The following is a 71,148-nucleotide window of genomic DNA, read 5'->3' as shown; positions in this document are numbered from 1 at the left end:
TGGCCGGATTTCGGAATATTTTGGCTGGTTTTTGGAATGTTTTGGTTGGTTTTGATTTGTTTTTATGGTGTTTTGCCAAGTTTTTTGAATGTTTTGATCAGTTCTGGCTGGTTTTCTAATGTTTTGGCACCTTTTCAGAAGGTTTTGATCAGATTTGCGGGTCTAAATTATTTTGGCAGGATTTTGGAATATTTTGGCGGGTATTCGAAATGTTGTGATTAGTTTTGACGGGTTTTGAAATATTTTGGTGGGTTTTTAGAAGGTTTTGATTTGTTTTGATTATGTTTAGCCCAGTTTTTGGTGTGTTTTGTTGCCTGTGGGAGCACATTCCATCTGGGATGTATCCTCAACCGTTTGGAATTTCAGGAGGCAGCCGTCCACTACGGGCGACCGGCGCTGGTCATGAACTATGGCCTCTGCACAGAGAAACAAAAGTCACCAGGCCAGGTTCCTGATGTCAGTTTGCAGGAGGCACTTGGCACTGTCAAAGCAGCCACAGGTGCCTGTGGGGGCACCGTGAATCTGGGCGGCATCATGATCCGTTCGGAATTTCAGCCGGCAGCCGGTCACTCTGGGCGTAAGGGTCCAGGATATGAAGCATGGCCTTTCCCCCGAGAAACAAAAGTCACCAGGCCAGGTTCCTGATGTCAGTTTGCAGAAGGCACTTGGCACTGTCAAACCAGCCACAGTTGCCTGTGGAGGTACCTTCGGTCTGAGAGGTATCCTGATCCGTTTCGAATTTCAGCAGGCAGCCGGCCACTCCGGGCCACCGGGCCCTAGAGAGGAACGATGGCCTTTCCCCTGAGAAACAAAAGTCACCAGGCCAGGTTCCTGATGTCAGTTTGCAGGAGGCACTTGGCACTGTCAAACCAGCCACTGTTGCCTGTGGGAGCACATTTCATCTGGGATGTATAAACAACCTTTTGGAATTTCAGGAGGCAGCCGTCCACTAAGGGCGACCGGCGCTGGGCACGAACTATGGCCTCTGCACAGAGAAACAAAAGTCACCAGGCCAGGTTGCTGATGTCAGTTTGCAGGAGGCACTTGGCACTGTCATACCAGCCACAGTTGCCTCTGGAGGTACCTTCGGTTTGAGAGGTATCCTGATCCGTTTGGAATTTCAGCAGGCAGCTGGCCACTCCTGGCCACAGGGCCCTGGACATGTACAATGGCGTTTCCCCAGAGAAACAAAAGTCACCAGGCCAGGTTCCTGATGTCAGTTTGCAGGAGGCACTTGGCACTGTCAAACCAGCCACAGATGCCTGTGGGGCACCTTGCATCTGGGAAGTATCCTGATCCGTGCGGAATTTCAGCAGGCAGATGGCCACTCCGGGCCTAAGGGTCCAGGATATGAAGCATGACCTTTCCATAGAGAAACAAAAGTCACCAGGCCAGGTTCCTGATGTCAGTTTGCAGGAGGCACTTGGCACTGTCAAACCAGCCACAGTTGCCTGTGGAGGTACCTTCGGTCTGAGAGGTATCCTGATCCGTGCGGAATTTCAGCAGGCAGCCGGCCACTCTGGGCCACCGGGCCCTAGAGAGGAACGATGGCCTTTCCCCTGAGAAACAAAAGTCATCAGGTCAGGTTCCTGATGTCAGTTTGCAGGAGGCACTTGGCACTGTCAAACCAGCCACAGATGCCTGTGGGGGCACCTTGCATCTGGGAAGTATCCTGATCCGTGCGGAATTTCAGCAGGCAGCTGGCCACTCCGGGCCTAACGGTCCAGGATATGAAGCATGGCCTTTCCACAGAGAAACAAAAGTCACCAGGCCAGGTTCCTGATGTCAGTTTGCAGGAGGCACTTGGCACTGTCAAACCAGCCACTGTTGCCTGTGGAGGTACCTTCGGTCTGAGAGGTATCCTGATCCGTTTCGAATTTCAGCAGGCAGCCGGCCACTCCGGGCCACCGGGCCCTAGAGAGGAACGATGGCCTTTCCCCTGGAGAAACAAAAGTCACCAGGCCAGGTTCCTGATGTCAGTTTGCAGGAGGCACTTGGCACTGTCAAACCAGCCACTGATGCCTTTGGGGGCACCTTGCATCTGGGAGGTATCCTGATCCGTGCGGAATTTCAGCAGGCAGCCGGCCAATCCGGGCCTTCGGGTCCAGGATGTGAACCATGGCCTTTCCCCAGAGAAACAAAAGTCACCAGGGCAGGTTGCTGATGTCAGTTTGCAGGAGGCACTTGGCACTGTCAAACCAGCCACTGTTGCCTGTGGGAGCACATTTCATCTGGGATATATCCTCAACCGTTTGGAATTTCAGGAGGCAGCCGTCCACTACGGGCGACCGGCGCTGGGCACGAATTATGGCCTCTCCACAGAGAAACAAAAGTCACCAGGCCAGGTTCCTGATGTCAGTTTGCAGGAGGCACTTGGCACTGTCAAACCAGCCACAGATGCCTGTGGGGCACCTTGCATCTGGGAAGTATCCTGATCCGTGCGGAATTTCAGCAGGCAGATGGCCACTCCGGGCCTAAGGGTCCAGGATATGAAGCTTGACCTTTCCCCAGAGAAACAAAAGTCACCAGGCCAGGTTCCTGATGTCAGTTTGCAGGAGGCACTTGGCACTGTCAAACCAGCCACAGTTGCCTGTGGAGGTACCTTCGGTCTGAGAGGTATCCTGATCCGTGCGGAATTTCAGCAGGCAGCCGGCCACTCTGGGCCACCGGGCCCTAGAGAGGAACGATGGCCTTTCCCCTGAGAAACAAAAGTCATCAGGTCAGGTTCCTGATGTCAGTTTGCAGGAGGCACTTGGCACTGTCAAACCAGCCACAGATGCCTTTGGGGGCACCTTGCATCTGGGTGGTATCCTGATCCGTTCGGAATTTCAGCAGGCAGCCGGCCAATCCGGGCCTTCGGGTCCAGGATGTGAACCATGGTCTTTCCCCAGAGAAACAAAAGTCACCAGGCCAGGTTCCTGATGTCAGTTTGCAGGAGGCACTTGGCACTGTCAAACCAGCCACTGTTGCCTGTGGAGGTACCTTCGGTCTGAGAGGTATCCTGATCCGTTTCGAATTTCAGCAGGCAGCCGGCCACTCTGGGCCACCGGGCCCTAGAGAGGAACGATGACCTTTCCCCTGAGAAACAAAAGTCACCAGGTCAGGTTCCTGATGTCAGTTTGCAGGAGGCACTTGGCACTGTCAAACCAGCCACAGATGCCTTTGGGGGCACCTTGCATCTGGGAGGTATCCTGATCCGTGCGGAATTTCAGCAGGCAGCCGGCCACTCCGGGCCTTCGGGTCCAGGATGTGAACCATGGCCTTTCCCCAGAGAAACAAAAGTCACCAGGCCAGGTTGCTGATGTCAGTTTGCAGGAGGCACTTGGCACTGTCAAACCAGCCACTGTTGCCTGTGGGAGCACATTCCATCTGGGATGTATCCTCAACCGTTTGGAATTTCAGGAGGCAGCCGTCCACTACGGGCGACCGGCGCTGGGCACGAACTATGGCCTCTCCACAGAGAAACAAAAGTCACCAGGCCAGGTTCCTGATGTCAGTTTGCAGGAGGCACTTGGCACTGTCAAACCAGCCACTGTTGCCTGTGGAGGTACCTTCGGTCTGAGAGGTATCCTGATCCGTGCGGAATTTCAGCAGGCAGCTGGCCACTCCGGGCCACCGGGCCCTGGACATGTACAATGGCCTTTCCCCTGAGAAACAAAAGTCACCAGGCCAGGTTCCTGATGCCAGTTTGCAGGAGGCACTTGGCACTGTCAAACCAGCCTCAGTTGCCTGTGGGGGCACATTCCATCTGGGAGGCATCCTGATCCGTTTGGAATTTCAGCAGGCAGCCGAGCAGGCCGGGCCACACGGCCCTGGACACGAACGATGGCCTTTCCCCTGAGAAACAAAAGTCACCAGGCCAGGTTCCTGATGTCAGTTTGCAGGAGGCACTTGGCACTGTCAAACCAGCCACAGTTGCCTGTAGGGGCGCCTTGCATCTGGGAGATATCCTCAGAATTGTGGAATTTCAGCAGGCGGACGGCCATTCAGGGCATCCAGGCCCTGTACATATACAAGGGCCTTTCCCCAGAGAAACAAAAGTCACCAGGCCAGGTTCCTGATGTCAGTTTGCAGGAGGCACTTGGCACTGTCAAACCAGCCACTGTTGCCTGTGGGGTCTCCTGTCATCTGCGGGCTATCCTGATTCATGCGGAATTTAACCAGGCAGCCGGCCACCCCGGGCCACCGGGCCCTGGACATGAACCATGACCTTTCCCCTAAGAAACAAAAGTCACCAGGCCAGGTTCCTGATGTCAGTTTGCAGAAGGCACTTGGCACTGTCAAACCAGCCACTGTTGCCTGTGGAGGTACCTTCGGTCTGAGAGGTATCCTGATCCGTTTCGAATTTCAGCAGGCAGCCGGCCACTCCGGGCCACCGGGCCCTAGAGAGGAACGATGGCCTTTCCCCTGAGAAACAAAAGTCACCAGGGCAGGTTGCTGATGTCAGTTTGCAGGAGGCACTTGGCACTGTCAAACCAGCCACTGTTGCCTGTGGGAGCACATTTCATCTGGGATATATCCTCAACCGTTTGGAATTTCAGGAGGCAGCCGTCCACTACGGGCGACCGGCGCTGGGCACGAACTATGGCCTCTCCACAGAGAAACAAAAGTCACCAGGCCAGGTTCCTGATGTCAGTTTGCAGGAGGCACTTGGCACTGTCAAACCAGCCACAGATGCCTTTGGGGGCACCTTGCATCTGGGAGGTATCCTGATCCATTCGGAATTTCAGCAGGCAGCCGGCCAATCCGGGCCTTCGGGTCCAGGATGTGAACCATGGCCTTTCCCCAGAGAAACAAAAGTCACCAGGCCAGGTTCCTGATGTCAGTTTGCAGGAGGCACTTGGCACTGTCAAACCAGCCACAGATGCCTGTGGGGGTACCTTCGGTCTGAGAGGTATCCTGATCCGTTTGGAATTTCAGCAGGCAGCTGGCCACTCCGGGCCACCGGGCCCTGGACATGTACAATGGCCTTTCCCCAGAGAAACAAAAGTCACCAGGCCAGGTTCCACATGTCAGTTTGCAGGAGGCACTTGGCTCTGTCAAACCAGCCACAGATGCCTATAGGTGTACCTTGCATCTGGGCGGCATCCTGATCCATTCGGAATTTCAGCAGGCAGGTGGCCACTCCGGGCCTAAGGGTCCAGGATGTGAAGCATGGCCTTTCCACAGAGAAACAAAAGTCACCAGGCCAGGTTCCTGATGTCAGTTTGCAGGAGGCACTTGGCACTGTCAAACCAGCCACTGTTGCCTGTGGGAGCACATTTCATCATGGATGTATCCTCAACCGTTTAGAATTTCAGGAGGAAGCCGTCCACTACGGGCGACCGGCGCTGGGCACGAACTATGGCCTCTCCACAGAGAAACAAAAGTCACCAGGCCAGGTTCCACATGTCAGTTTGCAGGAGGCACTTGGCACTGTCAAACCAGCCACAGGTGTCTGTGGGGGCACCTTGAATCTGGGTGGAATCCTGATCCGTTCGGAATTTCAGCAGGCAGCCGGTCACTCTGGGCCTAAGGGTCCAGGATATGAAGCATGGCCTTTCCCCCGAGAAACAAAAGTCACCAGGCCAGGTTCCTAATGTCAGTTTGCAGGAGGCACTTGGCACTGTCAAACCAGCCACTGTTGCCTGTGGAGGTACCTTCGGTCTGAGAGGTATCCTGATCCGTTTGGAATTTCAGCAGGCAGCTGGCCACTCCGGGCCACCGGGCCCTGGACATGTACAATGGCCTTTCCCCAGAGAAACAAAAGTCACCAGGCCAGGTTCCTGATGTCAGTTTGCAGGAGGCACTTGGCACTGTCAAACCAGCCACAGTTGCCTGTGGGGGCACATTCCATCTGGGAGGCATCCTGATCCGTGCGGAATTTCAGCAGGCAGCCGAGCAGGCCGGGCCACCAGGCCCTGGACACGAACGACGGCCTTTCCCCTGAGAAACAAAAGTCACCAGGACAGGTTCCTGATGTCAGTTTGCAGGAGGCACTTGGCACTGTCAAACCAGCCACAGTTGCCTGTAGGGGCACCTTGCATCTGGGAGATATCCTCAGCCGTGTGGAATTTCAGCAGGCGGACGGCCATTCAGGGCATCCAGGCCCTGTACATATACAATGGCCTTTCCCCAGAGAAACAAAAGTCACCAGGCCAGGTTCCTGATGTCAGTTTGCAGGAGGCACTTGGCACTGTCAAACCAGCCACTGTTGCCTGTGGGGGCTCCCTTCATCTCGGCGGTATCCTGATCCGTGCGGAATTTCAGCAGGCAGCCGGCAAATCCAGGCCACCCGGCCCTGGATAGCAACGATGGCCTTTCCCCGGAGAAACAAAAGTCCCCATGCCAGGTTCCTGATGTCAGTTTGCAGGAGGCACTTGGCACTGTCAAACCAGCCACTGTTGCCTGTGGGGTCTCCTGTCATCTGGGGGCTATCCTGATTCATGCGGAATTTAAGCAGGCAGCCGGCCACCCCGGGCCACCGGGCCCTGGACATGAACCATGACCTTTCCCCAGAGAAACAAAAGTCACCAGGCCAGGTTCCTGATGTCAGTTTGCAGGAGGCACTTGGCACTGTCAAACCAGCCACAGTTGCCTGTAGGTGTACCTTGCATCTGGGCGGCATCCTGATCCATTCGGAATTTCAGCAGGCAGGTGGCCACTCCGGGCCTAAGGGTCCAGGATATGAAGCATGGCCTTTCCCCTGAGAAACAAAAGTCACCAGGCCAGGTTCCTGATGTCAGTTTGCAGAAGGCACTTGGCACTGTCAAACCAGCCACAGTTGCCTGTGGAGGTACCTTCGGTCTGAGAGGTATCCTGATCCGTGCGGAATTTCAGCAGGCAGCCGAGCAGGCCGGGCCACCCGGCCCTGGACACGAACGATGGCCTTTCCCCTGAGAAACAAAAGTCACCAGGCCAGGTTCCTGATGTCAGTTTGCAGGAGGCACTTGGCACTGTCAAACCAGCCACTGTTGCCTGTGGGAGCACATTTCATCTGGGATGTATCCTCAACCGTTTGGAATTTCAGGAGGAAGCCGTCCACTACGGGCGACCGGCGCTGGGCACGAATTATGGCCTCTGCACAGAGAAACAAAAGTCACCAGGCCAGGTTCCTGATGTCAGTTTGCAGGAGGCACTTGGCACTGTCAAACCAGCCACAGGTGCCTGTGGGGGCACCTTGAATCTGGGCGGCATCCTGATCCGTTCGGAATTTCAGCAAGCATCCGGCCACTCTGGTCCTAAGGGTCCAGGATATGAAGCATGGCCTTTCCCCAGAGAAACAAAAGTCACCAGGCCAGGTTCCTGATGTCAGTTTGCAGGAGGCACTTGGCACTGTCAAACCAGCCACAGTTGCCTGTGGAGGTACCTTCGGTCTGAGAGGTATCCTGATCCGTGCGGAATTTCAGCAGGCAGCTGGCCACTCCGGGCCACCGGGCCCTGGACATGTACAATGGCCTTTCCCCTGAGAAACAAAAGTCACCAGGCCAGGTTCCTGATGTCAGTTTGCAGGAGGCACTTGGCACTGTCAAACCAGCCACTGTTGCCTGTGGAGGTACCTTCGGTCTGAGAGGTATCCTGATCCGTTTCGAATTTCAGCAGGCAGCCGGCCACTCTGGGCCACCGGGCCCTAGAGAGGAACGATGACCTTTCCCCTGAGAAACAAAAGTCACCAGGTCAGGTTCCTGATGTCAGTTTGCAGGAGGCACTTGGCACTGTCAAACCAGCCACAGATGCCTTTGGGGGCACCTTGCATCTGGGAGGTATCCTGATCCGTGCGGAATTTCAGCAGGCAGCCGGCCACTCCGGGCCTTCGGGTCCAGGATGTGAACCATGGCCTTTCCCCAGAGAAACAAAAGTCACCAGGCCAGGTTGCTGATGTCAGTTTGCAGGAGGCACTTGGCACTGTCAAACCAGCCACTGTTGCCTGTGGGAGCACATTTCATCTGGGATGTATCCTCAACCGTTTGGAATTTCAGGAGGCAGCCGTCCCCTACGGGCGACCGGCGCTGGGCACGAACTATGGCCTCTCCACAGAGAAACAAAAGTCACCAGGCCAGGTTCCTGATGTCAGTTTGCAGGAGGCACTTGGCACTGTCAAACCAGCCACAGTTGCCTGTGGAGGTACCTTCGGTCTGAGAGGTATCCTGATCCGTTTGGAATTTCAGCAGGCAGCTGGCCACTCCGGGCCACCGGGCCCTGGACATGTACAATGGCCTTTCCCCAGAGAAACAAAAGTCACCAGGCCAGGTTCCTGATGTCAGTTTGCAGGAGGCACATGGCACTGTCCATCCAGCCACAGTTGCCTGTGGGGGCACATTCCATCTGGGAGGCATCCTGATCCATGCGGAATTTCAGCAGGCAGCCGAGCAGGCCGGGCCACCCGGCCCTGGACACGAACGATGGCCTTTCCCCTGAGAAACAAAAGTCACCAGGACAGGTTCCTGATGTCAGTTTGCAGGAGGCACTTGGCACTGTCAAACCAGCCACTGTTGCCTGTGGGAGCACATTTCATCTGGGATGTATCCTGAACCGTTAGGAATTTCAGGAGGCAGCCGTCCACTACGGGCGACCGGCGCTGGGCACGAATTATGGCCTCTGCACAGAGAAACAAAAGTCACCAGGCCAGGTTCCTGATGTCAGTTTGCAGGAGGCACTTGGCACTGTCAAACCAGCCACAGGTGCCTGTGGGGGCACCTTGAATCTGGGCGGCATCTTGATCCGTTCGGAATTTCAGCAAGCATCCGGCCACTCTGGTCCTAAGGGTCCAGGATATGAAGCATGGCCTTTCCCCAGAGAAACAAAAGTCACCAGGCCAGGTTCCTGATGTCAGTTTGCAGGAGGCACTTGGCACTGTCAAACCAGCCACAGTTGCCTGTGGAGGTACCTTCGGTCTGAGAGGTATCCTGATCCGTGCGGAATTTCAGCAGGCAGCTGGCCACTCCGGGCCACCGGGCCCTGGACATGTACAATGGCCTTTCCCCTGAGAAACAAAAGTCACCAGGCCAGGTTCCTGATGTCAGTTTGCAGGAGGCACTTGGCACTGTCAAACCAGCCACTGTTGCCTGTGGAGGTACCTTCGGTCTGAGAGGTATCCTGATCCGTTTCGAATTTCAGCAGGCAGCCGGCCACTCTGGGCCACCGGGCCCTAGAGAGGAACGATGACCTTTCCCCTGAGAAACAAAAGTCACCAGGTCAGGTTCCTGATGTCAGTTTGCAGGAGGCACTTGGCACTGTCAAACCAGCCACAGATGCCTTTGGGGGCACCTTGCATCTGGGAGGTATCCTGATCCGTGCGGAATTTCAGCAGGCAGCTGGCCACTCCGGGCCACCGGGCCCTGGACATGTACAATGGCCTTTCAACAGGGAAACAAAAGTCACCAGGCCAGGTTCCTGATGTCAGTTTGCAGGAGGCACTTGGCACTGTCAAACCAGCCACAGTTGCCTGTGGGGGCACATTCCATCTGGGAGGCATCCTGATCCGTTTGGAATTTCAGCAGGCAGCCGAGCAGGCCGGGCCACACGGCCCTGGACACGAACGATGGCCTTTCCCCTGAGAAACAAAAGTCACCAGGCCAGGTTCCTGATGTCAGTTTGCAGGAGGCACTTGGCACTGTCAAACCAGCCACAGGTGCCTGTGGGGGCACCTTGAATCTGGGCGGCATCCTGATCCGTTCGGAATTTCAGCCGGCATCCGGCCACTCTGGGCCTAAGGGTCCAGGATATGAAGCATGGCCTTTCCCCAGAGAAACAAAAGTCACCTGGCCAGGTTCCTGATGTCAGTTTGCAGGAGGCACTTGGCACTGTCAAACCAGCCACAGTTGCCTGTGGAGGTACCTTCGGTCTGAGAGGTATCCTGATCCGTGCGGAATTTCAGCAGGCAGCTGGCCACTCCGGGCCACCGGGCCCTGGACGTGTACAATGGCCTTTCCCCAGAGAAACAAAAGTCACCAGGCCAGGTTCCTGATGTCAGTTTGCAGGAGGCACATGGCACTGTCAAACCAGCCACAGTTGCCTGTGGGGGCACATTCCATCTGGGAGGCATCCTGATCCGTGCGGAATTTCAGCAGGCAGCCGAGCAGGCCGGGCCACCCGGCCCTGGACACGAACGATGGCCTTTCCCCTGAGAAACAAAAGTCACCAGGACAGGTTCCTGATGTCAGTTTGCAGGAGGCACTTGGTACTGTCAAACCAGCCACAGTTGCCTGTAGGGGCACCTTGCATCTGGGAGATATCCTCAGAATTGTGGAATTTCAGCAGGCGGACGGCCATTCAGAGCATCCAGGCCCTGTACATATACAATGGCCTTTCCCCAGAGAAACAAAAGTCACCAGGCCAGGTTCCTGATGTCAGTTTGCAGGAGGCACTTGGCACTGTCAAACCAGCCACTGTTGCCTGTGGGGGCTCCCTTCATCTAGGCGGTATCCTGATCCGTGCGGAAATTCAGCAGGCAGCCGGCAAATCCAGGCCACCCGGCCCTGGATAGCAACGATGGCCTTTCCCTTGAGAAACAAAAGTCACCAGGCCAGGTTCCTGATGTCAGTTTGCAGGAGGCACTTGGCTCTGTCAAACCAGCCACAGTTGCCTCTAGGTGTACCTTGCATCTGGGCGGCATCCTGATCCATTCGGAATTTCAGCAGGCAGGTGGCCACTCCGGGCCTAAGGGTCCAGGATATGAAGCATGGCCTTTCCCCTGAGAAACAAAAGTCACCAGGCCAGGTTCCTGATGTCAGTTTGCAGAAGGCACTTGGCACTGTCAAACCAGCCACAGTTGCCTGTGGAGGTACCTTCGGTCTGAGAGGTATCCTGATCCGTGCGGAATTTCAGCAGGCAGCCGAGCAGGCCGGGCCACCCGGCCCTGGACACGAACGATGGCCTTTCCCCTGAGAAACAAAAGTCACCAGGCCAGGTTCCTGATGTCAGTTTGCAGGAGGCACTTGGCACTGTCAAACCAGCCACTGTTGCCTGTGGGAGCACATTTCATCATGGATGTATCCTCAACCGTTTGGAATTTCAGGAGGAAGCCGTCCACTACGGGCGACCGGCGCTGGGCACGAATTATGGCCTCTGCACAGAGAAACAAAAGTCACCAGGCCAGGTTCCTGATGTCAGTTTGCAGGAGGCACTTGGCACTGTCAAACCAGCCACAGGTGCCTGTGGGGGCACCTTGAATCTGGGCGGCATCCTGATCCGTTCGGAATTTCAGCAAGCATCCGGCCACTCTGGTCCTAAGGGTCCAGGATATGAAGCATGGCCTTTCCCCAGAGAAACAAAAGTCACCAGGCCAGGTTCCTGATGTCAGTTTGCAGGAGGCACTTGGCACTGTCAAACCAGCCACAGTTGCCTGTGGAGGTACCTTCGGTCTGAGAGGTATCCTGATCCGTGCGGAATTTCAGCAGGCAGCTGGCCACTCCGGGCCACCGGGCCCTGGACATGTACAATGGCCTTTCCCCTGAGAAACAAAAGTCACCAGGCCAGGTTCCTGATGTCAGTTTGCAGGAGGCACTTGGCACTGTCAAACCAGCCACTGTTGCCTGTGGAGGTACCTTCGGTCTGAGAGGTATCCTGATCCGTTTCGAATTTCAGCAGGCAGCCGGCCACTCTGGGCCACCGGGCCCTAGAGAGGAACGATGACCTTTCCCCTGAGAAACAAAAGTCACCAGGTCAGGTTCCTGATGTCAGTTTGCAGGAGGCACTTGGCACTGTCAAACCAGCCACAGATGCCTTTGGGGGCACCTTGCATCTGGGAGGTATCCTGATCCGTGCGGAATTTCAGCAGGCAGCCGGCCACTCCGGGCCTTCGGGTCCAGGATGTGAACCATGGCCTTTCCCCAGAGAAACAAAAGTCACCAGGCCAGGTTGCTGATGTCAGTTTGCAGGAGGCACTTGGCACTGTCAAACCAGCCACTGTTGCCTGTGGGAGCACATTTCATCTGGGATGTATCCTCAACCGTTTGGAATTTCAGGAGGCAGCCGTCCCCTACGGGCGACCGGCGCTGGGCACGAACTATGGCCTCTCCACAGAGAAACAAAAGTCACCAGGCCAGGTTCCTGATGTCAGTTTGCAGGAGGCACTTGGCACTGTCAAACCAGCCACAGTTGCCTGTGGAGGTACCTTCGGTCTGAGAGGTATCCTGATCCGTTTGGAATTTCAGCAGGCAGCTGGCCACTCCGGGCCACCGGGCCCTGGACATGTACAATGGCCTTTCCCCAGAGAAACAAAAGTCACCAGGCCAGGTTCCTGATGTCAGTTTGCAGGAGGCACATGGCACTGTCAAACCAGCCACAGTTGCCTGTGGGGGCACATTCCATCTGGGAGGCATCCTGATCCATGCGGAATTTCAGCAGGCAGCCGAGCAGGCCGGGCCACCCGGCCCTGGACACGAACGATGGCCTTTCCCCTGAGAAACAAAAGTCACCAGGACAGGTTCCTGATGTCAGTTTGCAGGAGGCACTTGGCACTGTCAAACCAGCCACTGTTGCCTGTGGGAGCACATTTCATCTGGGATGTATCCTGAACCGTTAGGAATTTCAGGAGGCAGCCGTCCACTACGGGCGACCGGCGCTGGGCACGAATTATGGCCTCTGCACAGAGAAACAAAAGTCACCAGGCCAGGTTCCTGATGTCAGTTTGCAGGAGGCACTTGGCACTGTCAAACCAGCCACAGGTGCCTGTGGGGGCACCTTGAATCTGGGCGGCATCTTGATCCGTTCGGAATTTCAGCAAGCATCCGGCCACTCTGGTCCTAAGGGTCCAGGATATGAAGCATGGCCTTTCCCCAGAGAAACAAAAGTCACCAGGCCAGGTTCCTGATGTCAGTTTGGAGGAGGCACTTGGCACTGTCAAACCAGCCACAGTTGCCTGTGGAGGTACCTTCGGTCTGAGAGGTATCCTGATCCGTGCGGAATTTCAGCAGGCAGCTGGCCACTCCGGGCCACCGGGCCCTGGACATGTACAATGGCCTTTCCCCTGAGAAACAAAAGTCACCAGGCCAGGTTCCTGATGTCAGTTTGCAGGAGGCACTTGGCACTGTCAAACCAGCCACTGTTGCCTGTGGAGGTACCTTCGGTCTGAGAGGTATCCTGATCCGTTTCGAATTTCAGCAGGCAGCCGGCCACTCTGGGCCACCGGGCCCTAGAGAGGAACGATGACCTTTCCCCTGAGAAACAAAAGTCACCAGGTCAGGTTCCTGATGTCAGTTTGCAGGAGGCACTTGGCACTGTCAAACCAGCCACAGATGCCTTTGGGGGCACCTTGCATCTGGGAGGTATCCTGATCCGTGCGGAATTTCAGCAGGCAGCTGGCCACTCCGGGCCACCGGGCCCTGGACATGTACAATGGCCTTTCAACAGGGAAACAAAAGTCACCAGGCCAGGTTCCTGATGTCAGTTTGCAGGAGGCACTTGGCACTGTCAAACCAGCCACAGTTGCCTGTGGGGGCACATTCCATCTGGGAGGCATCCTGATCCGTTTGGAATTTCAGCAGGCAGCCGAGCAGGCCGGGCCACACGGCCCTGGACACGAACGATGGCCTTTCCCCTGAGAAACAAAAGTCACCAGGCCAGGTTCCTGATGTCAGTTTGCAGGAGGCACTTGGCACTGTCAAACCAGCCACAGGTGCCTGTGGGGGCACCTTGAATCTGGGCGGCATCCTGATCCGTTCGGAATTTCAGCCGGCATCCGGCCACTCTGGGCCTAAGGGTCCAGGATATGAAGCATGGCCTTTCCCCAGAGAAACAAAAGTCACCTGGCCAGGTTCCTGATGTCAGTTTGCAGGAGGCACTTGGCACTGTCAAACCAGCCACAGTTGCCTGTGGAGGTACCTTCGGTCTGAGAGGTATCCTGATCCGTGCGGAATTTCAGCAGGCAGCTGGCCACTCCGGGCCACCGGGCCCTGGACGTGTACAATGGCCTTTCCCGAGAGAAACAAAAGTCACCAGGCCAGGTTCCTGATGTCAGTTTGCAGGAGGCACATGGCACTGTCAAACCAGCCACAGTTGCCTGTGGGGGCACATTCCATCTGGGAGGCATCCTGATCCGTGCGGAATTTCAGCAGGCAGCCGAGCAGGCCGGGCCACCCGGCCCTGGACACGAACGATGGCCTTTCCCCTGAGAAACAAAAGTCACCAGGACAGGTTCCTGATGTCAGTTTGCAGGAGGCACTTGGTACTGTCAAACCAGCCACAGTTGCCTGTAGGGGCACCTTGCATCTGGGAGATATCCTCAGAATTGTGGAATTTCAGCAGGCGGACGGCCATTCAGAGCATCCAGGCCCTGTACATATAAAATGGCCTTTCCCCAGAGAAACAAAAGTCACCAGGCCAGGTTCCTGATGTCAGTTTGCAGGAGGCACTTGGCACTGTCAAACCAGCCACTGTTGCCTGTGGGGGCTCCCTTCATCTAGGCGGTATCCTGATCCGTGCGGAAATTCAGCAGGCAGCCGGCAAATCCAGGCCACCCGGCCCTGGATAGCAACGATGGCCTTTCCCTTGAGAAACAAAAGTCACCAGGCCAGGTTCCTGATGTCAGTTTGCAGGAGGCACTTGGCTCTGTCAAACCAGCCACAGTTGCCTCTAGGTGTACCTTGCATCTGGGCGGCATCCTGATCCATTCGGAATTTCAGCAGGCAGGTGGCCACTCCGGGCCTAAGGGTCCAGGATATGAAGCATGGCCTTTCCCCTGAGAAACAAAAGTCACCAGGCCAGGTTCCTGATGTCAGTTTGCAGAAGGCACTTGGCACTGTCAAACCAGCCACAGTTGCCTGTGGAGGTACCTTCGGTCTGAGAGGTATCCTGATCCGTGCGGAATTTCAGCAGGCAGCCGAGCAGGCCGGGCCACCCGGCCCTGGACACGAACGATGGCCTTTCCCCTGAGAAACAAAAGTCACCAGGCCAGGTTCCTGATGTCAGTTTGCAGGAGGCACTTGGCACTGTCAAACCAGCCACTGTTGCCTGTGGGAGCACATTTCATCATGGATGTATCCTCAACCGTTTGGAATTTCAGGAGGAAGCCGTCCACTACGGGCGACCGGCGCTGGGCACGAATTATGGCCTCTGCACAGAGAAACAAAAGTCACCAGGCCAGGTTCCTGATGTCAGTTTGCAGGAGGCACTTGGCACTGTCAAACCAGCCACAGTTGCCTGTGGAGGTACCTTCGGTCTGAGAGGTATCCTGATCCGTGCGGAATTTCAGCATGCAGCTGGCCACTCCGGGCCACCGGGCCCTGGACATGTACAATGGCCTTTCCCCTGAGAAACAAAAGTCACCAGGCCAGGTTCCTGATGTCAGTTTGCAGGAGGCACTTGGCACTGTCAAACCAGCCACTGTTGCCTGTGGAGGTACCTTCGGTCTGAGAGGTATCCTGATCCGTTTCGAATTTCAGCAGGCAGCCGGCCACTCTGGGCCACCGGGCCCTAGAGAGGAACGATGACCTTTCTCCTGAGAAACAAAAGTCACCAGGTCAGGTTCCTGATGTCAGTTTGCAGGAGGCACTTGGCACTGTCAAACCAGCCACAGATGCCTTTGGGGGCACCTTGCATCTGGGAGGTATCCTGATCCGTGCGGAATTTCAGCAGGCAGCCGGCCACTCCGGGCCTTCGGGTCCAGGATGTGAACCATGGCCTTTCCCCAGAGAAACAAAAGTCACCAGGCCAGGTTGCTGATGTCAGTTTGCAGGAGGCACTTGGCACTGTCAAACCAGCCACTGTTGCCTGTGGGAGCACATTTCATCTGGGATGTATCCTCAACCGTTTGGAATTTCAGGAGGCAGCCGTCCCCTACGGGCGACCGGCGCTGGGCACGAACTATGGCCTCTCCACAGAGAAACAAAAGTCACCAGGCCAGGTTCCTGATGTCAGTTTGCAGGAGGCACTTGGCACTGTCAAACCAGCCACAGTTGCCTGTGGAGGTACCTTCGGTCTGAGAGGTATCCTGATCCGTTTGGAATTTCAGCAGGCAGCTGGCCACTCCGGGCCACCGGGCCCTGGACATGTACAATGGCCTTTCCCCAGAGAAACAAAAGTCACCAGGCCAGGTTCCTGATGTCAGTTTGCAGGAGGCACATGGCACTGTCAAACCAGCCACAGTTGCCTGTGGGGGCACATTCCATCTGGGAGGCATCCTGATCCATGCGGAATTTCAGCAGGCAGCCGAGCAGGCCGGGCCACCCGGCCCTGGACACGAACGATGGCCTTTCCCCTGAGAAACAAAAGTCACCAGGACAGGTTCCTGATGTCAGTTTGCAGGAGGCACTTGGCACTGTCAAACCAGCCACTGTTGCCTGTGGGAGCACATTTCATCTGGGATGTATCCTGAACCGTTAGGAATTTCAGGAGGCAGCCGTCCACTACGGGCGACCGGCGCTGGGCACGAATTATGGCCTCTGCACAGAGAAACAAAAGTCACCAGGCCAGGTTCCTGATGTCAGTTTGCAGGAGGCACTTGGCACTGTCAAACCAGCCACAGGTGCCTGTGGGGGCACCTTGAATCTGGGCGGCATCTTGATCCGTTCGGAATTTCAGCAAGCATCCGGCCACTCTGGTCCTAAGGGTCCAGGATATGAAGCATGGCCTTTCCCCAGAGAAACAAAAGTCACCAGGCCAGGTTCCTGATGTCAGTTTGCAGGAGGCACTTGGCACTGTCAAACCAGCCACAGTTGCCTGTGGAGGTACCTTCGGTCTGAGAGGTATCCTGATCCGTGCGGAATTTCAGCAGGCAGCTGGCCACTCCGGGCCACCGGGCCCTGGACATGTACAATGGCCTTTCCCCTGAGAAACAAAAGTCACCAGGCCAGGTTCCTGATGTCAGTTTGCAGGAGGCACTTGGCACTGTCAAACCAGCCACTGTTGCCTGTGGAGGTACCTTCGGTCTGAGAGGTATCCTGATCCGTTTCGAATTTCAGCAGGCAGCCGGCCACTCTGGGCCACCGGGCCCTAGAGAGGAACGATGACCTTTCCCCTGAGAAACAAAAGTCACCAGGTCAGGTTCCTGATGTCAGTTTGCAGGAGGCACTTGGCACTGTCAAACCAGCCACAGTTGCCTTTGGGGGCACCTTGCATCTGGGAGGTATCCTGATCCGTGCGGAATTTCAGCAGGCAGCTGGCCACTCCGGGCCACCGGGCCCTGGACATGTACAATGGCCTTTCAACAGGGAAACAAAAGTCACCAGGCCAGGTTCCTGATGTCAGTTTGCAGGAGGCACTTGGCACTGTCAAACCAGCCACAGTTGCCTGTGGGGGCACATTCCATCTGGGAGGCATCCTGATCCGTTTGGAATTTCAGCAGGCAGCCGAGCAGGCCGGGCCACACGGCCCTGGACACGAACGATGGCCTTTCCCCTGAGAAACAAAAGTCACCAGGCCAGGTTCCTGATGTCAGTTTGCAGGAGGCACTTGGCACTGTCAAACCAGCCACAGGTGCCTGTGGGGGCACCTTGAATCTGGGCGGCATCCTGATCCGTTCGGAATTTCAGCCGGCATCCGGCCACTCTGGGCCTAAGGGTCCAGGATATGAAGCATGGCCTTTCCCCAGAGAAACAAAAGTCACCTGGCCAGGTTCCTGATGTCAGTTTGCAGGAGGCACTTGGCACTGTCAAACCAGCCACAGTTGCCTGTGGAGGTACCTTCGGTCTGAGAGGTATCCTGATCCGTGCGGAATTTCAGCAGGCAGCTGGCCACTCCGGGCCACCGGGCCCTGGACGTGTACAATGGCCTTTCCCCAGAGAAACAAAAGTCACCAGGCCAGGTTCCTGATCTCAGTTTGCAGGAGGCACATGGCACTGTCAAACCAGCCACAGTTGCCTGTGGGGGCACATTCCATCTGGGAGGCATCCTGATCCGTGCGGAATTTCAGCAGGCAGCCGAGCAGGCCGGGCCACCCGGCCCTGGACACGAACGATGGCCTTTCCCCTGAGAAACAAAAGTCACCAGGACAGGTTCCTGATGTCAGTTTGCAGGAGGCACTTGGTACTGTCAAACCAGCCACAGTTGCCTGTAGGGGCACCTTGCATCTGGGAGATATCCTCAGAATTGTGGAATTTCAGCAGGCGGACGGCCATTCAGAGCATCCAGGCCCTGTACATATACAATGGCCTTTCCCCAGAGAAACAAAAGTCACCAGGCCAGGTTCCTGATGTCAGTTTGCAGGAGGCACTTGGCACTGTCAAACCAGCCACTGTTGCCTGTGGGGGCTCCCTTCATCTAGGCGGTATCCTGATCCGTGCGGAAATTCAGCAGGCAGCCGGCAAATCCAGGCCACCCGGCCCTGGATAGCAACGATGGCCTTTCCCTTGAGAAACAAAAGTCACCAGGCCAGGTTCCTGATGTCAGTTTGCAGGAGGCACTTGGCTCTGTCAAACCAGCCACAGTTGCCTCTAGGTGTACCTTGCATCTGGGCGGCATCCTGATCCATTCGGAATTTCAGCAGGCAGGTGGCCACTCCGTGCCTAAGGGTCCAGGATATGAAGCATGGCCTTTCCACAGAGAAACAAAAGTCACCAGGACAGGTTCCTGATGTCAGTTTGCAGAAGGCACTTGACACTGTCAAACCAGCCACAGTGGCCTGTGGAGGTACCTTCGGTCTGAGAGGTATCCTGATCCGTTTCGAATTTCAGCAGGCAGCCGACCACTACGGGCCACCCGGCCCTAGAGAGGAACGATGGCCTTTCCCCTGAGAAACAAAAGTCACCAGGCCAGGTTCCTGATGTCAGTTTGCAGGAGGCACTTGGCACTGTCAAACCAGCCACTGTTGCCTGTGGGGGCAAATTCCATCTGGGATGTATCCTCAACCGTTTGGAATTTCAGGAGGCAGCCGTCCACTACGGGCGACCGGCGCTGGGCACGAACTATGGCCTCTGCACAGAGAAACAAAAGTCACCAGGCCAGGTTCCTGATGTCAGTTTGCAGGAGGCACTTGGCACTGTCAAACCAGCCACAGGTGCCTGTGGGGGCACCTTGAATCTGGGCGGCATCCTGATCCGTTCGGAATTTCAGCCGGCATCCGGCCACTCTGGGCCTAAGGGTCCAGGATATGAAGCATGGCCTTTCCCCAGAGAAACAAAAGTCACCTGGCCAGGTTCCTGATGTCAGTTTGCAGGAGGCACTTGGCACTGTCAAACCAGCCACTGTTGCCTGTGGAGGTACCTTCGGTCTGAGAGGTATCCTGATCCGTTTGGAATTTCAGCAGGCAGCTGGCCACTCCGGGCCACCGTGCCCTGGACATGTACAATGGCCTTTCCCCAGAGAAACAAAAGTCCCCATGCCAGGTTCCTGATGTCAGTTTGCAGGAGGCACATGGCACTGTCAAACCAGCCACAGTTGCCTGTGGGGGCACATTCCATCTGGGAGGCATCCTGATCCATGCGGAATTTCAGCAGGCAGCCGAGCAGGCCGGGCCACCCGGCCCTGGACACGAACGATGGCCTTTCCCCTGAGAAACAAAAGTCACCAGGCCAGGTTGCTGATGTCAGTTTGCAGGAGGCACTTGGCACTGTCAAACCAGCCACTGTTGCCTGTGGGAGCACATTTCATCTGGGATGTATCCTCAACCGTTTGGAATTTCAGGAGGCAGCCGTCCCCTACGGGCGACCGGCGCTGGGCACGAACTATGGCCTCTCCACAGAGAAACAAAAGTCACCAGGCCAGGTTCCTGATGTCAGTTTGCAGGAGGCACTTGGCACTGTCAAACCAGCCACTGTTGCCTGTGGAGGTACCTTCGGTCTGAGAGGTATCCTGATCCGTTTGGAATTTCAGCAGGCAGCTGGCCACTCCGGGCCTAAGGGTCCAGGATATGAAGCATGGCCTTTCCCCAGAGAAACAAAAGTCACCAGGCCAGGTTCCTGATGTCAGTTTGCAGGAGGCACTTGGCACTGTCAAACCAGCCACTGTTGCCTGTGGGGGCTCCCTTCATCTCGGCGGTATCCTGATCCGTGCGGAATTTCAGCAGGCAGCCGGCAAATCCAGGCCACCCGGCCCTGGATAGCAACGATGGCCTTTCCCCAGAGAAACAAAAGTCCCCATGCCAGGTTCCTGATGTCAGTTTGCAGGAGGCACTTGGCACTGTCAAACCAGCCACTGTTGCCTGTGGGTTCTCCTGTCATCTGGGGGCTATCCTGATTCATGCGGAATTTAAGCAGGCAGCCAGCCACCCCGGGCCACCGGGCCCTGGACATGAACCATGACCTTTCCCCAGAGAAACAAAAGTCACCAGGCCAGGTTCCTGATGTCAGTTTGCAGGAGGCACTTGGCTCTGTCAAACCAGCCTCACTTGCCTGTAGGTGTACCTTGCATCTGGGCGGCATCCTGATCCGTTCGGAATTTCAGCAGGCAGGTGGCCACTCCGGGCCTAAGGGTCCAGGATATGAAGCATGGCCTTTCCACAGAGAAACAAAAGTCACCAGGCCAGGTTCCTGATGTCAGTTTGCAGAAGGCACTTGGCACTGTCAAACCAGCCACAGTTGCCTGTGGAGGTACCTTCGGTCTGAGAGGTATCCTGATCCGTGCGGAATTTCAGCAGGCAGCCGGCCACTCCGGGCCACCGGGCCCTAGAGAGGAACGATGGCCTTTCCCCTGAGAAACAAAAGTCACCAGGCCAGGTTCCTGATGTCAGTTTGCAGGAGGCACTTGGCACTGTCAAACCAGCCACTGTTGCCTGTGGGAGCACATTTCATCTGGGATGTATCCTCAACCGTTTGGAATTTCAGGAGGCAGCCGTCCACTACGGGCGACCGGCGCTGGGCACGAACTATGGCCTCTGCACAGAGAAACAAAAGTCACCAGGCCAGGTTCCTGATGTCAGTTTGCAGGAGGCACTTGGCACTGTCAAACCAGCCACAGGTGCCTGTGGGGGCACCTTGAATCTGGGCGGCATCCTGATCCGTTCGGAATTTCAGCCGGCATCCGGCCACTCTGGGCCTAAGGGTCCAGGATATGAAGCATGGCCTTTCCCCAGAGAAACAAAAGTCACCTGGCCAGGTTCCTGATGTCAGTTTGCAGGAGGCACTTGGCACTGTCAAACCAGCCACAGTTGCCTGTGGAGGTACCTTCGGTCTGAGAGGTATCCTGATCCGTGCGGAATTTCAGCAGGCAGCTGGCCACTCCGGGCCACCGGGCCCTGGACATGTACAATGGCCTTTCCCCTGAGAAACAAAAGTCACCAGGCCAGGTTCCTGATGTCAGTTTGCAGGAGGCACTTGGCACTGTCAAACCAGCCACTGTTGCCTGTGGGAGCACATTTCATCTGGGATGTATTCTCAACCGTTTGGAATTTCAGGAGGAAGCCGTCCACTACGGGCGACCGGCGCTGGGCACGAACTATGGCCTCTGCACAGAGAAACAAAAGTCACCAGGCCAGGTTCCTGATGTCAGTTTGCAGGAGGCACTTGGCACTGTCAAACCAGCCACAGGTGCCTGTGGGGGCACCTTGAATCTGGGCGGCATCCTGATCCGTTCGGAATTTCAGCCGGCATCCGGCCACTCTGGGCCTAAGGGTCCAGGATATGAAGCATGGCCTTTCCCCAGAGAAACAAAAGTCACCTGGCCAGGTTCCTGATGTCAGTTTGCAGGAGGCACTTGGCACTGTCAAACCAGCCACAGTTGCCTGTGGAGGTACCTTCGGTCTGAGAGGTATCCTGATCCGTGCGGAATTTCAGCAGGCAGCTGGCCACTCTGGGCCACCGGGCCCTGGACGTGTACAATGGCCTTTCCCCAGAGAAACAAAAGTCACCAGGCCAGGTTCCTGATGTCAGTTTGCAGGAGGCACATGGCACTGTCAAACCAGCCACAGTTGCCTGTGGGGGCACATTCCATCTGGGAGGCATCCTGATCCATGCGGAATTTCAGCAGGCAGCCGAGCAGGCCGGGCCACCCGGCCCTGGACACGAACGATGGCCTTTCCCCTGAGAAACAAAAGTCACCAGGCCAGGTTCCTGATGTCAGTTTGCAGAAGGCACTTGGCACTGTCAAACCAGCCACAGTTGCCTGTGGAGGTACCTTCGGTCTGAGAGGTATCCTGATCCGTTTCGAATTTCAGCAGGCAGCCGACCACTCCGGGCCACCGGGCCCTAGAGAGGAACGATGGCCTTTCCCCTGAGAAACAAAAGTCACCAGGCCAGGTTCCTGATGTCAGTTTGCAGGAGGCACTTGGCACTGTCAAACCAGCCACTGTTGCCTGTGGGGGCAAATTCCATCTGGGATGTATCCTCAACCGTTTGGAATTTCAGGAGGCAGCCGTCCACTACGGGAGACCGGCGCTGGGCACGAACTATGGCCTCTGCACAGAGAAACAAAAGTCACCAGGCCAGGTTCCTGATGTCAGTTTGCAGGAGGCACTTGGCACTGTCAAACCAGCCACAGTTGCCTGTGGGGGCATATTCCATCTGGGAGGCATCCTGATCCGTGCGGAATTTCAGCAGGCAGCCGAGCAGGCCGGGCCACCCGGCCCTGGACACGAACGATGGCCTTTCCCCTGAGAAACAAAAGTCACCAGGACAGGTTCCTGATGTCAGTTTGCAGGAGGCACTTGGCACTGTCAAACCAGCCACAGTTGCCTGTAGGGGCACCTTGCATCTGGGAGATATCCTCAGAATTGTGGAATTTCAGCAGGCGGACGGCCATTCAGGGCATCCAGGCCCTGTACATATACAATGGCCTTTCCCCAGAGAAACAAAAGTCACCAGGCCAGGTTCCTGATGTCAGTTTGCAGGAGGCACTTGGCACTGTCAAACCAGCCACAGTTGCCTGTAGGGGCACCTTGCATCTGGGAGATATCCTCAGAATTGTGGAATTTCAGCAGGCGGACGGCCATTCAGAGCATCCAGGCCCTGTACATATACAATGGCCTTTCCCCAGAGAAACAAAAGTCACCAGGCCAGGTTCCTGATGTCAGTTTGCAGGAGGCACTTGGCACTGTCAAACCAGCCACTGTTGCCTGTGGGGTCTCCTGTCATCTGGGGGCTATCCTGATTCATGCGGAATTTAAGCAGGCAGCCGGCCACCCCGGGCCACCGGGCCCTGGACATGAACCATGACCTTTCCCCAGAGAAACAAAAGTCACCAGGCCAGGTTCCTGATGTCAGTTTGCAGGAGGCACTTGGCTCTGTCAAACCAGCCACAGTTGCCTCTAGGTGTACCTTGCATCTGGGCGGCATCCTGATCCATTCGGAATTTCAGCAGGCAGGTGGACACTCCGTGCCTAAGGGTCCAGGATATGAAGCATGGCCTTTCCACAGAGAAACAAAAGTCACCTGGCCAGGTTCCTGATGTCAGTTTGCAGAAGGCACTTGGCACTGTCAAACCAGCCACAGTTGCCTGTGGAGGTACCTTCGGTCTGAGAGGTATCCTGAACCGTTTCGAATTTCAGCAGGCAGCCGACCACTCCGGGCCACCGGGCCCTAGAGAGGAACGATGGCCTTTCCCCTGAGAAACAAAAGTCACCAGGCCAGGTTCCTGATGTCAGTTTGCAGGAGGCACTTGGCACTGTCAAACCAGCCACTGTTGCCTGTGGGGGCAAATTCCATCTGGGATGTATCCTCAACCGTTTGGAATTTCAGGAGGCAGCCGTCCACTACGGGCGACCGGTGCTGGGCACGAACTATGGCCTCTGCACAGAGAAACAAAAGTCACCAGGCCAGGTTGCTGATGTCAGTTTGCAGGAGGCACTTGGCACTGTCAAACCAGCCACAGGTGCCTGTGGGGGCACCTTGAATCTGGGCGGCATCCTGATCCGTTCGGAATTTCAGCCGGCATCCGGCCACTCTGGGCCTAAGGGTCCAGGATATGAAGCATGGCCTTTCCCCAGAGAAACAAAAGTCACCTGGCCAGGTTCCTGATGTCAGTTTGCAGGAGGCACTTGGCACTGTCAAACCAGCCACTGTTGCCTGTAGAGGTACCTTCGGTCTGAGAGGTATCCTGATCCGTGCGGAATTTCAGCAGGCAGCTGGCCACTCCGGGCCACCGTGCCCTGGACATGTACAATGGCCTTTCCCCAGAGAAACAAAAGTCACCAGGCCAGGTTCCTGATGTCAGTTTGCAGGAGGCACATGGCACTGTCAAACCAGCCACAGTTGCCTGTGGGGGCACATTCCATCTGGGAGGCATCCTGATCCGTTTGGAATTTCAGCAGGCAGCCGAGCAGGCCGGGCCACCCGGCCCTGGACACGAACGATGGCCTTTCCCCTGAGAAACAAAAGTCACCAGGCCAGGTTCCTGATGTCAGTTTGCAGGAGGCACTTGGCACTGTCAAACCAGCCACAGTTGCCTGTAGGGGCACCTTGCATCTGGGAGATATCCTCAGAATTGTGGAATTTCAGCAGGCGGACGGCCATTCAGGGCATCCAGGCCCTGTACATATACAATGGCCTTTCCCCAGAGAAACAAAAGTCACCAGGCCAGGTTCCTGATGTCAGTTTGCAGGAGGCACTTGGCACTGTCAAACCAGCCACTGTTGCCTGTGGGGGCTCCCTTCATCTCGGCGGTATCCTGATCCGTGCGGAATTTCAGCAGGCAGCCGGCAAATCAAGGCCACCCGGCCCTGGATAGCAACGATGGCCTTTCCCCAGAGAAACAAAAGTCACCATGCCAGGTTCCTGATGTCAGTTCGCAGGAGGCACTTGGCTCTGTCAAACCAGCCACAGTTGCCTGTAGGTGTACCTTGCATCTGGGCGGCATCCTGATCCATTCGGAATTTCAGCAGGCAGGTGGCCACTCTGGGCCTAAGGGTCCAGGATATGAAGCATGGCCTTTCCACAGAGAAACAAAAGTCACCAGGCCAGGTTCCTGATGTCAGTTTGCAGAAGGCACTTGGCACTGTCAAACCAGCCACAGTTGCCTGTGGAGGTACATTCGGTCTGAGAGGTATCCTGATCCGTTTCGAATTTCAGCAGGCAGCCGACCACTCCGGGCCACCGGGCCCTAGAGAGGAACGATGGCCTTTCCCCTGAGAAACAAAAGTCACCAGGCCAGGTTCCTGATGTCAGTTTGCAGGAGGCACTTGGCACTGTCAAACCAGCCACTGTTGCCTGCGGGGGCAAATTCCATCTGGGATGTATCCTCAACCGTTTGGAATTTCAGGAGGCAGCCGTCCACTACGGGCGACCGGCGCTGGGCACGAACTATGGCCTCTGCACAGAGAAACAAAAGTCACCAGGCCAGGTTCCTGATGTCAGTTTGCAGGAGGCACTTGGCACTGTCAAACCAGCCACAGTTGCCTGTGGGGGCACATTCCATCTGGGAGGCATCCTGATCCGTGCGGAATTTCAGCAGGCAGCCGAGCAGGCCGGGCCACCCGGCCCTGGACACGAACGATGGCCTTTCCCCTGAGAAACAAAAGTCACCAGGACAGGTTCCTGATGTCAGTTTGCAGGAGGCACTTGGCACTGTCAAACCAGCCACAGTTGCCTGTAGGGGCACCTTGCATCTGGGAGATATCCTCAGAATTGTGGAATTTCAGCAGGCGGACGGCCATTCAGGGCATCCAGGCCCTGTACATATACAATGGCCTTTCCCCAGAGAAACAAAAGTCACCAGGCCAGGTTCCTGATGTCAGTTTGCAGGAGGCACTTGGCACTGTCAAACCAGCCACTGTTGCCTGTGGGGGCTCCCTTCATCTCGGCGGTATCCTGATCCGTGCGGAATTTCAGCAGGCAGCCGGCAAATCCAGGCCACCCGGCCCTGGATAGCAACGATGGCCTTTCCCCAGAGAAACAAAAGTCACCAGGCCAGGTTCCTGATGTCAGTTTGCAGGAGGCACTTGGCACTGTCAAACCAGCCACTGTTGCCTGTGGGGTCTCCTGTCATCTGGGGGCTATCCTGATTCATGCGGAATTTAAGCAGGCAGCCGGCCACCCCGGGCCACCGGGCCCTGGACATGAACCATGACCTTTCCCCAGAGAAACAAAAGTCACCAGGCCAGGTTCCTGATGTCAGTTTGCAGGAGGCACTTGGCTCTGTCAAACCAGCCACAGTTGCCTCTAGGTGTACCTTGCATCTGGGCGGCATCCTGATCCGTTCGGAATTTCAGCAGGCAGGTGGCCACTCCGGGCCTAAGGGTCCAGGATATGAAGCATGGCCTTTCCACAGAGAAACAAAAGTCACCAAGCCAGGTTCCTGATGTCAGTTTGCAGAAGGCACTTGGCACTGTCAAACCAGCCACAGTTGCCTGTGGAGGTACCTTCGGTCTGAGAGGTATCCTGATCCGTGCGGAATTTCAGCAGGCAGCCGGCCACTCCGGGCCACCGGGCCCTAGAGAGGAACGATGGACTTTCCCCTGAGAAACAAAAGTCACCAGGCCAGGTTCCTGATGTCAGTTTGCAGGAGGCACTTGGCACTGTCAAACCAGCCACTGTTGCCTGTGGGAGCACATTTCATCTGGGATGTATCCTCAACCGTTTGGAATTTCAGGAGGAAGCCGTCCACTACGGGCGACCGGCGCTGGGCACGAACTATGGCCTCTGCACAGAGAAACAAAAGTCACCAGGCCAGGTTCCTGATGTCAGTTTGCAGGAGGCACTTGGCACTGTCAAACCAGCCACAGGTGCCTGTGGGGGCACCTTGAATCTGGGCGGCATCCTGATCCGTTCGGAATTTCAGCCGGCATCCGGCCACTCTGGGCCTAAGGGTCCAGGATATGAAGCATGGCCTTTCCCCAGAGAAACAAAAGTCACCTGGCCAGGTTCCTGATGTCAGTTTGCAGGAGGCACTTGGCACTGTCAAACCAGCCACAGTTGCCTGTGGAGGTACCTTCGGTCTGAGAGGTATCCTGATCCGTGAGGAATTTCAGCAGGCAGCTGGCCACTCCGGGCCACCGGGCCCTGGACGTGTACAATGGCCTTTCCCCAGAGAAACAAAAGTCACCAGGCCAGGTTCCTGATCTCAGTTTGCAGGAGGCACTTGGCTCTGTCAAACCAGCCACAGTTGCCTCTAGGTGTACCTTGCATCTGGGCGGCATCCTGATCCATTCGGAATTTCAGCAGGCAGGTGGACACTCCGTGCCTAAGGGTCCAGGATATGAAGCATGGCCTTTCCACAGAGAAACAAAAGTCACCTGGCCAGGTTCCTGATGTCAGTTTGCAGAAGGCACTTGGCACTGTCAAACCAGCCACAGTTGCCTGTGGAGGTACCTTCGGTCTGAGAGGTATCCTGATCCGTTTCGAATTTCAGCAGGCAGCCGACCACTCCGGGCCACCGGGCCCTAGAGAGGAACGATGGCCTTTCCCCTGAGAAACAAAAGTCACCAGGCCAGGTTCCTGATGTCAGTTTGCAGGAGGCACTTGGCACTGTCAAACCAGCCACTGTTGCCTGTGGGGGCAAATTCCATCTGGGATGTATCCTCAACCGTTAGGAATTTCAGGAGGCAGCCGTCCACTACGGGCGACCGGCGCTGGGCACGAACTATGGCCTCTGCACAGAGAAACAAAAGTCACCAGGCCAGGTTCCTGATGTCAGTTTGCAGGAGGCACTTGGCACTGTCAAACCAGCCACAGGTGCCTGTGGGGGCACCTTGAATCTGGGCGGCATCCTGATCCGTTCGGAATTTCAGCCGGCATCCGGCCACTCTGGGCCTAAGGGTCCAGGATATGAAGCATGGCCTTTCCCCAGAGAAACAAAAGTCACCTGGCCAGGTTCCTGATGTCAGTTTGCAGGAGGCACTTGGCACTGTCAAACCAGCCACTGTTGCCTGTAGAGGTACCTTCGGTCTGAGAGGTATCCTGATCCGTGCGGAATTTCAGCAGGCAGCTGGCCACTCCGGGCCACCGTGCCCTGGACATGTACAATGGCCTTTCCCCAGAGAAACAAAAGTCACCAGGCCAGGTTCCTGATGTCAGTTTGCAGGAGGCACATGGCACTGTCAAACCAGCCACAGTTGCCTGTGGGGGCACATTCCATCTGGGAGGCATCCTGATCCGTTTGGAATTTCAGCAGGCAGCCGAGCAGGCCGGGCCACCCGGCCCTGGACACGAACGATGGCCTTTCCCCTGAGAAACAAAAGTCACCAGGCCAGGTTCCTGATGTCAGTTTGCAGGAGGCACTTGGCACTGTCAAACCAGCCACAGTTGCCTGTAGGGGCACCTTGCATCTGGGAGATATCCTCAGAATTGTGGAATTTCAGCAGGCGGACGGCCATTCAGGGCATCCAGGCCCTGTACATATACAATGGCCTTTCCCCAGAGAAACAAAAGTCACCAGGCCAGGTTCCTGATGTCAGTTTGCAGGAGGCACTTGGCACTGTCAAACCAGCCACTGTTGCCTGTGGGGGCTCCCTTCATCTCGGCGGTATCCTGATCCGTGCGGAATTTCAGCAGGCAGCCGGCAAATCAAGGCCACCCGGCCCTGGATAGCAACGATGGCCTTTCCCCAGAGAAACAAAAGTCACCATGCCAGGTTCCTGATGTCAGTTCGCAGGAGGCACTTGGCTCTGTCAAACCAGCCACAGTTGCCTGTAGGTGTACCTTGCATCTGGGCGGCATCCTGATCCATTCGGAATTTCAGCAGGCAGGTGGCCACTCTGGGCCTAAGGGTCCAGGATATGAAGCATGGCCTTTCCACAGAGAAACAAAAGTCACCAGGCCAGGTTCCTGATGTCAGTTTGCAGAAGGCACTTGGCACTGTCAAACCAGCCACAGTTGCCTGTGGAGGTACATTCGGTCTGAGAGGTATCCTGATCCGTTTCGAATTTCAGCAGGCAGCCGACCACTCCGGGCCACCGGGCCCTAGAGAGGAACGATGGCCTTTCCCCTGAGAAACAAAAGTCACCAGGCCAGGTTCCTGATGTCAGTTTGCAGGAGGCACTTGGCACTGTCAAACCAGCCACTGTTGCCTGCGGGGGCAAATTCCATCTGGGATGTATCCTCAACCGTTTGGAATTTCAGGAGGCAGCCGTCCACTACGGGCGACCGGCGCTGGGCACGAACTATGGCCTCTGCACAGAGAAACAAAAGTCACCAGGCCAGGTTCCTGATGTCAGTTTGCAGGAGGCACTTGGCACTGTCAAACCAGCCACAGTTGCCTGTGGGGGCACATTCCATCTGGGAGGCATCCTGATCCGTGCGGAATTTCAGCGGGCAGCCGAGCAGGCCGGGCCACCCGGCCCTGGACACGAACGATGGCCTTTCCCCTGAGAAACAAAAGTCACCAGGACAGGTTCCTGATGTCAGTTTGCAGGAGGCACTTGGCACTGTCAAACCAGCCACAGTTGCCTGTAGGGGCACCTTGCATCTGGGAGATATCCTCAGAATTGTGGAATTTCAGCAGGCGGACGGCCATTCAGGGCATCCAGGCCCTGTACATATACAATGGCCTTTCCCCAGAGAAACAAAAGTCACCAGGCCAGGTTCCTGATGTCAGTTTGCAGGAGGCACTTGGCACTGTCAAACCAGCCACTGTTGCCTGTGGGGGCTCCCTTCATCTCGGCGGTATCCTGATCCGTGCGGAATTTCAGCAGGCAGCCGGCAAATCCAGGCCACCCGGCCCTGGATAGCAACGATGGCCTTTCCCCAGAGAAACAAAAGTCCCCATGCCAGGTTCCTGATGTCAGTTTGCAGGAGGCACTTGGCACTGTCAAACCAGCCACTGTTGCCTGTGGGGTCTCCTGTCATCTGGGGGCTATCCTGATTCATGCGGAATTTAAGCAGGCAGCCGGCCACCCCGGGCCACCGGGCCCTGGACATGAACCATGACCTTTCCCCAGAGAAACAAAAGTCACCAGGCCAGGTTCCTGATGTCAGTTTCCAGGAGGCACTTGGCTCTGTCAAACCAGCCACAGTTGCCTGTAGGTGTACCTTGCATCTGGGCGGCATCCTGATCCGTTCGGAATTTCAGCAGGCAGGTGGCCACTCCGGGCCTAAGGGTCCAGGATATGAAGCATGGCCTTTCCACAGAGAAACAAAAGTCACCAGGCCAGGTTCCTGATGTCAGTTTGCAGAAGGCACTTGGCACTGTCAAACCAGCCACAGTTGCCTGTGGAGGTACCTTCGGTCTGAGAGGTATCCTGATCCGTGCGGAATTTCAGCAGGCAGCCGGCCACTCCGGGCCACCGGGCCCTAGAGAGGAACGATGGCCTTTCCCCTGAGAAACAAAAGTCACCAGGCCAGGTTCCTGATGTCAGTTTGCAGGAGGCACTTGGCACTGTCAAACCAGCCACTGTTGCCTGTGGGAGCACATTTCATCTGGGATGTATCCTCAACCGTTTGGAATTTCAGGAGGAAGCCGTCCACTACGGGCGACCGGCGCTGGGCACGAACTATGGCCTCTGCACAGAGAAACAAAAGTCACCAGGCCAGGTTCCTGATGTCAGTTTGCAGGAGGCACTTGGCACTGTCAAACCAGCCACAGATGCCTGTGGGGGCACCTTGAATCTGGGCGGCATCCTGATCCGTTCGGAATTTCAGCCGGCATCCGGCCACTCTGGGCCTAAGGGTCCAGGATATGAAGCATGGCCTTTCCCCAGAGAAACAAAAGTCACCTGGCCAGGTTCCTGATGTCAGTTTGCAGGAGGCACTTGGCACTGTCAAACCAGCCACAGTTGCCTGTGGAGGTACCTTCGGTCTGAGAGGTATCCTGATCCGTGCGGAATTTCAGCAGGCAGCTGGCCACTCCGGGCCACCGGGCCCTGGACGTGTACAATGGCCTTTCCCCAGAGAAACAAAAGTCACCAGGCCAGGTTCCTGATGTCAGTTTGCAGGAGGCACATGGCACTGTCAAACCAGCCACAGTTGCCTGTGGGGGCACATTCCATCTGGGAGGCATCCTGATCCATGCGGAATTTCAGCAGGCAGCCGAGCAGGCCGGGCCACCCGGCCCTGGACATGTACAATGGCCTTTCCCCAGAGAAACAAAAGTCACCAGGCCAGGTTCCTGATGTCAGTTTGCAGGAGGCACTTGGCACTGTCAAACCAGCCACAGTTGCCTGTAGGGGCACCTTGCATCTGGGAGATATCCTCAGAATTGTAGAATTTCAGCAGGCGGACGGCCATTCAGAGCATCCAGGCCCTGTACATATACAATGTCCTTTCCCCAGAGAAACAAAAGTCACCAGGCCAGGTTCCTGATGTCAGTTTGCAGGAGGCACTTGGCACTGTCAAACCAGCCACTGTTGCCTGTGGGGGCTCCCTTCATCTAGGCGGTATCCTGATCCGTGCGGAATTTCAGCAGGCAGCCGGCAAATCCAGGCCACCCGGCCCTGGATAGCAACGATGGCCTTTCCCCAGAGAAACAAAAGTCCCCATGCCAGGTTCCTGATGTCAGTTTGCAGGAGGCACTTGGCACTGTCAAACCAGCCACTGTTGCCTGTGGGGTCTCCTGTCATCTGGGGGCTATCCTGATTCATGCGGAATTTAAGCAGGCAGCCGGCCACCCCGGGCCACCGGGCCCTGGACATGAACCATGACCTTTCCCCAGAGAAACAAAAGTCACCAGGCCAGGTTCCTGATGTCAGTTTGCAGGAGGCACTTGGCTCTGTCAAACCAGCCACAGTTGCCTCTAGGTGTACCTTGCATCTGGGCGGCATCCTGATCCATTCGGAATTTCAGCAGGCAGGAGGACACTCCGTGCCTAAGGGTCCAGGATATGAAGCATGGCCTTTCCACAGAGAAACAAAAGTCACCTGGCCAGGTTCCTGATGTCAGTTTGCAGAAGGCACTTGGCACTGTCAAACCAGCCACTGTTGCCTGTGGGGGCAACTTCCATCTGGGATGTATCCTCAACCGTTAGGAATTTCAGGAGGCAGCCGTCCACTACGGGCGACCGGCGCTGGGCACGAACTATGGCCTCTGCACAGAGAAACAAAAGTCACCAGGCCAGGTTCCTGATGTCAGTTTGCAGGAGGCACTTGGCACTGTCAAACCAGCCACAGGTGCCTGTGGGGGCACCTTGAATCTGGGCGGCATCCTGATCCGTTCGGAATTTCAGCCGGCATCCGGCCACTCTGGGCCTAAGGGTCCAGGATATGAAGCATGGCCTTTCCCCAGAGAAACAAAAGTCACCTGGCCAGGTTCCTGATGTCAGTTTGCAGGAGGCACTTGGCACTGTCAAACCAGCCACTGTTGCCTGTGGAGGTACCTTCGGTCTGAGAGGTATCCTGATCCGTGCGGAATTTCAGCAGGCAGCCGGCCACTCCGGGCCACCGTGCCCTGGACATGTACAATGGCCTTTCCCCAGAGAAACAAAAGTCACCAGGCCAGGTTCCTGATGTCAGTTTCCAGGAGGCACTTGGCACTGTCAAACCAGCCACAGTTGCCTGTGGGGGCACATTCCATCTGGGAGGCATCCTGATCCGTTTGGAATTTCAGCAGGCAGCCGAGCAGGCCGGGCCACCCGGCCCTGGACACGAACGATGGCCTTTCCCCTGAGAAACAAAAGTCACCAGGACAGGTTCCTGATGTCAGTTTGCAGGAGGCACTTGGCACTGTCAAACCAGCCACAGTTGCCTGTAGGGGCACCTTGCATCTGGGAGATATCCTCAGAATTGTGGAATTTCAGCAGGCGGACGGCCATTCAGGGCATCCAGGCCCTGTACATATACAATGGCCTTTCCCCAGAGAAACAAAAGTCACCAGGCCAGGTTCCTGATGTCAGTTTGCAGGAGGCACTTGGCACTGTCAAACCAGCCACTGTTGCCTGTGGGGGCTCCCTTCATCTCGGCGGTATCCTGATCCGTGCGGAATTTCAGCAGGCAGCCGGCAAATCAAGGCCACCCAGCCCTGGATAGCAACGATGGCCTTTCCCCAGAGAAACAAAAGTCACCATGCCAGGTTCCTGATGTCAGTTCGCAGGAGGCACTTGGCTCTGTCAAACCAGCCACAGTTGCCTGTAGGTGTACCTTGCATCTGGGCGGCATCCTGATCCATTCGGAATTTCAGCAGGCAGGTGGCCACTCTGGGCCTAAGGGTCCAGGATATGAAGCATGGCCTTTCCACAGAGAAACAAAAGTCACCAGGCCAGGTTCCTGATGTCAGTTTGCAGAAGGCACTTGGCACGGTCAAACCAGCCACAGTTGCCTGTGGAGGTACATTCGGTCTGAGAGGTATCCTGACCCGTTTCGAATTTCAGCAGGGAGCCGGCCACTCCGGGCCACCAGGCCCTAGAGAGGAACGATGGCCTTTCCCCTGAGAAACAAAAGTCACCAGGCCAGGTTGCTGATGTCAGTTTGCAGGAGGCACTTGGCACTGTCAAACCAGCCACTGTTGCCTGTGGGAGCACATTTCATCTGGGATGTATCCTCAACCGTTCGGAATTTCAACAGGCAGCCGGTCACTCTGGGCCTAAGGGTCCAGGATGTGAAGCATGGCCTTTCCCCCGAGAAACAAAAGTCACCAGGCCAGGTTCCTGATGTCAGTTTCCAGGAGGCACTTGGCACTGTCAAACCAGCCACAGTTGCCTGTGGGGGCACTTTCCATCTGGGAGGCATCCAGATCCGTGCGGAATTTCACCAGGCAGCCGAGCAGGCCGGGCCACCCGGCCCTGGACATGTACAATGGCCTTTCCCCAGAGAAACAAAAGTCACCAGGCCAGGTTCCTGATGTCAGTTTGCAGGAGGCACTTGGCACTGTCAAACCAGCCACAGTTGCCTGTAGGGGCACCTTGCATCTGGGAGATATCCTCAGCCGTGTGGAATTTCAGCAGGCGGACGGCCATTCAGAGCATCCAGGCCCTGTACATATACAATGGCCTTTCCCTAGAGAAACAAAAGTCACCAGGTCAGGTTCCTGAGGTCAGTTTGCAGGAGGCACTTGGCACTGTCAAACCAGCCACTGTTGCCTGTGGGGGCTCCCTTCATCTCGGCGATATCCTGATCCGTGCGGAATTTCAGCAGGCAGCCGGCCAATCCGGGCCACCCGGCCCTGGATAGCAACGATGGCCTTTCCCCAGAGAAACAAAAGTCACCATGCCAGGTTCCTGATGTCAGTTTGCAGGAGGCACTTGGCACTGTCAAACCAGCCACAGATGCCTGTGGGGGCACCTTGCATCTGGGAAGTATCCTGATCCTTGCGGAATTTCAGCAGGCAGCTGGCCACTCCGGGCCTAACGGTCCAGGATATGAAGCATGGCCTTTCCACAGAGAAACAAAAGTCACCAGGCCAGGTTCCTGATGTCAGTTTGCAGAAGGCACTTGGCACTGTCAAACCATCCACAGTTGCCTGTGGAGGTACCTTCGGTCTGAGAGGTATCCTGATCCGTTTCGAATTTCAGCAGGCAGCCGACCACTCCGGGCCACCGGGCCCTAGAGAGGAACGATGGCCTGTCCCCAGAGAAACAAAAGTCACCAGGCCAGGTTGCTGATGTCAGTTTGCAGGAGGCACTTGGCACTGTCAAACCAGCCACTGTTGCCTGTGGGGGCAAATTCCATCTGGGAGGTATCCTCAACCGTTAGGAATTTCAGGAGGCAGCCGTCCACTACGGGCGACCGGCGCTGGGCACGAACTATGGCCTCTGCACAGAGAAACAAAAGTCACCAGGCCAGGTTCCTGATGTCAGTTTGCAGGAGGCACTTGGCACTGTCAAACCAGCCACAGGTGCCTGTGGGGGCACCTTGAATCTGGGCGGCATCCTGATCCGTTCGGAATTTCAGCCGGCATCCGGCCACTCTGGGCCTAAGGGTCCAGGATATGAAGCATGGCCTTTCCCCAGAGAAACAAAAGTCACCTGGCCAGGTTCCTGATGTCAGTTTGCAGGAGGCACTTGGCACTGTCAAACCAGCCACTGTTGCCTGTGGAGGTACCTTCGGTCTGAGAGGTATCCTGATCCGTTTCGAATTTCAGCAGGGAGCCAGCCACTCCGGGCCACCAGGCCCTAGAGAGGAACGATGGCCTTTCCCCAGAGAAACAAAAGTCACCAGGTCAGGTTCCTGATGTCAGTTTGCAGGAGGCACTTGGCACTGTCAAACCAGCCACAGATGCCTTTGGGGGCACCTTGCATCTGGGAGGTATCCTGATCCGTGCGGAATTTCAGCAGGCAGCCGGCCAATCCGGGCCTTCGGGTCCAGGATGTGAACCATGGCCTTTCCCCAGAGAAACAAAAGTCACCAGGCCAGGTTGCTGATGTCAGTTTGCAGGAGGCACTTGGCACTGTCAAACCAGCCACAGTTGCCTGTGGGGGCACTTTCCATCTGGGAGGCATCCTGATCCGTGCGGAATTTCAGCAGGCAGCCGAGCAGGCCGGGCCACCCGGCCCTGGACACGAACGATGGCCTTTCCCCTGAGAAACAAAAGTCATCAGGCCAGGTTCCTGATGTCAGTTTGCAGGAGGCACTTGGCACTGTCAAACCAGCCACAGTTGCCTGTAGGGGCACCTTGCATCTGGGAGATATCCTCAGAATTGTGGAATTTCAGCAGGCGGACGGCCATTCAGGGCATCCAGGCCCTGTACATATACAATGGCCTTTCCCCAGAGAAACAAAAGTCACCAGGCCAGGTTCCTGATGTCAGTTTGCAGGAGGCACTTGGCACTGTCAAACCAGCCACTGTTGCCTGTGGGGGCTCCCTTCATCTCGGCGGTATCCTGATCCGTGCGGAAATTCAGCAGGCAGCCGGCAAATCAAGGACACCCGGCCCTGGATAGCAACGATGGCCTTTCCCCAGAGAAACAAAAGTCACCATGCCAGGTTCCTGATGTCAGTTCGCAGGAGGCACTTGGCTCTGTCAAACCAGCCACAGTTGCCTGTAGGTGTACCTTGCATCTGGGCGGCATCCAGATCCATTCGGAATTTCAGCAGGCAGGTGGCCACTCTGGGCCTAAGGGTCCAGGATATGAAGCATGGCCTTTCCACAGAGAAACAAAAGTCACCAGGCCAGGTTCCTGATGTCAGTTTGCAGAAGGCACTTGGCACGGTCAAACCAGCCACAGTTGCCTGTGGAGGTACATTCGGTCTGAGAGGTATCCTGACCCGTTTCGAATTTCAGCAGGGAGCCGGCCACTCCGGGCCACCAGGCCCTAGAGAGGAACGATGGCCTTTCCCCTGAGAAACAAAAGTCACCAGGCCAGGTTGCTGATGTCAGTTTGCAGGAGGCACTTGGCACTGTCAAACCAGCCACTGTTGCCTGTGGGAGCACATTTCATCTGGGATGTATCCTCAACCGTTCGGAATTTCACCAGGCAGCCGGTCACTCTGGGCCTAAGGGTCCAGGATGTGAAGCATGGCCTTTCCCCCGAGAAACAAAAGTCACCAGGCCAGGTTCCTGATGTCAGTTTGCAGGAGGCACTTGGCACTGTCAAACCAGCCACAGTTGCCTGTGGAGGTACCTTCGGTCTGAGAGGTATCCTGATCCGTTTGGAATTTCAGCAGGCAGCTGGCCACTCCGGGCCTAAGGGTCCAGGATATGAAGCATGGCCTTTCCCCAGAGAAACAAAAGTCACCAGGCCAGGTTCCTGATGTCAGTTTCCAGGAGGCACTTGGCACTGTCAAACCAGCCACAGTTGCCTGTGGAGGTACCTTCGGTCTGAGAGGTATCCTGATCCGTTTCGAATTTCAGCAGGGAGCCGGCCACTCCGGGCCACCAGGCCCTAGAGAGGAACGATGACCTTTCCCCAGAGAAACAAAAGTCACCAGGTCAGGTTCCTGATGTCAGTTTGCAGGAGGCACTTGGCACTGTCAAACCAGCCACAGTTGCCTGTGGGGGCACTTTCCATCTGGGAGGCATCCAGATCCGTGCGGAATTTCACCAGGCAGCCGACCAGGCCGGGCCACCCGGCCCTGGACATGTACAATGGCCTTTCCCCAGAGAAACAAAAGTCACCAGGCCAGGTTCCTGATGTCAGTTTGCAGGAGGCACTTGGCACTGTCAAACCAGCCACAGTTGCCTGTAGGGGCACCTTGCATCTGGGAGATATCCTCAGCCGTGTGGAATTTCAGCAGGCGGACGGCCATTCAGAGCATCCAGGCCCTGTACATATACAATGGCCTTTCCCTAGAGAAACAAAAGTCACCAGGTCAGGTTCCTGATGTCAGTTTGCAGGAGGCACTTGGCACTGTCAAACCAGCCACTGTTGCCTGTGGGGGCTCCCTTCATCTCGGCGATATCCTGATCCGTGCGGAATTTCAGCAGGCAGCCGGCCAATCCGGGCCACCCGGCCCTGGATAGCAACGATGGCCTTTCCCCAGAGAAACAAAAGTCACCATGCCAGGTTCCTGATGTCAGTTTGCAGGAGGCACTTGGCACTGTCAAACCAGCCACAGGTGCCTGTGGGGGCACCTTGCATCTGGGAAGTATCCTGATCCTTGCGGAATTTCAGCAGGCAGCTGGCCACTCCGGGCCTAACGGTCCAGGATATGAAGCATGGCCTTTCCACAGAGAAACAAAAGTCACCAGGCCAGGTTCCTGATGTCAGTTTGCAGGAGGCACTTGGCACTGTCAAACCAGCCACAGTTGCCTGTGGAGGTACCTTCGGTCTGAGAGGTATCCTGATCCGTTTCGAATTTCAGCAGGGAGCCGGCCACTCCGGGCCACCAGGCCCTAGAGAGGAACGATGACCTTTCCCCAGAGAAACAAAAGTCACCAGGTCAGGTTCCTGATGTCAGTTTGCAGGAGGCACTTGGCACTGTCAAACCAGCCACAGATGCCTTTGGGGGCACCTTGCATCTGGGAGGTATCCTGATCCGTGCGGAATTTCAGCAGGCAGCCGGCCAATCCGGGCCTTCGGGTCCAGGATGTGAACCATGGCTTTCCCCAGAGAAACAAAAGTCACCAGGCCAGGTTCCTGATGTCAGTTTGCAGGAGGCACTTGGCACTGTCAAACCAGCCACAGTTGCCTGTGGGGGCACTTTCCATCTGGGAGGCATCCTGATCCGTGCGGAATTTCAGCAGGCAGCCGAGCAGGCCGGGCCACCCGGCCCTGGACACGAACGATGGCCTTTCCCCTGAGAAACAAAAGTCACCAGGCCAGGTTCCTGATGTCAGTTTGCAGGAGGCACTTGGCACTGTCAAACCAGCCACAGTTGCCTGTAGGGGCACCTTGCATCTGGGAGATATCCTCAGCCGTGTGGAATTTCAGCAGGCGGACGGCCATTCAGAGCATCCAGGCCCTGTACATATACAATGGCCTGTCCCCAGAGAAACAAAAGTCACCAGGCCAGGTTCCTGATGTCAGTTTGCAGGAGGCACTTGGCACTGTCAAACCAGCCACTGTTGCCTGTGGGGGCTCCCTTCATCTAGGCGGTATCCTGATCCGTGCGGAATTTCAGCAGGCAGCCGGCCAATCCAGGCCACCCGGCCCTGGATAGCAACGATGGCCTTTCCCCAGAGAAACAAAAGTCAACATGCCAGGTTCCTGATATCAGTTTGCAGGAGGCACTTGGCACTGTCAAACCAGCCACAGATGCCTGTGGGGGCACCTTGCATCTGGGAAGTATCCTGATCCGTGCGGAATTTCAGCAGGCAGCTGGCCACTCCGGGCCTAAGGGTCCAGGATATGAAGCATGGCCTTTCCACAGAGAAACAAAAGTCACCAGGCCAGGTTGCTGATGTCAGTTTGCAGGAGGCACTTGGCACTGTCAAACCAGCCACTGTTGCCTGTGGAGGTGCCTTCGGTCTGAGAGGTATCCTGATCCGTTTCGAATTTCAGCAGGGAGCCAGCCAATCCGGGCCTTCGGGTCCAGGATGTGAACCATGGCCTTTCCCCAGAGAAACAAAAGTCACCAGGTCAGGTTCCTGATGTCAGTTTGCAGGAGGCACTTGGCACTGTCAAACCAGCCACAGATGCCTTTGGGGGCACCTTGCATCTGGGAGGTATCCTGATCCGTGCGGAATTTCAGCAGGCAGCCGGCCAATCCGGGCCTTCGGGTCCAGGATGTGAACCATGGCCTTTCCCCAGAGAAACAAAAGTCACCTGGCCAGATTCCTGATGTCAGTTTGCAGGAGGCACTTGGCACTGTCAAACCAGCCACTGTTGCCTGTGGGGGCTCCCTTCATCTCGGCGGTATCCTGATCCGTGCGGAATTTCAGCAAGCAGCGGGCAAATCAAGGCCACCCGGCCCTGGATAGCAACGATGGCCTTTCCCCAGAGAAACAAAAGTCACCATGCCAGGTTCCTGATGTCAGTTTGCAGGAGGCACTTGGCACTGTCAAACCAGCCACAGTTGCCTGTGGGGTCTCCTGTCATCTGGGGTCTATCCTGATTCATGTGGAATTTCAGCAGGCAGCCGGCCACCCCGGGCCACCGGGCCCTGGACATGAACCATGACCTTTCCCCTGAGAAACAAAAGTCACCAGGCCAGGTTGCTGATGTCAGTTTGCAGGAGGCACTTGGCACTGTCAAACCAGCCACTGTTGCCTGTGGGAGCACATTTCATCTGGGATGTATCCTCAACCGTTTGGAATTTCAGGAGGAAGCCGTCCACTACGGGCGACCGGCGCTGGGCACGAACTATGGCCTCTGCACAGAGAAACAAAAGTCACCAGGCCAGGTTCCTGATGTCAGTTTGCAGGTGGCACTTGGCACTGTCAAACCAGAAACAGGTGCCTGTGGGGGCACCTTGAATCTGGGCGGCATCCTGATCCGTTCGGAATTTCAGCCGGCATCCGGCCACTCTGGGCCTAAGGGTCCAGGATATGAAGCATGGCCTTTCCCAAGAGAAACAAAAGTCACCTGGCCAGGTTCCTGATGTCAGTTTGCAGGAGGCACTTGGCACTGTCAAACCAGCCACAGTTGCCTGTGGAGGTACCTTCGGTCTGAGAGGTATCCTGATCCGTGCGGAATTTCAGCAGGCAGCTGGCTACTCCGGGCCACCGGGCCCTGGACATGTACAATGGCCTTTCCCCAGAGAAACAAAAGTCACCAGGCCAGGTTCCTGATGTCAGTTTGCAGGAGGCACATGGCACTGTCAAACCAGCCACAGTTGCCTGTGGGGGCACATTCCATCTGGGAGGCATCCTGATCCATGCGGAATTTCAGTAGGCAGCCGAGCAGGCCGGGCCACCCGGCCCTGGACACGAACGATGGCCTTTCCCCTGAGAAACAAAAGTCACCAGTCCAGGTTCCTGATGTCAGTTTGCAGGAGGCACTTGGCACTGTCAAACCAGCCACAGTTGCCTGTAGGGGCACCTTGCATCTGGGAGATATCCTCAGAATTGTATAATTTCAGCAGGCGGACGGCCATTCAGGGCATCCAGGCCCTGTACATATACAATGGCCTTTCCCCAGAGAAACAAAAGTCACCAGGCCAGGTTCCTGATGTCAGTTTGCAGGAGGCACTTGGCACTGTCAAACTAGCCACTGTTGCCTGTGGGAGCTCCCTTCATCTCGGCGGTATCCTGATCCGTGCGGAATTTCAGCAGGCAGCCGGCAAATCCAGGCCACCTGGTCCTGGATAGCAACGATGGCCTTTCCCCAGAGAAACAAAAGTCCCCATGCCAGGTTCCTGATGTCAGTTTGCAGGAGGCACTTGGCACTGTCAAACCAGCCACTGTTGCCTGTGGGGTCTCCTGTCATCTGGGGGCTATCCTGATTCATGCGGAATTTAAGCAGGCAGCCGGCCACCCCGGGCCACCGGGCCCTGGACATGAACCATGACCTTTCCCCAGAGAAACAAAAGTCACCAGGCCAGGTTCCTGATGTCAGTTTGCAGGAGGCACTTGGCACTGTCAAACCAGCCACAGTTGCCTGTGGAGGTACCTTCGGTCTGAGAGGTATCCTGATCCGTGCGGAATTTCAGCAGGCAGCCGGCCACTCCGGGCCACCGGGCCCTAGAGAGGAACGATGGCCTTTCCCCTGAGAAACAAAAGTCACCAGGCCAGGTTGCTGATGTCAGTTTGCAGGAGGCACTTGGCACTGTCAAACCAGCCACTGTTGCCTGTGGGAGCACATTTCATCTGGGATGTATCCTCAACCGTTTGGAATTTCAGGAGGAAGCCGTCCACTACGGGCGACCGGCGTTGGGCACGAACTATGGCCTCTGCACAGAGAAACAAAAGTCACCAGGCCAGGTTCCTGATGTCAGTTTGCAGGAGGCACTTGGCACTGTCAAACCAGCCACAGGTGCCTGTGGGGGCACCTTGAATCTGGGCGGCATCCTGATCCGTTCGGAATTTCAGCCGGCATCCGGCCACTCTGGGCCTAAGGGTCCAGGATATGAAGCATGGCCTTTCCCCAGAGAAACAAAAGTCACCTGGCCAGGTTCCTGATGTCAGTTTGCAGGAGGCACTTGGCACTGTCAAACCAGCCACAGTTGCCTGTGGAGGTACCTTCGGTCTGAGAGGTATCCTGATCCGTGCGGAATTTCAGCAGGCAGCCGGCCACTCCGGGCCACCGGGCCCTAGAGAGGAACGATGGCCTTTCCCCTGAGAAACAAAAGTCACCAGGCCAGGTTGCTGATGTCAGTTTGCAGGAGGCACTTGGCACTGTCAAACCAGCCACTGTTGCCTGTGGGAGCACATTTCATCTGGGATGTATCCTCAACCGTTTGGAATTTCAGGAGGAAGCCGTCCACTACGGGCGACCGGCGCTGGGCACGAACTATGGCCTCTGCACAGAGAAACAAAAGTCACCAGGCCAGGTTCCTGATGTCAGTTTGCAGGAGGCACTTGGCACTGTCAAACCAGCCACAGGTGCCTGTGGGGGCACCTTGAATCTGGGCGGCATCCTGATCCGTTCGGAATTTCAGCCGGCATCCGGCCACTCTGGGCCTAAGGGTCCAGGATATGAAGCATGGCCTTTCCCCAGAGAAACAAAAGTCACCTGGCCAGGTTCCTGATGTCAGTTTGCAGGAGGCACTTGGCACTGTCAAACCAGCCACAGTTGCCTGTGGAGGTACCTTCGGTCTGAGAGGTATCCTGATCCGTGCGGAATTTCAGCAGGCAGCTGGCCACTCCGGGCCACCGGGCCCTGGACGTGTACAATGGCCTTTCCCCAGAGAAACAAAAGTCACCAGGCCAGGTTCCTGATGTCAGTTTGCAGGAGGCACATGGCACTGTCAAACCAGCCACAGTTGCCTGTGGGGGCACATTCCATCTGGGAGGCATCCTGATCCATGCGGAATTTCAGCAGGCAGCCGAGCAGGCCGGGCCACCCGGCCCTGGACACGAACGATGGCCTGTCCCCTGAGAAACAAAAGTCACCAGGACAGGTTCCTGATGTCAGTTTGCAGAAGGCACTTGGCACTGTCAAACCAGCCACAGTTGCCTGTGGAGGTACCTTCGGTCTGAGAGGTATCCTGATCCGTTTCGAATTTCAGCAGGCAGCCGACCACTCCGGGCCACCGGGCCCTAGAGAGGAACGATGGCCTTTCCCCTGAGAAACAAAAGTCACCAGGCCAGGTTCCTGATGTCAGTTTGCAGGAGGCACTTGGCACTGTCAAACCAGCCACTGTTGCCTGTGGGGGCAAATTCCATCTGGGATGTATCCTCAACCGTTTGGAATTTCAGGAGGCAGCCGTCCACTACGGGCGACCGGCGCTGGGCACGAACTATGGCCTCTGCACAGAGAAACAAAAGTCACCAGGCCAGGTTCCTGATGTCAGTTTGCAGGAGGCACTTGGCACTGTCAAACCAGCCACAGTTGCCTGTGGGGGCACATTCCATCTGGGAGGCATCCTGATCCGTGCGGAATTTCAGCAGGCAGCCGAGCAGGCCGGGCCACCCGGCCCTGGACACGAACGATGGCCTTTCCCCTGAGAAACAAAAGTCACCAGGCCAGGTTCCTGATGTCAGTTTGCAGGAGGCACTTGGCACTGTCAAACCAGCCACAGTTGCCTGTAGGGGCACCTTGCATCTGGGAGATATCCTCAGAATTGTGGAATTTCAGCAGGCGGACGGCCATTCAGGGCATCCAGGCCCTGTACATATACAATGGCCTTTCCCCAGAGAAACAAAAGTCACCAGGCCAGGTTCCTGATGTCAGTTTGCAGGAGGCACTTGGCACTGTCAAACCAGCCACAGATGCCTTTGGGGGCTCTCTTCATCTCGGCGGTATCCTGATCCGTGCGGAATTTCAGCAGGCAGCCGGCAAATCCAGGCCACCCGGCCCTGGATAGCAACGATGGCCTTTCCCCAGAGAAACAAAAGTCCCCATGCCAGGTTCCTGATGTCAGTTTGCAGGAGGCACTTGGCACTGTCAAACCAGCCACTGTTGCCTGTGGGGTCTCCTGTCATCTGGGGGCTATCCTGATTCATGCGGAATTTCAGCAGGCAGCCGGCCACCCCGGGCCACCGGGCCCTGGACATGAACCATGACCTTTCCCCAGAGAAACAAAAGTCACCAGGCCAGGTTCCTGATGTCAGTTTGCAGGAGGCACTTGGCTCTGTCAAACCAGCCACAGTTGCCTGTAGGTGTACCTTGAATCTGGGCGGCATCCTGATCCGTTCGGAATTTCAGCAGGCAGGTGGCCACTCCGGGCCTAAGGGTCCAGGATATGAAGCATGGCCTTTCCACAGAGAAACAAAAGTCACCAGGCCAGGTTCCTGATGTCAGTTTGCAGAAGGCACTTGGCACTGTCAAACCAGCCACAGTTGCCTGTGGAGGTACCTTCGGTCTGAGAGGTATCCTGATCCGTGCGGAATTTCAGCAGGCAGCCGGCCACTCCGGGCCACCGGGCCCTGGAGAGGAACGATGGCCTTTCTCCTGAGAAACAAAAGTCACCAGGCCAGGTTCCTGATGTCAGTTTGCAGGAGGCACTTGGCACTGTCAAACCAGCCACTGTTGCCTGTGGGAGCACATTTCATCTGGGATGTATCCTCAACCGTTTGGAATTTCAGGAGGAAGCCGTCCACTACGGGCGACCGGCGCTGGGCACGAACTATGGCCTCTGCACAGAGAAACAAAAGTCACCAGGCCAGGTTCCTGATGTCAGTTTGCAGGAGGCACTTGGCACTGTCAAACCAGCCACAGGTGCCTGTGGGGGCACCTTGAATCTGGGCGGCATCCTGATCCGTTCGGAATTTCAGCCGGCATCCGGCCACTCTGGGCCTAAGGGTCCAGGATATGAAGCATGGCCTTTCCCCAGAGAAACAAAAGTCACCAGGCCAGGTTCCTGATGTCAGTTTGCAGGAGGCACATGGCACTGTCAAACCAGCCACAGTTGCCTGTGGGGGCTCTCTTCATCTCGGCGGTATCCTGATCCGTGCGGAATTTCAGCAGGCAGCCGGCAAATCCAGGCCACCCGGCCCTGGATAGCAACGATGGCCTTTCCCCAGAGAAACAAAAGTCCCCATGCCAGGTTCCTGATGTCAGTTTGCAGGAGGCACTTGGCACTGTCAAACCAGCCACTGTTGCCTGTGGGGTCTCCTGTCATCTGGGGGCTATCCTGATTCATGCGGAATTTCAGCAGGCAGCCGGCCACCCCGGGCCACCGGGCCCTGGACATGAACCATGACCTTTCCCCAGAGAAACAAAAGTCACCAGGCCAGGTTCCTGATGTCAGTTTGCAGGAGGCACTTGGCTCTGTCAAACCAGCCACAGTTGCCTGTAGGTGTACCTTGCATCTGGGCGGCATCCTGATCCGTTCGGAATTTCAGCAGGCAGGTGGCCACTCCGGGCCTAAGGGTCCAGGATATGAAGCATGGCCTTTCCACAGAGAAACAAAAGTCACCAGGCCAGGTTCCTGATGTCAGTTTGCAGAAGGCACTTGGCACTGTCAAACCAGCCACAGTTGCCTGTGGAGGTACCTTCGGTCTGAGAGGTATCCTGATCCGTGCGGAATTTCAGCAGGCAGCCGGCCACTCCGGGCCACCGGGCCCTGGAGAGGAACGATGGCCTTTCTCCTGAGAAACAAAAGTCACCAGGCCAGGTTCCTGATGTCAGTTTGCAGGAGGCACTTGGCACTGTCAAACCAGCCACTGTTGCCTGTGGGAGCACATTTCATCTGGGATGTATCCTCAACCGTTTGGAATTTCAGGAGGAAACCGTCCACTACGGGCGACCGGCGCTGGGCACGAACTATGGCCTCTGCACAGAGAAACAAAAGTCACCAGGCCAGGTTCCTGATGTCAGTTTGCAGGAGGCACTTGGCACTGTCAAACCAGCCACAGGTGCCTGTGGGGGCACCTTGAATCTGGGCGGCATCCTGATCCGTTCGGAATTTCAGCCGGCATCCGGCCACTCTGGGCCTAAGGGTCCAGGATATGAAGCATGGCCTTTCCCCTGAGAAACAAAAGTCACCAGGCCAGGTTCCTGATGTCAGTTTGCAGGAGGCACTTGGCACTGTCAAACCAGACACAGTTGCCTGTGGAGGTACCTTCGGTCTGAGAGGTATCCTGATCCGTGCGGAATTTCAGCAGGCAGCCGGCCACTCCGGGCCACCGGGCCCTAGAGAGGAACGATGGCCTTTCTCCTGAGAAACAAAAGTCACCAGGCCAGGTTGCTGATGTCAGTTTGCAGGAGGCACTTGGCACGGTCAAACCAGCCACTGTTGCCTGTGGGAGCACATTTCATCTGGGATGTATCCTCAACCGTTTGGAATTTCAGGAGGAAGCCGTCCACTACGGGCGACCGGCGCTGGACACGAACTATGGCCTCTGCACAGAGAAACAAAAGTCACCAGGCCAGGTTCCTGATGTCAGTTTGCAGGAGGCACTTGGCACTGTCAAACCAGCCACAGGTGCCTGTGGGGGCACCTTGAATCTGGGCGGCATCCTGATCCGTTCGGAATTTCAGCCGGCATCCGGCCACTCTGGGCCTAAGGGTCCAGGATATGAAGCATGGCCTTTCCCCAGAGAAACAAAAGTCACCTGGCCAGGTTCCTGATGTCAGTTTGCAGGAGGCACTTGGCACTGTCAAACCAGCCACAGTTGCCTGTGGAGGTACCTTCGGTCTGAGAGGTATCCTGATCCGTGCGGAATTTCAGCAGGCAGCTGGCCACTCCGGGCCACCGGGCCCTGGACGTGGACAATGGCCTTTCCCCAGAGAAACAAAAGTCACCAGGCCAGGTTGCTGATGTCAGTTTGCAGGAGGCACATGGCACTGTCAAACCAGCCACAGTTGCCTGTGGGGGCACATTCCATCTGGGAGGCATCCTGATCCATGCGGAATTTCAGCAGGCAGCCGAGCAGGCCGGGCCACCCGGCCCTGGACACGAACGATGGCCTGTCCCCTGAGAAACAAAAGTCACCAGGACAGGTTCCTGATGTCAGTTTGCAGAAGGCACTTGGCACTGTCAAACCAGCCACAGTTGCCTGTGGAGGTACCTTCGGTCTGAGAGGTATCCTGATCCGTTTCGAATTTCAGCAGGCAGCCGACCACTCCGGGCCACCGGGCCCTAGAGAGGAACGATGGCCTTTCCCCTGAGAAACAAAAGTCACCAGGCCAGGTTGCTGATGTCAGTTTGCAGGAGGCACTTGGCACTGTCAAACCAGCCACTGTTGCCTGTGGGGGCAAATTCCATCTGGGATGTATCCTCAACCGTTTGGAATTTCAGGAGGCAGCCGTCCACTACGGGCGACCGGCGCTGGGCACGAACTATCGCCTCTGCACAGAGAAACAAAAGTCACCAGGCCAGGTTCCTGATGTCAGTTTGCAGGAGGCACTTGGCACTGTCAAACCAGCCACAGTTGCCTGTGGGGGCACATTCCATCTGGGAGGCATCCTGATCCGTGCGGAATTTCAGCAGGCAGCCGAGCAGGCCGGGCCACCCGGCCCTGGACACGAACGATGGCCTTTCCCCTGAGAAACAAAAGTCACCAGGCCAGGTTCCTGATGTCAGTTTGCAGGAGGCACTTGGCACTGTCAAACCAGCCACAGTTGCCTGTAGGGGCACCTTGCATCTGGGAGATATCCTCAGAATTGTGGAATTTCAGCAGGCGGACGGCCATTCAGGGCATCCAGGCCCTGTACATATACAATGGCCTTTCCCCAGAGAAACAAAAGTCACCAGGCCAGGTTCCTGATGTCAGTTTGCAGGAGGCACTTGGCACTGTCAAACCAGCCACAGATGCCTTTGGGGGCTCTCTTCATCTCGGCGGTATCCTGATCCGTGCGGAATTTCAGCAGGCAGCCGGCAAATCCAGGCCACCCGGCCCTGGATAGCAACGATGGCCTTTCCCCAGAGAAACAAAAGTCCCCATGCCAGGTTCCTGATGTCAGTTTGCAGGAGGCACTTGGCACTGTCAAACCAGCCACTGTTGCCTGTGGGGTCTCCTGTCATCTGGGAACTATCCTGATTCATGCGGAATTTCAGCAGGCAGCCGGCCACCCCGGGCCACCGGGCCCTGGACATGAACCATGACCTTTCCCCAGAGAAACAAAAGTCACCAGGCCAGGTTCCTGATGTCAGTTTGCAGGAGGCACTTGGCTCTGTCAAACCAGCCACAGTTGCCTGTAGGTGTACCTTGCATCTGGGCGGCATCCTGATCCGTTCGGAATTTCAGCAGGCAGGTGGCCACTCCGGGCCTAAGGGTCCAGGATATGAAGCATGGCCTTTCCACAGAGAAACAAAAGTCACCAGGCCAGGTTCCTGATGTCAGTTTGCAGAAGGCACTTGGCACTGTCAAACCAGCCACAGTTGCCTGTGGGGGCACATTCCATCTGGGAGGCATCCTGATCCATGCGGAATTTCAGCAGGCAGCCGAGCAGGCCGGGCCACCCGGCCCTGGACACGAACGATGGCCTTTCCCCTGAGAAACAAAAGTCACCAGGCCAGGTTCCTGATGTCAGTTTGCAGGAGGCACTTGGCACTGTCAAACCAGCCACAGTTGCCTGTAGGGGCACCTTGCATCTGGGAGATATCCTCAGCCGTGTGGAATTTCAGCAGGCGGACGGCCATTCAGAGCATCCAGGCCCTGTACATATACAATGGCCTGTCCCCAGAGAAACAAAAGTCACCAGGCCAGGTTCCTGATGTCAGTTTGCAGGAGGCACTTGGCACTGTCAAACCAGCCACAGTTGCCTGTGGGGGCACTTTCCATCTGGGAGGCATCCTGATCCGTGCGGAATTTCAGCAGGCAGCCGAGCAGGCCGGGCCACCCGGCCCTGGACACGAACGATGGCCTTTCCCCTGAGAAACAAAAGTCACCAGGCCAGGTTCCTGATGTCAGTTTGCAGGAGGCACTTGGCACTGTCAAACCAGCCACAGTTGCCTGTAGGGGCACCTTGCATCTGGGAGATATCCTCAGCCGTGTGGAATTTCAGCAGGCGGACGGCCATTCAGAGCATCCAGGCCCTGTACATATACAATGGCCTGTCCCCAGAGAAACAAAAGTCACCAGGCCAGGTTCCTGATGTCAGTTTGCAGGAGGCACTTGGCACTGTCAAACCAGCCACTGTTGCCTGTGGGGGCTCCCTTCATCTAGGCGGTATCCTGATCCGTGCGGAATTTCAGCAGGCAGCCGGCCAATCCAGGCCACCCGGCCCTGGATAGCAACGATGGCCTTTCCCCAGAGAAACAAAAGTCACCATGCCAGGTTCCTGATGTCAGTTTGCAGGAGGCACTTGGCACTGTCAAACCAGCCACAGATGCCTGTGGGGGCACCTTGCATCTGGGAAGTATCCTGATCCGTGCGGAATTTCAGCAGGCAGCTGGCCACTCCGGGCCTAAGGGTCCAGGATATGAAGCATGGCCTTTCCACAGAGAAACAAAAGTCACCAGGCCAGGTTGCTGATGTCAGTTTGCAGGAGGCACTTGGCACTGTCAAACCAGCCACTGTTGCCTGTGGAGGTACCTTCGGTCTGAGAGGTATCCTGATCCGTTTCGAATTTCAGCAGGGAGCCAGCCACTCCGGGCCACCAGGCCCTAGAGAGGAACGATGGCCTTTCCCCAGAGAAACAAAAGTCACCAGGTCAGGTTCCTGATGTCAGTTTGCAGGAGGCACTTGGCACTGTCAAACCAGCCACAGATGCCTTTGGGGGCACCTTGCATCTGGGAGGTATCCTGATCCGTGCGAAATTTCAGCAGGCAGCCGGCCAATCCGGGCCTTCGGGTCCAGGATGTGAACCATGGCCTTTCCCCAGAGAAACAAAAGTCACCAGGCCAGGTTGCTGATGTCAGTTTGCAGGAGGCACTTGGCACTGTCAAACCAGCCACTGTTGCCTGTGGGGGCTCCCTTCATCTCGGCGGTATCCTGATCCGTGCGGAATTTCAGCAGGCAGCCGGCAAATCAAGGCCACCCGGCCCTGGATAGCAACGATGGCCTTTCCCCAGAGAAACAAAAGTCACCATGCCAGGTTCCTGATGTCAGTTTGCAGGAGGCACTTGGCACTGTCAAACCAGCCACAGATGCCTGTGGGGGCACCTTGCATCTGGGAAGTATCCTGATCCGTGCGGAATTTCAGCAGGCAGCTGGCCACTCCGGGCCTAAGGGTCCAGGATATGAAGCATGGCCTTTCCACAGAGAAACAAAAGTCACCAGGCCAGGTTGCTGATGTCAGTTTGCAGGAGGCACTTGGCACTGTCAAACCAGCCACTGTTGCCTGTGGAGGTACCTTCGGTCTGAGAGGTATCCTGATCCGTTTCGAATTTCAGCAGGGAGCCAGCCACTCCGGGCCACCAGGCCCTAGAGAGGAACGATGGCCTTTCCCCAGAGAAACAAAAGTCACCAGGTCAGGTTCCTGATGTCAGTTTGCAGGAGGCACTTGGCACTGTCAAACCAGCCACAGATGCCTTTGGGGGCACCTTGCATCTGGGAGGTATCCTGATCCGTGCGAAATTTCAGCAGGCAGCCGGCCAATCCGGGCCTTCGGGTCCAGGATGTGAACCATGGCCTTTCCCCAGAGAAACAAAAGTCACCAGGCCAGGTTCCTGATGTCAGTTTGCAGGAGGCACTTGGCACTGTCAAACCAGCCACAGTTGCCTGTGGGGTCTCCTGTCATCTGGGGTCTATCCTGATTCATGCGGAATTTCAGCAGGCAGCCGGCCACCCCGGGCCACCGGGCCCTGGACATGAACCATGACCTTTCCCCTGAGAAACAAAAGTCACCAGGCCAGGTTGCTGATTTCAGTTTGCAGGAGGCACTTGGCACTGTCAAACCAGCCACTGTTGCCTGTGGGAGCACATTTCATCTGGGATGTATCCTCAACCGTTTGGAATTTCAGGAGGCAGCCGTCCACTACGGGCGACCGGCGCTGGGCACGAACTATGGCCTCTGCACAGAGAAACAAAAGTCACCAGGCCAGGTTGCTGATGTCAGTTTGCAGGAGGCACTTGGCACTGTCAAACCAGCCACAGGTGTCTGTGGGGGCACCTTGAATCTGGGCGGCATCCTGATCCGTTCGGAATTTCAGCAGGCAGCCGGTCACTCTGGGCCTAAGGGTCCAGGATATGAAGCATGGCCTTTCCCCAGAGAAACAAAAGTCACCAGGCCAGGTTCCTGATGTCAGTTTGCAGGAGGCACTTGGCACTGTCAAACCAGCCACTGTTGCCTGTGGAGGTACCTTCGGTCTGAGAGGTATCCTGATCCGTTTGGAATTTCAGCAGGCAGCTGGCCACTCCGGGCCACCGGGCCCTGGACATGTACAATGGCCTTTCCCCAGAGAAACAAAAGTCACCAGGCCAGGTTCCTGATGTCAGTTTGCAGGAGGCACTTGGCACTGTCAAACCAGCCACAGTTGCCTGTGGGGGCACTTTCCATCTGGGAGGCATCCTGATCCGTGCGGAATTTCACCAGGCAGCCGAGCAGGCCGGGCCACCCGGCCCTGGACATGTACAATGGCCTTTCCCCTGAGAAACAAAAGTCACCAGGCCAGGTTCCTGATGTCAGTTTGCAGGAGGCACTTGGCACTGTCAAACCAGCCACAGGTGTCTGTGGGGGCACCTTGAATCTGGGCGGCATCCTGATCCGTTCGGAATTTCAGCAGGCAGCCGGTCACTCTGGGCCTAAGGGTCCAGGATATGAAGCATGGCCTTTCCCCAGAGAAACAAAAGTCACCAGGCCAGGTTCCTGATGTCAGTTTGCAGGAGGCACTTGGCACTGTCAAACCAGCCACTCTTGCCTGTGGAGGTACCTTCGGTCTGAGAGGTATCCTGATCCGTTTGGAATTTCAGCAGGCAGCTGGCCACTCCGGGCCACCGGGCCCTGGACATGTACAATGGCCTTTCCCCAGAGAAACAAAAGTCACCAGGCCAGGTTCCTGATGTCAGTTTGCAGGAGGCACTTGGCACTGTCAAACCAGCCACAGTTGCCTGTGGGGGCACTTTCCATCTGGGAGGCATCCTGATCCGTGCGGAATTTCACCAGGCAGCCGAGCAGGCCGGGCCACCCGGCCCTGGACATGTACAATGGCCTTTCCCCTGAGAAACAAAAGTCACCAGGCCAGGTTCCTGATGTCAGTTTGCAGGAGGCACTTGGCACTGTCAAACCAGCCACAGGTGTCTGTGGGGGCACCTTGAATCTGGGCGGCATCCTGATCCGTTCGGAATTTCAGCAGGCAGCCGGTCACTCTGGGCCTAAGGGTCCAGGATATGAAGCATGGCCTTTCCCCCGAGAAACAAAAGTCACCAGGCCAGGTTCCTGATGTCAGTTTGCAGGAGGCACTTGGCACTGTCAAACCAGCCACAGATGCCTTTGGGGGTACCTTCGGTCTGAGAGGTATCCTGATCCGTTTCGAATTTCAGCAGGCAGCTGGCCACTCCGGGCCACCGGGCCCTGGACATGTACAATGGCCTTTCCCCAGAGAAACAAAAGTCACCAGGCCAGGTTCCTGATGTCAGTTTCCAGGAGGCACTTGGCACTGTCAAACCAGCCACATTTGCCTGTGGGGGCACTTTCCATCTGGGAGGCATCCTGATCCGTGCGGAATTTCACCAGGCAGCCGAGCAGGCCGGGCCACCCGGCCCTGGACATGTACAATGGCCTTTCCCCAGAGAAACAAAAGTCACCAGGCCAGGTTCCTGATGTCAGTTTGCAGGAGGCACTTGGCACTGTCAAACCAGCCACAGTTGCCTGTAGGGGCACCTTGCATCTGGGAGATATCCTCAGCCGTGTGGAATTTCAGCAGGCGGACGGCCATTCAGAGCATCCAGGCCCTGTACATATACAATGGCCTTTCCCTAGAGAAACAAAAGTCACCAGGTCAGGTTCCTGATGTCAGTTTGCAGGAGGCACTTGGCACTGTCAAACCAGCCACAGTTGCCTGTGGGGGCTCCCTTCATCTCGGCGGTATCCTGATCCGTGCGGAATTTCAGCAGGCAGCCGGCCAATCCGGGCCACCCGGCCCTGGATAGCAACGATGGCCTTTCCCCAGAGAAACAAAAGTCACCAGGCCAGGTTCCTGATGTCAGTTTGCAGGAGGCACTTGGCACTGTCAAACCAGCCACAGATGCCTGTGGGGGCACCTTGCATCTGGGAAGTATCCTGATCCTTGCGGAATTTCAGCAGGCAGCTGGCCACTCCGGGCCTAAGGGTCCAGGATATGAAGCATGGCCTTTCCACAGAGAAACAAAAGTCACCAGGCCAGGTTCCTGATGTCAGTTTGCAGGAGGCACTTGGCACTGTCAAACCAGCCACAGTTGCCTGTGGAGGTACCTTCGGTCTGAGAGGTATCCTGATCCGTTTCGAATTTCAGCAGGGAGCCGGCCACTCCGGGCCACCAGGCCCTAGAGAGGAACGATGGCCTTTCCCCAGAGAAACAAAAGTCACCAGGTCAGGTTCCTGATGTCAGTTTGCAGGAGGCACTTGGCACTGTCAAACCAGCCACAGATGCCTTTGGGGGCACCTTGCATCTGGGAGGTATCCTGATCCGTGCGGAATTTCAGCAGGCAGCCGGCCAATCCGGGCCTTCGGGTCCAGGATGTGAACCATGGCTTTCCCCAGAGAAACAAAAGTCACCAGGCCAGGTTCCTGATGTCAGTTTGCAGGAGGCACTTGGCACTGTCAAACCAGCCACAGTTGCCTGTGGGGGCACTTTCCATCTGGGAGGCATCCTGATCCGTGCGGAATTTCAGCAGGCAGCCGAGCAGGCCGGGCCACCCGGCCCTGGACACGAACGATGGCCTTTCCCCTGAGAAACAAAAGTCACCAGGCCAGGTTCCTGATGTCAGTTTGCAGGAGGCACTTGGCACTGTCAAACCAGCCACAGTTGCCTGTAGGGGCACCTTGCATCTGGGAGATATCCTCAGCCGTGTGGAATTTCAGCAGGCGGACGGCCATTCAGAGCATCCAGGCCCTGTACATATACAATGGCCTGTCCCCAGAGAAACAAAAGTCACCAGGCCAGGTTCCTGATGTCAGTTTGCAGGAGGCACTTGGCACTGTCAAACCAGCCACTGTTGCCTGTGGGGGCTCCCTTCATCTCGGCGGTATCCTGATCCGTGCGGAATTTCAGCAGGCAGCCGGCCAATCCAGGCCACCCGGCCCTGGATAGCAACGATGGCCTTTCCCCAGAGAAACAAAAGTCAACATGCCAGGTTCCTGATATCAGTTTGCAGGAGGCACTTGGCACTGTCAAACCAGCCACAGATGCCTGTGGGGGCACCTTGCATCTGGGAAGTATCCTGATCCGTGCGGAATTTCAGCAGGCAGCTGGCCACTCCGGGCCTAAGGGTCCAGGATATGAAGCATGGCCTTTCCACAGAGAAACAAAAGTCACCAGGCCAGGTTCCTGATGTCAGTTTGCAGGAGGCACTTGGCACTGTCAAACCAGCCACAGATGCCTTTGGGGGCACCTTGCATCTGGGAGGTATCCTGATCCGTGCGGAATTTCAGCAGGCAGCCGGCCAATCCGGGCCTTCGGGTCCAGGATGTGAACCATGGCCTTTCCCCTGAGAAACAAAAGTCACCAGGCCAGGTTGCTGATGTCAGTTTGCAGGAGGCACTTGGCACTGTCAAACCAGCCACTGTTGCCTGTGGGGGCTCCCTTCATCTCGGCGGTATCCTGATCCGTGCGGAATTTCAGCAGGCAGCCGGCAAATCAAGGCCACCCGGCCCTGGATAGCAACGATGGCCTTTCCCCAGAGAAACAAAAGTCACCAGGCCAGGTTCCTGATGTCAGTTTGCAGGAGGCACTTGGCACTGTCAAACCAGCCACAGATGCCTTTGGGGGCACCTTGCATCTGGGAGGTATCCTGATCCGTGCGGAATTTCAGCAGGCAGCCGGCCAATCCGGGCCTTCGGGTCCAGGATGTGAACCATGGCTTTCCCCAGAGAAACAAAAGTCACCAGGCCAGGTTCCTGATGTCAGTTTGCAGGAGGCACTTGGCACTGTCAAACCAGCCACAGTTGCCTGTGGGGGCACTTTCCATCTGGGAGGCATCCTGATCCGTGCGGAATTTCAGCAGGCAGCCGAGCAGGCCGGGCCACCCGGCCCTGGACACGAACGATGGCCTTTCCCCTGAGAAACAAAAGTCACCAGGCCAGGTTCCTGATGTCAGTTTGCAGGAGGCACTTGGCACTGTCAAACCAGCCACAGTTGCCTGTAGGGGCACCTTGCATCTGGGAGATATCCTCAGCCGTGTGGAATTTCAGCAGGCGGACGGCCATTCAGAGCATCCAGGCCCTGTACATATACAATGGCCTGTCCCCAGAGAAACAAAAGTCACCAGGCCAGGTTCCTGATGTCAGTTTGCAGGAGGCACTTGGCACTGTCAAACCAGCCACTGTTGCCTGTGGGGGCTCCCTTCATCTCGGCGGTATCCTGATCCGTGCGGAATTTCAGCAGGCAGCCGGCCAATCCAGGCCACCCGGCCCTGGATAGCAACGATGGCCTTTCCCCAGAGAAACAAAAGTCAACATGCCAGGTTCCTGATATCAGTTTGCAGGAGGCACTTGGCACTGTCAAACCAGCCACAGATGCCTGTGGGGGCACCTTGCATCTGGGAAGTATCCTGATCCGTGCGGAATTTCAGCAGGCAGCTGGCCACTCCGGGCCTAAGGGTCCAGGATATGAAGCATGGCCTTTCCACAGAGAAACAAAAGTCACCAGGCCAGGTTCCTGATGTCAGTTTGCAGGAGGCACTTGGCACTGTCAAACCAGCCACAGATGCCTTTGGGGGCACCTTGCATCTGGGAGGTATCCTGATCCGTGCGGAATTTCAGCAGGCAGCCGGCCAATCCGGGCCTTCGGGTCCAGGATGTGAACCATGGCCTTTCCCCTGAGAAACAAAAGTCACCAGGCCAGGTTGCTGATGTCAGTTTGCAGGAGGCACTTGGCACTGTCAAACCAGCCACTGTTGCCTGTGGGGGCTCCCTTCATCTCGGCGGTATCCTGATCCGTGCGGAATTTCAGCAGGCAGCCGGCAAATCAAGGCCACCCGGCCCTGGATAGCAACGATGGCCTTTCCCCAGAGAAACAAAAGTCACCAGGCCAGGTTCCTGATGTCAGTTTGCAGGAGGCACTTGGCACTGTCAAACCAGCCACAGTTGCCTGTGGGGTCTCCTGTCATCTGGGTTCTATCCTGATTCATGCGGAATTTCAGCAGGCAGCCGGCCACCCCGGGCCACCAGGCCCTGGACATGAACCATGACCTTTCCCCTGAGAAACAAAAGTCACCAGGCCAGGTTGCTGATGTCAGTTTGCAGGAGGCACTTGGCACTGTCAAACCAGCCACTGTTGCCTGTGGGAGCACATTTCATCTGGGATGTATCCTCAACCGTTTGGAATTTCAGGAGGCAGCCGTCCACTACGGGCGACCGGCGCTGGGCACGAACTATGGCCTCTGCACAGAGAAACAAAAGTCACCAGGCCAGGTTGCTGATGTCAGTTTGCAGGAGGCACTTGGCACTGTCAAACCAGCCACAGGTGTCTGTGGGGGCACCTTGAATCTGGGCGGCATCCTGATCCGTTCGGAATTTCAGCAGGCAGCCGGTCACTCTGGGCCTAAAGGTCCAGGATATGAAGCATGGCCTTTCCCCAGAGAAACAAAAGTCACCAGGCCAGGTTCCTGATGTCAGTTTGCAGGAGGCACTTGGCACTGTCAAACCAGCCACTGTTGCCTGTGGAGGTACCTTCGGTCTGAGAGGTATCCTGATCCGTTTGGAATTTCAGCAGGCAGCTGGCCACTCCGGGCCACCGGGCCCTGGACATGTACAATGGCCTTTCCCCAGAGAAACAAAAGTCACCAGGCCAGGTTCCTGATGTCAGTTTGCAGGAGGCACTTGGCACTGTCAAACCAGCCACATTTGCCTGTGGGGGCACTTTCCATCTGGGAGGCATCCTGATCCGTGCGGAATTTCACCAGGCAGCCGAGCAGGCCGGGCCACCCGGCCCTGGACATGTACAATGGCCTTTCCCCTGAGAAACAAAAGTCACCAGGCCAGGTTCCTGATGTCAGTTTGCAGGAGGCACTTGGCACTGTCAAACCAGCCACAGTTGCCTGTAGGGGCACCTTGCATCTGGGAGATATCCTCAGCCGTGTGGAATTTCAGCAGGCGGACGGCCATTCAGAGCATCCAGGCCCTGTACATATACAATGGCCTTTCCCCAGAGAAACAAAAGTCACCAGGCCAGGTTCCTGATGTCAGTTTGCAGGAGGCACTTGGCACTGTCAAACCAGCCACTGTTGCCTGTGGGAGCACATTTCATCTGAGATGTATCCTCAACCGTTTGGAATTTCAGGAGGCAGCCTTCCACTACGGGCGACCTGCGCTGGGCACAAACTATGGCCTCTCCACAGAGAAACAAAAGTCACCAGGCCAGGTTCCTGATGTCAGTTTGCAGGAGGCACTTGGCACTGTCAAACCAGCCACTCTTGCCTGTGGAGGTACCTTCGGTCTGAGAGGTATCCTGATCCGTTTGGAATTTCAGCAGGCAGCTGGCCACTCCGGGCCACCGGGCCCTGGACATGTACAATGGCCTTTCCCCAGAGAAACAAAAGTCACCAAGCCAGGTTCCTGATGTCAGTTTGCAGGAGGCACTTGGCACTGTCAAACCAGCCACAGTTGCCTGTGGGGGCACATTCCATCTGGGAGGCATCCTGATCCGTGCGGAATTTCAGCAGGCAGCCGAGCAGGCCGGGCCACCCGGCCCTGGACACGAACGATGGCCTTTCCCCTGAGAAACAAAAGTCACCAGGCCAGGTTCCTGATGTCAGTTTGCAGGAGGCACTTGGCACTGTCAAACCAGCCACAGTTGCCTGTAGGGGCACCTTGCATCTGGGAGATATCCTCAGCCGTGTGGAATTTCAGCAGGCGGACGGCCATTCAGAGCATCCAGGCCCTGGACATATACAATGGCCTGTCCCCAGAGAAACAAAAGTCACCAGGCCAGGTTCCTGATGTCAGTTTGCAGGAGGCACTTGGCACTGTCAAACCAGCCACTGTTGCCTGTGGGGGCTCCCTTCATCTCGGCGGTATCCTGATCCGTGCGGAATTTCAGCAGGCAGCCGGCCAATCCAGGCCACCCGGCCCTGGATAGCAACGATGGCCTTTCCCCAGAGAAACAAAAGTCAACATGCCAGGTTCCTGATATCAGTTTGCAGGAGGCACTTGGCACTGTCAAACCAGCCACAGATGCCTGTGGGGGCACCTTGCATCTGGGAAGTATCCTGATCCGTGCGGAATTTCAGCAGGCAGCTGGCCACTCCGGGCCTAAGGGTCCAGGATATGAAGCATGGCCTTTCCACAGAGAAACAAAAGTCACCAGGCCAGGTTCCTGATGTCAGTTTGCAGGAGGCACTTGGCACTGTCAAACCAGCCACAGATGCCTTTGGGGGCACCTTGCATCTGGGAGGTATCCTGATCCGTGCGGAATTTCAGCAGGCAGCCGGCCAATCCGGGCCTTCGGGTCCAGGATGTGAACCATGGCCTTTCCCCTGAGAAACAAAAGTCACCAGGCCAGGTTGCTGATGTCAGTTTGCAGGAGGCACTTGGCACTGTCAAACCAGCCACTGTTGCCTGTGGGGGCCCCCTTCATCTCGGCGGTATCCTGATCCGTGCGGAATTTCAGCAGGCAGCCGGCAAATCAAGGCCACCCGGCCCTGGATAGCAACGATGGCCTTTCCCCAGAGAAACAAAAGTCACCAGGCCAGGTTCCTGATGTCAGTTTGCAGGAGGCACTTGGCACTGTCAAACCAGCCACAGATGCCTTTGGGGGCACCTTGCATCTGGGAGGTATCCTGATCCGTGCGGAATTTCAGCAGGCAGCCGGCCAATCCGGGCCTTCGGGTCCAGGATGTGAACCATGGCTTTCCCCTGAGAAACAAAAGTCACCAGGCCAGGTTCCTGATGTCAGTTTGCAGGAGGCACTTGGCACTGTCAAACCAGCCACAGTTGCCTGTGGGGGCACTTTCCATCTGGGAGGCATCCTGATCCGTGCGGAATTTCAGCAGGCAGCCGAGCAGGCCGGGCCACCCGGCCCTGGACACGAACGATGGCCTTTCCCCTGAGAAACAAAAGTCACCAGGCCAGGTTCCTGATGTCAGTTTGCAGGAGGCACTTGGCACTGTCAAACCAGCCACAGTTGCCTGTAGGGGCACCTTGCATCTGGGAGATATCCTCAGCCGTGTGGAATTTCAGCAGGCGGACGGCCATTCAGAGCATCCAGGCCCTGTACATATACAATGGCCTGTCCCCAGAGAAACAAAAGTCACCAGGCCAGGTTCCTGATGTCAGTTTGCAGGAGGCACTTGGCACTGTCAAACCAGCCACTGTTGCCTGTGGGGGCTCCCTTCATCTCGGCGGTATCCTGATCCGTCCGGAATTTCAGCAGGCAGCCGGCCAATCCAGGCCACCCGGCCCTGGATAGCAACGATGGCCTTTCCCCAGAGAAACAAAAGTCAACATGCCAGGTTCCTGATATCAGTTTGCAGGAGGCACTTGGCACTGTCAAACCAGCCACAGATGCCTGTGGGGGCACCTTGCATCTGGGAAGTATCCTGATCCGTGCGGAATTTCAGCAGGCAGCTGGCCACTCCGGGCCTAAGGGTCCAGGATATGAAGCATGGCCTTTCCACAGAGAAACAAAAGTCACCAGGCCAGGTTCCTGATGTCAGTTTGCAGGAGGCACTTGGCACTGTCAAACCAGCCACAGATGCCTTTGGGGGCACCTTGCATCTGGGAGGTATCCTGATCCGTGCGGAATTTCAGCAGGCAGCCGGCCAATCCGGGCCTTCGGGTCCAGGATGTGAACCATGGCCTTTCCCCTGAGAAACAAAAGTCACCAGGCCAGGTTGCTGATGTCAGTTTGCAGGAGGCACTTGGCACTGTCAAACCAGCCACTGTTGCCTGTGGGGGCTCCCTTCATCTCGGCGGTATCCTGATCCGTGCGGAATTTCAGCAGGCAGCCGGCAAATCAAGGCCACCCGGCCCTGGATAGCAACGATGGCCTTTCCCCAGAGAAACAAAAGTCACCAGGCCAGGTTCCTGATGTCAGTTTGCAGGAGGCACTTGGCACTGTCAAACCAGCCACAGTTGCCTGTGGGGTCTCCTGTCATCTGGGTTCTATCCTGATTCATGCGGAATTTCAGCAGGCAGCCGGCCACCCCGGGCCACCGGGCCCTGGACATGAACCATGACCTTTCCCCTGAGAAACAAAAGTCACCAGGCCAGGTTGCTGATGTCAGTTTGCAGGAGGCACTTGGCACTGTCAAACCAGCCACTGTTGCCTGTGGGAGCACATTTCATCTGGGATGTATCCTCAACCGTTTGGAATTTCAGGAGGCAGCCGTCCACTACGGGCGACCGGCGCTGGGCACGAACTATGGCCTCTGCACAGAGAAACAAAAGTCACCAGGCCAGGTTGCTGATGTCAGTTTGCAGGAGGCACTTGGCACTGTCAAACCAGCCACAGGTGTCTGTGGGGGCACCTTGAATCTGGGCGGCATCCTGATCCGTTCGGAATTTCAGCAGGCAGCCGGTCACTCTGGGCCTAAAGGTCCAGGATATGAAGCATGGCCTTTCCCCAGAGAAACAAAAGTCACCAGGCCAGGTTCCTGATGTCAGTTTGCAGGAGGCACTTGGCACTGTCAAACCAGCCACTGTTGCCTGTGGAGGTACCTTCGGTCTGAGAGGTATCCTGATCCGTTTGGAATTTCAGCAGGCAGCTGGCCACTCCGGGCCACCGGGCCCTGGACATGTACAATGGCCTTTCCCCAGAGAAACAAAAGTCACCAGGCCAGGTTCCTGATGTCAGTTTGCAGGAGGCACTTGGCACTGTCAAACCAGCCACAGTTGCCTGTGGGGGCACTTTCCATCTGGGAGGCATCCTGATCCGTGCGGAATTTCACCAGGCAGCCGAGCAGGCCGGGCCACCCGGCCCTGGACATGTACAATGGCCTTTCCCCTGAGAAACAAAAGTCACCAGGCCAGGTTCCTGATGTCAGTTTGCAGGAGGCACTTGGCACTGTCAAACCAGCCACAGTTGCCTGTAGGGGCACCTTGCATCTGGGAGATATCCTCAGCCGTGTGGAATTTCAGCAGGCGGACGGCCATTCAGAGCATCCAGGCCCTGTACATATACAATGGCCTTTCCCCAGAGAAACAAAAGTCACCAGGCCAGGTTCCTGATGTCAGTTTGCAGGAGGCACTTGGCACTGTCAAACCAGCCACTGTTGCCTGTGGGAGCACATTTCATCTGAGATGTATCCTCAACCGTTTGGAATTTCAGGAGGCAGCCTTCCACTACGGGCGACCTGCGCTGGGCACAAACTATGGCCTCTCCACAGAGAAACAAAAGTCACCAGGCCAGGTTCCTGATGTCAGTTTGCAGGAGGCACTTGGCACTGTCAAACCAGCCACTGTTGCCTGTGGAGGTACCTTCGGTCTGAGAGGTATCCTGATCCGTTTGGAATTTCAGCAGGCAGCTGGCCACTCCGGGCCACCGGGCCCTGGACATGTACAATGGCCTTTCCCCAGAGAAACAAAAGTCACCAAGCCAGGTTCCTGATGTCAGTTTGCAGGAGGCACTTGGCACTGTCAAACCAGCCACAGTTGCCTGTGGGGGCACATTCCATCTGGGAGGCATCCTGATCCGTGCGGAATTTCAGCAGGCAGCCGAGCAGGCCGGGCCACCCGGCCCTGGACACGAACGATGGCCTTTCCCCTGAGAAACAAAAGTCACCAGGCCAGGTTCCTGATGTCAGTTTGCAGGAGGCACTTGGCACTGTCAAACCAGCCACAGTTGCCTGTAGGGGCACCTTGCATCTGGGAGATATCCTCAGCCGTGTGGAATTTCAGCAGGCGGACGGCCATTCAGAGCATCCAGGCCCTGGACATATACAATGGCCTGTCCCCAGAGAAACAAAAGTCACCAGGCCAGGTTCCTGATGTCAGTTTGCAGGAGGCACTTGGCACTGTCAAACCAGCCACTGTTGCCTGTGGGGGCTCCCTTCATCTCGGCGGTATCCTGATCCGTGCGGAATTTCAGCAGGCAGCCGGCCAATCCAGGCCACCCGGCCCTGGATAGCAACGATGGCCTTTCCCCAGAGAAACAAAAGTCACCATGCCAGGTTCCTGATGTCAGTTTGCAGGAGGCACTTGGCACTGTCAAACCAGCCACAGATGCCTGTGGGGGCACCTTGCATCTGGGAAGTATCCTGATCCGTGCGGAATTTCAGCAGGCAGCTGGCCACTCCGGGCCTAAGGGTCCAGGATATGAAGCATGGCCTTTCCCCTGAGAAACAAAAGTCACCAGGCCAGGTTCCTGATGTCAGTTTGCAGGAGGCACTTGGCACTGTCAAACCAGCCACTGTTGCCTGTGGAGGTACCTTCGGTCTGAGAGGTATCCTGATCCGCTTGGAATTTCAGCAGGCAGCCGGCCACTCTGGGCCACCGGGCCCTGGAGAGGAACGATGGCCTTTCCCCTGAGAAACAAAAGTCACCAGGTCAGGTTCCTGTTGTCAGTTTGCAGGAGGCACTTGGCACTGTCAAACCAGCCACAGATGCCTTTGGGGGCACCTTGCATCTGGGAGGTATCCTGATCCGTGCGGAATTTCAGCAGGCATCCGGCCAATCCGGGCATTCGGGTCCAGGATGTGAACCATGGCTTTCCCCAGAGAAACAAAAGTCACCAGGCCAGGTTGCTGATGTCAGTTTGCAGGAGGCACTTGGCACTGTCAAACCAGCCACAGTTGCCTGTGGGGGCACTTTCCATCTGGGAGGCATCCTGATCCGTGCGGAATTTCAGCAGGCAGCCGAGCAGGCCGGGCCACCCGGCCCTGGACACGAACGATGGCCTTTCCCCTGAGAAACAAAAGTCACCAGGCCAGGTTCCTGATGTCAGTTTGCAGGAGGCACTTGGCACTGTCAAACCAGCCACAGTTGCCTGTAGGGGCACCTTGCATCTGGGAGATATCCTCAGCCGTGTGGAATTTCAGCAGGCGGACGGCCATTCAGAGCATCCAGGCCCTGTACATATACAATGGCCTGTCCCCAGAGAAACAAAAGTCACCAGGCCAGGTTCCTGATGTCAGTTTGCAGGAGGCACTTGGCACTGTCAAACCAGCCACAGTTGCCTGTGGAGGTACCTTCGGTCTGAGAGGTATCCTGATCCGTTTGGAATTTCAGCAGGCAGCTGGCCACTCCGGGCCACCGGGCCCTGGACATGTACAATGGCCTTTCCCCAGAGAAACAAAAGTCACCAGGCCAGGTTGCTGATGTCAGTTTGCAGGAGGCACTTGGCACTGTCAAACCAGCCACAGTTGCCTGTGGGGGCACTTTCCATCTGGGAGGCATCCTGATCCGTGCGGAATTTCAGCAGGCAGCCGAGCAGGCCGGGCCACCCGGCCCTGGACACGAACGATGGCCTTTCTCCTGAGAAACAAAAGTCACCAGGCCAGGTTCCTGATGTCAGTTTGCAGGAGGCACTTGGCACTGTCAAACCAGCCACAGTTGCCTGTAGGGGCACCTTGCATCTGGGAGATATCCTCAGCCGTGTGGAATTTCAGCAGGCGGACGGCCATTCAGAGCATCCAGGCCCTGTACATATACAATGGCCTGTCCCCAGAGAAACAAAAGTCACCAGGCCAGGTTCCTGATGTCAGTTTGCAGGAGGCACTTGGCACTGTCAAACCAGCCACTGTTGCCTGTGGGGGCTCCCTTCATCTCGGCGGTATCCTGATCCGTCCGGAATTTCAGCAGGCAGCCGGCCAATCCAGGCCACCCGGCCCTGGATAGCAACGATGGCCTTTCCCCAGAGAAACAAAAGTCAACATGCCAGGTTCCTGATGTCAGTTTGCAGGAGGCACTTGGCACTGTCAAACCAGCCACAGATGCCTGTGGGGGCACCTTGCATCTGGGAAGTATCCTGATCCTTGCGGAATTTCAGCAGGCAGCTGGCCACTCCGGGCCTAAGGGTCCAGGATATGAAGCATGGCCTTTCCACAGAGAAACAAAAGTCACCAGGCCAGGTTCCTGATGTCAGTTTGCAGGAGGCACTTGGCACTGTCAAACCAGCCACTGTTGCTTGTGGAGGTACCTTCGGTTTGAGAGGTATCCTGATCCGTTTCGAATTTCAGCAGGGAGCCAGCCACTCCGGGCCACCCGGCCCTGGAGAAGAACGATGGCCTTTCCCCAGAGAAAGAAAAGTCACCAGGTCAGGTTCCTGATGTCAGTTTGCAGGAGGCACTTGGCACTGTCAAACCAGCCACAGATGCCTTTGGGGGCACCTTGCATCTGGAAGGTATCCTGATCCGTGCGGAATTTCAGCAGGCAGCCGGCCAATCCGGGCCTTCGGGTCCAGGATGTGAACCATGGCCTTTCCCCAGAGAAACAAAAGTCACCAGGCCAGGTTCCTGATGTCAGTTTGCAGGAGGCACTTGGCACTGTCAAACCAGCCACTGTTGCCTGTGGAGGTACCTTCGGTCTGAGAGGTATCCTGATCCGTTTGGAATTTCAGCAGGCAGCTGGCCACTCCGGGCCACCGGGCCCTGGACATGTACAATGGCCTTTCCCCAGAGAAACAAAAGTCACCAGGCCAGGTTGCTGATGTCAGTTTGCAGGAGGCACTTGGCACTGTCAAACCAGCCACTGTTGCCTGTGGGAGCACATTTCATCTGAGATGTATCCTCAACCGTTTGGAATTTCAGGAGGCAGCCTTCCACTACGGGCGACCTGCGCTGGGCACAAACTATGGCCTCTCCACAGAGAAACAAAAGTCACCAGGCCAGGTTCCTGATGTCAGTTTGCAGGAGGCACTTGGCACTGTCAAACCAGCCACTCTTGCCTGTGGAGGTACCTTCGGTCTGAGAGGTATCCTGATCCGTTTGGAATTTCAGCAGGCAGCTGGCCACTCCGGGCCACCGGGCCCTGGACATGTACAATGGCCTTTCCCCAGAGAAACAAAAGTCACCAAGCCAGGTTCCTGATGTCAGTTTGCAGGAGGCACTTGGCACTGTCAAACCAGCCACAGTTGCCTGTGGGGGCACATTCCATCTGGGAGGCATCCTGATCCGTGCGGAATTTCAGCAGGCAGCCGAGCAGGCCGGGCCACCCGGCCCTGGACACGGACGATGGCCTTTCCCCTGAGAAACAAAAGTCACCAGGCCAGGTTCCTGATGTCAGTTTGCAGGAGGCACTTGGCACTGTCAAACCAGCCACAGTTGCCTGTAGGGGCACCTTGCATCTGGGAGATATCCTCAGCCGTGTGGAATTTCAGCAGGCGGACGGCCATTCAGAGCATCCAGGCCCTGTACATATACAATGGCCTGTCCCCAGAGAAACAAAAGTCACCAGGCCAGGTTCCTGATGTCAGTTTGCAGGAGGCACTTGGCACTGTCAAACCAGCCACTGTTGCCTGTGGGGGCTCCCTTCATCTAGGCGGTATCCTGATCCGTGCGGAATTTCAGCAGGCAGCCGGCCAATCCAGGCCACCCGGCCCTGGATAGCAACGATGGCCTTTCCCCAGAGAAACAAAAGTCACCATGCCAGGTTCCTGATGTCAGTTTGCAGGAGGCACTTGGCACTGTCAAACCAGCCACAGATGCCTGTGGGGGCACCTTGCATCTGGGAAGTATCCTGATCCGTGCGGAATTTCAGCAGGCAGCTGGCCACTCCGGGCCTAAGGGTCCAGGATATGAAGCATGGCCTTTCCCCTGAGAAACAAAAGTCACCAGGCCAGGTTCCTGATGTCAGTTTGCAGGAGGCACTTGGCACTGTCAAACCAGCCACTGTTGCCTGTGGAGGTACCTTCGGTCTGAGAGGTATCCTGATCCGCTTGGAATTTCAGCAGGCAGCCGGCCACTATGGGCCACCGGGCCCTGGAGAGGAACGATGGCCTTTCCCCAGAGAAACAAAAGTCACCAGGCCAGGTTCCTGTTGTCAGTTTGCAGGAGGCACTTGGCACTGTCAAACCAGCCACAGATGCCTTTGGGGGCACCTTGCATCTGGGAGGTATCCTGATCCGTGCGGAATTTCAGCAGGCAGCCGGCCAATCCGGGCCTTCGGGTCCAGGATGTGAAACATGGCTTTCCCCAGAGAAACAAAAGTCACCAGGCCAGGTTGCTGATGTCAGTTTGCAGGAGGCACTTGGCACTGTCAAACCAGCCACTGTTGCCTGTGGGGGCACTTTCCATCTGGGAGGCATCCTGATCTGTGCGGAATTTCAGCAGGCAGCCGAGCAGGCCGGGCCACCCGGCCCTGGACACGAACGATGGCCTTTCCCCTGAGAAACAAAAGTCACCAGGCCAGGTTCCTGATGTCAGTTTGCAGGAGGCACTTGGCACTGTCAAACCAGCCACAGTTGCCTGTAGGGGCACCTTGCATCTGGGAGATATCCTCAGCCGTGTGGAATTTCAGCAGGCGGACGGCCATTCAGAGCATCCAGGCCCTGTACATATAAAATGGCCTGTCCCCAGAGAAACAAAAGTCACCAGGCCAGGTTCCTGATGTCAGTTTGCAGGAGGCACTTGGCACTGTCAAACCAGCCACAGTTGCCTGTGGGGTCACATTCCATCTGGGAGGCATCCTGATCCGTCCGGAATTTCAGCAGGCAGCCGAGCAGGCCGGGCCACCCGGCCCTGGACACGAACGATGGCCTTTCCCCTGAGAAACAAAAGTCACCAGGCCAGGTTCCTGATGTCAGTTTGCAGGAGGCACTTGGCACTGTCAAACCAGCCACAGTTGCCTGTAGGGGCACCTTGCATCTGGGAGATATCCTCAGCCGTGTGGAATTTCAGCAGGCGGACGGCCATTCAGAGCATCCAGGCCCTGGACATATACAATGGCCTGTCCCCAGAGAAACAAAAGTCACCAGGCCAGGTTCCTGATGTCAGTTTGCAGGAGGCACTTGGCACTGTCAAACCAGCCACTGTTGCCTGTGGGGGCTCCCTTCATCTAGGCGGTATCCTGATCCGTGCGGAATTTCAGCAGGCAGCCGGCCAATCCAGGCCACCCGGCCCTGGATAGCAACGATGGCCTTTCCCCAGAGAAACAAAAGTCACCAGGCCAGGTTCCTGATGTCAGTTTGCAGGAGGCACTTGGCACTGTCAAACCAGCCACTGTTGCCTGTGGAGGTACCTTCGGTCTGAGAGGTATCCTGATCCGTTTCGAATTTCAGCAGGCAGCCGGCCACTCTGTGCCACCGGGCCCTGGAGAGGAACGATGGCCTTTCCCCTGAGAAACAAAAGTCACCAGGCCAGGTTCCTGATGTCAGTTTGCAGGAGGCACTTGGCACTGTCAAACCAGCCACAGATGCCTTTGTGGGCACCTTGCATCTGGGAGGTATCCTGATCCGTGCGGAATTTCAGCAGGCTGCCGGCCAATCCGGGCCTTCGGGTCCAGGATGTGAACCATGGCTTTCCCCAGAGAAACAAAAGTCACCAGGCCAGGTTCCTGATGTCAGTTTGCAGGAGGCACTTGGCACTGTCAAACCAGCCACAGTTGCCTGTGGGGGCACTTTCCATCTGGGAGGCATCCTGATCCGTGCGGAATTTCACCAGGCAGCCGAGCAGGCCGGGCCACCCGGCCCTGGACACGAACGATGGCCTTTCCCCTGAGAAACAAAAGTCACCAGGCCAGGTTCCTGATGTCAGTTTGCAGGAGGCACTTGGCACTGTCAAACCAGCCACAGTTGCCTGTCGGGGCACCTTGCATCTGGGAGATATCCTCAGCCGTGTGGAATTTCAGCAGGCGGACGGCCATTCAGAGCATCCAGGCCCTGGACATATACAATGGCCTTTCCCCAGAGAAACAAAAGTCACCAAGCCAGGTTCCTGATGTCAGTTTGCAGGAGGCACTTGGCACTGTCAAACCAGCCACAGTTGCCTGTGGGGGCACATTCCATCTGGGAGGCATCCTGATCCGTGCGGAATTTCAGCAGGCAGCCGAGCAGGCCGGGCCACCCGGCCCTGGACACGGACGATGGCCTTTCCCCTGAGAAACAAAAGTCACCAGGCCAGGTTCCTGATGTCAGTTTGCAGGAGGCACTTGGCACTGTCAAACCAGCCACAGTTGCCTGTAGGGGCACCTTGCATCTGGGAGATATCCTCAGCCGTGTGGAATTTCAGCAGGCGGACGGCCATTCAGAGCATCCAGGCCCTGTACATATACAATGGCCTGTCCCCAGAGAAACAAAAGTCACCAGGCCAGGTTCCTGATGTCAGTTTGCAGGAGGCACTTGGCACTGTCAAACCAGCCACTGTTGCCTGTGGGGGCTCCCTTCATCTAGGCGGTATCCTGATCCGTGCGGAATTTCAGCAGGCAGCCGGCCAATCCAGGCCACCCGGCCCTGGATAGCAACGATGGCCTTTCCCCAGAGAAACAAAAGTCACCATGCCAGGTTCCTGATGTCAGTTTGCAGGAGGCACTTGGCACTGTCAAACCAGCCACAGATGCCTGTGGGGGCACCTTGCATCTGGGAAGTATCCTGATCCGTGCGGAATTTCAGCAGGCAGCTGGCCACTCCGGGCCTAAGGGTCCAGGATATGAAGCATGGCCTTTCCCCTGAGAAACAAAAGTCACCAGGCCAGGTTCCTGATGTCAGTTTGCAGGAGGCACTTGGCACTGTCAAACCAGCCACTGTTGCCTGTGGAGGTACCTTCGGTCTGAGAGGTATCCTGATCCGCTTGGAATTTCAGCAGGCAGCCGGCCACTATGGGCCACCGGGCCCTGGAGAGGAACGATGGCCTTTCCCCTGAGAAACAAAAGTCACCAGGCCAGGTTCCTGTTGTCAGTTTGCAGGAGGCACTTGGCACTGTCAAACCAGCCACAGATGCCTTTGGGGGCACCTTGCATCTGGGAGGTATCCTGATCCGTGCGGAATTTCAGCAGGCAGCCGGCCAATCCGGGCCTTCGGGTCCAGGATGTGAAACATGGCTTTCCCCAGAGAAACAAAAGTCACCAGGCCAGGTTGCTGATGTCAGTTTGCAGGAGGCACTTGGCACTGTCAAACCAGCCACTGTTGCCTGTGGGGGCACTTTCCATCTGGGAGGCATCCTGATCTGTGCGGAATTTCAGCAGGCAGCCGAGCAGGCCGGGCCACCCGGCCCTGGACACGAACGATGGCCTTTCCCCTGAGAAACAAAAGTCACCAGGCCAGGTTCCTGATGTCAGTTTGCAGGAGGCACTTGGCACTGTCAAACCAGCCACAGTTGCCTGTAGGGGCACCTTGCATCTGGGAGATATCCTCAGCCGTGTGGAATTTCAGCAGGCGGACGGCCATTCAGAGCATCCAGGCCCTGTACATATAAAATGGCCTGTCCCCAGAGAAACAAAAGTCACCAGGCCAGGTTCCTGATGTCAGTTTGCAGGAGGCACTTGGCACTGTCAAACCAGCCACAGTTGCCTGTGGGGTCACATTCCATCTGGGAGGCATCCTGATCCGTCCGGAATTTCAGCAGGCAGCCGAGCAGGCCGGGCCACCCGGCCCTGGACACGAACGATGGCCTTTCCCCTGAGAAACAAAAGTCACCAGGCCAGGTTCCTGATGTCAGTTTGCAGGAGGCACTTGGCACTGTCAAACCAGCCACAGTTGCCTGTAGGGGCACCTTGCATCTGGGAGATATCCTCAGCCGTGTGGAATTTCAGCAGGCGGACGGCCATTCAGAGCATCCAGGCCCTGGACATATACAATGGCCTGTCCCCAGAGAAACAAAAGTCACCAGGCCAGGTTCCTGATGTCAGTTTGCAGGAGGCACTTGGCACTGTCAAACCAGCCACTGTTGCCTGTGGGGGCTCCCTTCATCTAGGCGGTATCCTGATCCGTGCGGAATTTCAGCAGGCAGCCGGCCAATCCAGGCCACCCGGCCCTGGATAGCAACGATGGCCTTTCCCCAGAGAAACAAAAGTCACCAGGCCAGGTTCCTGATGTCAGTTTGCAGGAGGCACTTGGCACTGTCAAACCAGCCACTGTTGCCTGTGGAGGTACCTTCGGTCTGAGAGGTATCCTGATCCGTTTCGAATTTCAGCAGGCAGCCGGCCACTCTGTGCCACCGGGCCCTGGAGAGGAACGATGGCCTTTCCCCTGAGAAACAAAAGTCACCAGGCCAGGTTCCTGATGTCAGTTTGCAGGAGGCACTTGGCACTGTCAAACCAGCCACAGATGCCTTTGTGGGCACCTTGCATCTGGGAGGTATCCTGATCCGTGCGGAATTTCAGCAGGCTGCCGGCCAATCCGGGCCTTCGGGTCCAGGATGTGAACCATGGCTTTCCCCAGAGAAACAAAAGTCACCAGGCCAGGTTCCTGATGTCAGTTTGCAGGAGGCACTTGGCACTGTCAAACCAGCCACAGTTGCCTGTGGGGGCACTTTCCATCTGGGAGGCATCCTGATCCGTGCGGAATTTCACCAGGCAGCCGAGCAGGCCGGGCCACCCGGCCCTGGACACGAACGATGGCCTTTCCCCTGAGAAACAAAAGTCACCAGGCCAGGTTCCTGATGTCAGTTTGCAGGAGGCACTTGGCACTGTCAAACCAGCCACAGTTGCCTGTCGGGGCACCTTGCATCTGGGAGATATCCTCAGCCGTGTGGAATTTCAGCAGGCGGACGGCCATTCAGAGCATCCAGGCCCTGGACATATACAATGGCCTTTCCCCAGAGAAACAAAAGTCACCAAGCCAGGTTCCTGATGTCAGTTTGCAGGAGGCACTTGGCACTGTCAAACCAGCCACAGTTGCCTGTGGGGGCACATTCCATCTGGGAGGCATCCTGATCCGTGCGGAATTTCAGCAGGCAGCCGAGCAGGCCGGGCCACCCGGCCCTGGACACGGACGATGGCCTTTCCCCTGAGAAACAAAAGTCACCAGGCCAGGTTCCTGATGTCAGTTTGCAGGAGGCACTTGGCACTGTCAAACCAGCCACAGTTGCCTGTAGGGGCACCTTGCATCTGGGAGATATCCTCAGCCGTGTGGAATTTCAGCAGGCGGACGGCCATTCAGAGCATCCAGGCCCTGTACATATACAATGGCCTGTCCCCAGAGAAACAAAAGTCACCAGGCCAGGTTCCTGATGTCAGTTTGCAGGAGGCACTTGGCACTGTCAAACCAGCCACTGTTGCCTGTGGGGGCTCCCTTCATCTAGGCGGTATCCTGATCCGTGCGGAATTTCAGCAGGCAGCCGGCCAATCCAGGCCACCCGGCCCTGGATAGCAACGATGGCCTTTCCCCAGAGAAACAAAAGTCACCATGCCAGGTTCCTGATGTCAGTTTGCAGGAGGCACTTGGCACTGTCAAACCAGCCACAGATGCCTGTGGGGGCACCTTGCATCTGGGAAGTATCCTGATCCGTGCGGAATTTCAGCAGGCAGCTGGCCACTCCGGGCCTAAGGGTCCAGGATATGAAGCATGGCCTTTCCCCTGAGAAACAAAAGTCACCAGGCCAGGTTCCTGATGTCAGTTTGCAGGAGGCACTTGGCACTGTCAAACCAGCCACTGTTGCCTGTGGAGGTACCTTCGGTCTGAGAGGTATCCTGATCCGCTTGGAATTTCAGCAGGCAGCCGGCCACTATGGGCCACCGGGCCCTGGAGAGGAACGATGGCCTTTCCCCTGAGAAACAAAAGTCACCAGGCCAGGTTCCTGTTGTCAGTTTGCAGGAGGCACTTGGCACTGTCAAACCAGCCACAGATGCCTTTGGGGGCACCTTGCATCTGGGAGGTATCCTGATCCGTGCGGAATTTCAGCAGGCAGCCGGCCAATCCGGGCCTTCGGGTCCAGGATGTGAAACATGGCTTTCCCCAGAGAAACAAAAGTCACCAGGCCAGGTTGCTGATGTCAGTTTGCAGGAGGCACTTGGCACTGTCAAACCAGCCACTGTTGCCTGTGGGGGCACTTTCCATCTGGGAGGCATCCTGATCCGTGCGGAATTTCAGCAGGCAGCCGAGCAGGCCGGGCCACCCGGCCCTGGACACGAACGATGGCCTTTCCCCTGAGAAACAAAAGTCACCAGGCCAGGTTCCTGATGTCAGTTTGCAGGAGGCACTTGGCACTGTCAAACCAGCCACAGTTGCCTGTAGGGGCACCTTGC

This window comes from Passer domesticus, chromosome 6, assembly GCF_036417665.1.
Source record: "Passer domesticus isolate bPasDom1 chromosome 6, bPasDom1.hap1, whole genome shotgun sequence".
Classification (NCBI taxonomy): Eukaryota; Metazoa; Chordata; class Aves; order Passeriformes; family Passeridae; genus Passer; species Passer domesticus.
Note: the sequence above shows the minus strand (reverse complement) of the source record.